The sequence below is a fragment of the Arachis ipaensis genome, chromosome B5 (genome assembly GCF_059453495.1).
Source record: "Arachis ipaensis isolate K30076 ecotype BB chromosome B5, ASM5945349v1, whole genome shotgun sequence".
In the NCBI taxonomy this organism is placed as follows: domain Eukaryota; kingdom Viridiplantae; phylum Streptophyta; class Magnoliopsida; order Fabales; family Fabaceae; genus Arachis; species Arachis ipaensis.
The window spans coordinates 44,239,795-44,311,883 of record NC_142440.1 but is presented as its reverse complement, the minus strand read 5'-3'; the positions used below and the strand labels follow the sequence as shown (position 1 = coordinate 44,311,883).

The 72,089-nt window shown below is 38.2% G+C and overlaps 3 non-coding genes across 3 annotated transcripts; all 3 read left to right on the top strand.

Moving 5' to 3' along the window:
* Positions 1-11,481: 11,481 nt before the first annotated feature.
* On the top strand, positions 11,482-11,589 carry LOC148564020 (small nucleolar RNA R71). Its single transcript, XR_015883979.1, has one exon. It is a non-coding gene; the product is annotated as a small nucleolar RNA R71 (small nucleolar RNA).
* A 34,187-nt stretch (positions 11,590-45,776) lies between these two features.
* On the top strand, positions 45,777-45,884 carry LOC148564019 (small nucleolar RNA R71). The gene has a single exon (XR_015884749.1). It is a non-coding gene; the product is annotated as a small nucleolar RNA R71 (small nucleolar RNA).
* Positions 45,885-52,421: 6,537 nt separating this feature from the next.
* On the top strand, positions 52,422-52,529 carry LOC148564018 (small nucleolar RNA R71). Its single transcript, XR_015883978.1, has one exon. It is a non-coding gene; the product is annotated as a small nucleolar RNA R71 (small nucleolar RNA).
* The last annotated feature ends 19,560 nt before the right edge of the window (positions 52,530-72,089 follow it).

The window sequence follows — 72,089 nt, the reverse complement described above, 5'->3', positions numbered from 1 at the left end:
ACAATGAACACAAATTCGAAAATTTAAAAGAAAATAAAAACATGGAATTGACACCAAACTTAAAATATGAAACTAAACTCAAATAGAAAAACTCAATTATCAGTTTATAAAATTTTTGAAAAATTTAAAAAGATAAAATAAGGATTTAAAAAAAAGAAATTTCAACCAAAAAGAATAATAGAAGACTCTAAACCAAGAATAAAAATTTTTCCTAATCTAAGCAACAAAATAAACCGTCATTAGTCCAAACTCGAACAATCCCCGGCAACGGCGCCAAAAACTTGGTGCACGAATTGTAAATCACACTTTTCACAACTTGTACCACTAACCAGCAAGTGCACTGGGTCGTCCAAGTAATACCTTACGTGAGTAAGGGTCGAATCCCACGGAGATTGTTAGCTTGAAGCAATCTATGGTTATCTTGTAATTCTTAGTCAGGATATCAATTATAATTATCAGTTTGGATTGCGAAAAATAAAAGAGCATGAATTAAATACTTGTTATGCAGTAATGGAGAATATGTTGGAGTTTTGGAGATGCTTTGTCTTCTGAATCTCTGCTTTCCCCCTGTCTTCTTCTTCACGCACGCAAGGTTTCTCCTATGGCAAGATGTGTGTTGGTGGATCACTGTTGTCAATGGCTACCATCCGTCCTCTCAGTGAAAATGGTCCAGGTGCGCTGTCATCGCACGGCTAATCATCTGTCGGTTCTCACTCATGCTGGAATAGGATCCATTGATCCTTTTGCGTTTGTCACTACGCCCGACCCTTGTGAGTTTGAAGCTCGTCACAGTATTCAATCCCTGAATCCTACTTGGAATACCACAGACAAGGTTTAGACTTTCCGGATTCTCAAGAATGCTGCCAATGGATTCTAGCTTATACCACGAAGATTCTGATTAAGGAATCCAAGAGATACTCATTCAATCGAAGGTAGAATGAAGGTGGTTGTCAGTCATGCGTTCATAGGTTGAGAATGGTGATAAATGTCATGGATCATCACATCCATCATATTGAAGTGCGAATGAACATCTTAGATAGAAACAAGCGTGTTTGAATAGAAAACAGAAATAATTGCATTAATTCATCGAGACACAGCAGAGCTCCTCATCCCCAACAATGGAGTTTAGAGACTCATGCCGTCAAAGAATACAAAGTTCAGATCTAAAAATGTCATGAGGTGCAAAATAAATCTCTAAAAGTTGTTTAAATACTAAACTAGTAACCTAGGTTTACAGAAAATGAGTAAACTAAGATAGATAGTGCAGAAATCCACTTCTGGGGCCCACTTGGTTTGTGATGGGGCTGAGACTTGAGCTTTACACGTTCCTGGGCTGTTTCTAGAGTTAAACGCCAGGTTGTAACCTGTTTCTGGCGTTTAACTCCAACTTGTAACCTGTTTCTGGCGTTTAACGCCAGAATGCAACATGGAACTGGCATTGAACGCCAATTTACGTCGTCTATCCTTGAGCAAAGTATGGACTATTATATATTGATGGAAAGCCCTAGATGTCTACTTTCCAACGCAATTGAGAGCGCGCCAATTGGAATCCTGTAGCTCCAAAAAATCCATTCCGAGTGTAGGGAGGTCAGAATCCAATATCATCAGTAGTCCTTTTTCAGCCTGAATCAGATTTTTGCTCAGCTCCCTCAATTTCAGCCAGAAATTACCTGAAATCACAGAAAATCACACAAACTCAAAGTAAAGTCCAAAAATGTGATTTTTATTTAAAAACTAATAAAAATATAATAAAAAGTGACTAAAACATATTAAAAACTACATAAAAATAATGCCAAAAAACGTATAAATTATCCGCTCATCAGCAAGCATGCAGTATTATATATTATTGGACATCTCTGAAAGTTAGCTTTCTAATGACGCTAGAACTGCGTGATTTGGACCTATGTAGCTCAACTTATGCTTGTTAGCCATTTCACTTATGTACAATTCAACATAATTGGTTATAAGCTTTCAAGGCCTCTGTCCAGATTAGATTATAGAATCCTTTCTTGAATCATCACCTTGAAGCAAGCTTATTTACTTTCCTTCCAAAGTTTATTTTCATTAGGTGCTTTGCACCTTGATCCAAGCCGTGACTCTAAACATTTTGTCTCAAGCTTTGCTCGACATAGAAACACACAAGCACTTGATTAGGGAGCTCTTTGAGCTTACCATGTCCTTTTAACATTTTCCATCATTGGTGCTTAGAGCCTTCGCTTTCTCTTCTTTTGGGGGGGGGATGCTTTGCACCTTGAGCCTAGCTATGACTCTAAATGCTTTGTTTTCAAGCTTTACTTGATACATAAGCACCACAAGCACTTGATTTGGATCCTTAGTTAGTGATACTCAAAGCCTTTGGCTTCTCTTTCAACCCCCCCCCCTTTTAACATGTTGTTCCTTCAAGGCTTCATCAAGTGTAAAGATCCCATAATAGTCCTCTAGTCTAAGGCCTCAAGGAATTTGTCTTAGCTTGTGTTAAACATTCTTAGTTAGTTTGGCCTTCTGAACTCACATTGTCATGCTCTCTATGATCAATCCCTTTTTCTCTCTTTTTTGTTTTTTTGGCACATGATCTTTGACCACATTTAAGATCAAGCACAATTATAATTGTGGGTTGTGATGGACAAGTAATGATATGCACTTGACTAAAAAGACTCGTAAATTCATTATATAGGATAGAACAAGATAACATATGCATATAATTAAAAAGGAAGGAAGCAAATAGAAATCAACAACCTTAGTTCTCATTGTCAGTATCTTCATCATCTTCCTCTTCAACATCCTTTTAGGCTATGTAGAGCATAGCCTCCAACACCAAACTTAGAATGGTTGCTTGTCCTAAAAAAAACAAAGAAAAACAGTTGTGATAGAAATAGGAATAATCATGATTGTCTAGTGAAAATAAGCAAGCAAAGTGGAAACTCATTCAAATAAAACAAGCAAAAATTAAAAACAAAATGAAAGGCAAGACAAATAAAACAAAATAAACATGTTGCTAATGTATTGGCCTGGGGGGTGGACCTTGCATGGGTTAAGTATGGCAACACCAAATATGGTATGAGAACACTGATAAACCACTATTTTATGGTATATTTTGGATTGAATTGAGTGGATTTTGTCAACTATTCTCACACTTATTCATGTAATTAAATTGCATATTTTTAAGTTTCCTTCCTAATTTTGTGCTATGACTGAAAACATGCTTCGTAGATAAATTACTAATTTTTAATCCTCTTTTATTACCATTTGATGACGTGATATGTGCGTTAAGTGATCTCAGGTTTATAGGGCAGGAATGGCTTAGAAGATGGAAAGGAAGCATGCAAAAGTAGAAGGAACACAAAGAATTAAAGATTTGAGAAGATGGTGTCGATGCGTACGCATGGCTAAAGCGTGCGCGTTGTAACAACCCTGGTTTTCGAGTACGCGAGATCTTTTCTGAAAGTACGGAGAACTCCGGAAGATCAGTAAGGGGAAAACCTTTGATATATCATCAAGTATCTCAATCCTCATTGTCATTATGTTATCTTTAAGCTAGAACCTTTTCCGAGGCAAGCTCGACAATGCGGTCACGAAGAACCTAGTTTTTAAACCGTATCGGTTAGGAGTTTTGATTCGGTTTTTCGTAAATAGTCTCAGTTTGAGAAACCAGACTCGATTTATGAGAGAAGAGAGATAATAGCATGATATTATCATTATATTAGTATTAGAAGCTTCTTGAATAATATTATAAAGTTACCTGGTCAGTTTTAGTTAAAAATAGAAAATCGGTTTAACTGGGTTCACAGTTTACTGGTGCAGCTTAGCACCAGCACTCTCTGATGACTTTAGCAATGCTAAGGCCTCATTATACATGTTTTACTCTCATAATAAATATGTTATTAGTGTCATTTATGCTAGTATCTCAGAAAATAATTTTTAGAGATGTTTTCACAAGTGTTCCGATACATTTAGGTTTAGTAGTTATACACCTGAGATATTTTAATATTATTTTAACCCACCTCCAAGCCAACCAATCACAACTCACCCTACACCCCCAAAACCCCCAAGGCTGGCTCATTTTCACTTTGTGGCCGAAAATAAGAAGAGAGAAAAAGAGAGAAAAGTTCTTAGTTCCAAATCTTCAAAGCTTGATTTCGGCTGAACTAAAACTCAAATCAAATTTCCAATCCAACCAAAATGATCCTCTCTTCTTTCTCTACATGATCATATGACTTATCAAGGCTGGAATCAAGTTGAGTTGGCTGCACCATCTCTCTTTTGATTCGGTTTCAAGGAAACATGCTTAAATATGTGTTTTCTTGATGTTCTTCCTTAGGAATCATGCTTAACTTGACTTAAGGGCCAAGAAACATGACTTTCCAGCAAGTCTAAGGTTAGAAATCACCTCCTAACGTGCTGAGGGAGATTTGGTTAGTTGAGGGTTTTTGGATTTAAAGATGTTCTTGATGTGATTTAGGAGGAAAAAGTACTAAAGGACCACCTGAAAGTCTAACTGAATTAGGAGTAGCAAAACCAGGTAGGGTGTCACGAAATTAATCTTGATTATTTTGTGTTTGAGTTGTGTGAATGTTGTATGACTTGGCTGTGCTAAAAATTTTTTGCATATATGATTGATTCTTGGTGAAAATTTGGTGAAATTTTGATGAAATTTGATGAAATTTAAGCTTTGAGTTCATGTTCTTGGAGCAGCTGGAAAAACGAAACCCTAGGCCTAAATTGAGGTTCAATTTGTGTTAAAATCATGTGGAAAAGATCGGGTTTTAGTGGCTGCTAATTTATTATGAATTATAGTAAAAATCGGTTGCTGAAAAGACTGAAAAACGGGTAAAAACAGAGAAAGAATCTGAAGAATTTATGAAGAACATGAAGAACACATTGAGTGTGATAAAGAACAATGAAGAACAGGATTTAGATCCTTAAAAGGGCAAGGAAGTACAATTTTTGGTGTTTAGGGGGTTATTTGGTAATTTTTAAAAGTTAGGATGGTTAAAGTAGAAATATTAAAAGTTACGGGTGGTAAAAAGTAAATTTTAAAGGTTAAAAGTAAAAGATAAGGTAATTTTCGAAAAAATAATAATAAAATAATAAATAATAATAAAATATTAAATAATAATATTTAATTAAAAATAATATTTTAATAAAAATAATAAAATAATGCAGAAAAGGCAGTTTTCTGTAAAAGCTTTAGAAAGACAACTTTAAGCGCAGAATCTCATAATTACCTTCATAAAACACTTAGGGAGTGGTAAGAACATATTAGTGAGGCAAAGATAAAAGAAAGATAAGAAGTTGAAGAAAAGATAAAAATCGAAGTTAAAGTCTGTAAAGTATTAATGACAGAAAAACAGATAGAGACTAGCGAACGAACTAGGGCAACATAGTTAGTCCTTGAATTGCGAATACGGTTAGGTATTATATGAAAAGTTAAACTGTTTCACTATAGACTTAATTAACCTATACTTGGGGCAGGCTAACTAATCATACCGAAATTTACATAAGCTTTAAATACATACGTTAAACAGAGAAAGCAGAATAAAGTAAAGAAGTGCAGAGAAAAGAATAAACAGAGCAGAATAAAGAGACAAAGAGAAAAGAGTAATATGATAAAGAGCAGAGGACCTACTGAGAGGTCATTTATTGCATTAAGGCAACCCCAGAGATATCTATATGTTCATCTGCTGCATTGTGGCAGTCAGATAGATGATGGTGCGACCACTGAGAAACGCTTTCCTGCGGTACAGATCCATATTTTATTTCTGTAGTGGCAGAGGGGTTATTTCCTGTATACAGAAGGTGTGTCGGCATACATCCCTGCAGTGGCAGATGTGTTATTTCCTACGTGCAGTGGACCCTGTGGTGGCAGAGGGGTTATTTCCTGTACACAGGGGTATAGCCAACAGGAAAGCTGGTATGCGAAATTGTTACTCAGGTTGTGAATTGTTGTTCGAAATTGATTCCCTGGCAATGGCACCAAAAACGGATGCACAGAACCATGGTCTAAACATATCTTCACAACTTCGTATAACTGACCAGCAAGTGCACTGGGTCGTCCAAGTAATAAACCTTACGTGAGTAAGGGTCGATCCCACGGAGATTGTTGGTATAAAGCAAGCTATGGTCACCTTGTAGATCTCAGTCAGGCAGAAATAAAATAGTAATGGGGTTTTCGAAAATAAGTAATAAAAGAAGGATAGAAATACTTATGTAAATCATTGGTGAGAATTTCAGATAAGCGAATGGAGATGCAACCATTCCTCTGAACCTCTGCTTTCCTGCTATCTTCATTCAATTCGTCTTACTCCTTTCTATGGCTGGCTTTATGCAAGGGCATCACCGTTGTCAGTGGCTACATCCCCTCCTCTTGTGAAAATGGTCCAAGATGCCCTGTCACGGCACGGCTAATCATCTGAGGTTCCCGATCATGCTGGAATAGGATTCACCCTCCTTTTGCGTCTGTCACTACGCCCAGCACTCGCGAGTTTGAAGCTCGTCACAGTCATTCAATCATTGAATCCTACTCGGAATACCACAGACAAGGTTTAGACTTTTCGGATTCTCTTGAATGCCGCCATCATTCTAGCTTACACCACGAAGATTCCGATTAAGAGATCTAAGAGATACTCATTCAATCTAAGGTAGAACGGAAGTGGTTGTCAGGCACGCGTTCATAAGGAATGATGATGATTGTCACGTTCATCACATTCAGGTTGAAGTGCGAATGAATATCTTAGAAGTGAAATAAGATGAATTGAATAGAAAATAGTAATACTTTGCATTAATCTTTGAGGAACAGCAGAGCTCCACGCCTTAGTCTATCGAGTGCAGAAACTCTACCGTTTGAAAATACATAAGTGAAAGGTCTAGGCATGGCCGAATGGCCAGCCCCTCTGATCTAAGAACCAGGCGTCCAAAGATGATTCCAAAGATGTCTAATACAATAGTAAAAGGTCCTATTTATAATAAACTAGCTACTAGGGTTTACAGAAGTAAGTAATTGATGCATAAATCCACTTCCGGGGCCCACTTGGTGTGTGCTTGGGCTGAGCTTGAGTGTTGCACGTGTATACTTAGGCAAAGTATGGACTATTATATATTGCTGGAAAGCCCTGGATGTCTACTTTCCAACGCAATTGGAAGCGCGCCATTTTGAGTTCTGTAGATCCAGAAAATCCATTTTGAGTGCAGAGAGGTCAGAATCCAACAGCATCAGCAGTCCTTCTTCAACCTCTGAATCTGATTTTTGCTCAAGTCCCTCAATTTCAGCCAGAAAATACCTGAAATCACAGAAAAACACATAAACTCATAGTAAAGTCCAAAAATGTGAATTTAACATAAAAACTAATGAAAACATCCCTAAAAGTAACTAGATCCTACTAAAAACATACTAAAAACAATGCCAAAAAACGTATAAATTATCCGCTCATCACAACACCAAACTTAAATTGTTGCTTGTCCCCAAGCAACTGAAAATCAAATAGGATAAAAAGAAGATAATATACTATAAATTCCAAACTATCAATGAAACATAGCTTCAATCAGATGAGCAGGACTTGTAGCTTTTTGCCTCTTGAATAGTTTTGGCATCTCACTTTATCCATTGAGGTTCAGAATGATTGGCATCTATAGGAACTCAGAGTTCAGATAGTGTTATTGATTCTCCTAGTTCAGTATGATGATTCTTGAACACAGCTTCTTTATGAGTCTTGGCCGTGGCCCTAAGCACTTTGTTTTCCAGTATTACCACCGGATACATAAATGCCACAGACACATAATTGGGTGAACCTTTTCAGATTGTGACTCAGCTTTGCTAAAGTCCCCAATTAGAGGTGTCCAGGGTTCTTAAGCACACTCTTTTTTTTTGCTTTGGACCTTGACTTTGACCGCTCAGTCTCAAGTTTTCACTTGACACCTACACGCCACAAGCACATGGTTAGGGACAGCTTGGTTTAGCCGCTTAGGCCAGGATTTTATTCCTTTAGGCCCTCCTATCCCCTGATGCTCAAAGCCTTGGGATCCTTTTTATTTACCCTTGCCTTTTGGTTTTAAGGGTTATTGGCTTTTTGCTCTTGCCTCTTGCCTCTTGGTTTTAAGAGCTTTTGGCTTTTTCTGCTTGCTTTTTCTTTTTCTTTCTATTTTTTTTGCCTATTTTTTTTTTCCTGCAAGCTTTGTTCTTTGCTGCTTTTTCTTGCTTCAAGAATCATTTTTATGATTTTTCAGATTATCAAATAACATGTCTCCTTGTCATCATTCTTTCAAGAGCCAACATATTTAACATTCTTAAACAACAACTTCAAAAGACATATGCACTGTTTAAACATACATTCAGAAAACAAGAAGGATTGTCACCACATCAATATAATTAAACTAAGTTCAAGGATAAATTCAAAACTCATGTACTTCTTGTTCTTTTGAATTAAAACATTTTTCATTTAAGAGAGGTGATGGATTCATAGGACATTCATAACTTTTAAGACATGGTTACTAACTACTAATGATCATGTAATGAAGACACAAACATGGATAAGCACTTAACATAGAAAATGAAAAACAAAGAAAGTAAGAACAAGGAATGAGTCCACTTAGTGATGGATGCGTTTCTTTCTTGAGGAACCAATGATGTCCTTGAGCTCTTCTATGTCTCTTCCTTGTCTTTGTTGCTCCTCCCTCATTGCTTTTTGATCTTCTCTAATTTCATGAAGGATGATGGAGTGTTCTTGATATTCCACCCTTAATTGTCCCATGTTGGAACTTAATTCTCCTAGGGAGGTGTTGATTTGCTCCCAAAAATTCTGTGGAGGCAAGTGCATCCCTTGATGTATCTCAGGGATTTCTTGATGATGAGCTTCTTCATGTGCCTGTTGAGATTCATGAATGTACTCTCTTGTTTGCTCCATCCTTTTCTTAGTGATGGGCTTGTGAGATGAATCTTTCCATCTCCCCTGGCTCAGAGGTGGAAGCATTTGTCTTCCCTTTCCTCTTTCTTGAGGTTTCTCTGGCCTTAGGTGCCATTAATGGTAATGGAAAAACAAAAAGCTTATGCTTTTACCACACCAAACTTAGAATATTGCTCGCCCTCGAGCAAGAGAAGAAAGAATAGATGAAGAAGAAGAAGATATGGAGGAGATAGAGGGATGTGTGTATGGATGTGAGTGGTGAATGGAAAAGAGAAGGGATGACCATGAATAGAGAGAGAGAGGGTGAGGTGGGTGGGGATCCTGTGAGATTCACAGATCCTGAGATGATACTGTGGGGTCCACAGATCCTGAGATGATCCTGTGGGGTCCACAGATCCTGAGGTGTTCAAGGAATTACAACCTTGCACCAAATTAAGCATGTAAAATGCCCTTGCACACAACTCTGGGCGTTCAGCGCCAGGTTGGTGCCCATTTTGGGCGTTCAACACCCATTTGTTGCCCATTTCTGGCGTTGAATGCCAGAACCATGCTTGTTCTAGGCGTTCAGTGCCAGCTCTTCTCCAGGGTGTAATTCTGGCGTTCAGCGCCCAGATGCTGCCCATTTTGGGCGTTCAGCGCCCAGATACTGCCCCTTTTGGGCGTTCAGCGCCAGAACCATGCTCTGTTCTGGCGTTGAACGCCAGACAGGTGCTTCCTCCAGGGTGTGATTTTTCTTCCGCTGTTTTTGATTCTGTTTATAAATTTTTCGTTTATTTTATGACTCCACATGATCATGAACCTAAGAAAACATGAAAAACAAAAATAAAATTAGATAAATAAACATTGGGTTGCCTCCCAACAAGCGCTTCTTTAATGTCAATAGCTTGACAGTGGGCTCTCATGGAGCCTTACAGATGTGCAGAGCTTTGTTGAGACCTCCCAACACCAAACTTAGAGTTTGGATATGGGGGTTTGACACCAAACTTAGAGTTTGGTTGTTGCCTCCCAACACCAAACTTAGAGTTTGACTGTGGGGGCTTTGGTTAACTCTACTTTGAGAGAAGCTTTTTCTGCTTCCTCTCCATGGATGCAGAGAGAGATCCTTGAGTTGTAAACACAAGGTTGTCCTTATTTAATTGAAGGATCAATTCTCCTCTGTCCACATCAATCACAGCTCTTGCTGTGGCTAGGAAAGGATGATGGATTCATCCTCTTCCTTTCCAGTATCCAGGACTATGAAATCAGCAGGGATGTAAAGGCCTTCAACCTTTACTAACACGTCCTCTACTTGTCCATAAGCCTGTTTTCTTGAATTGTCTGCCATCTCTAATGAGATTTTAGCAGCTTGCACCCCATAGATTCCCAGTTTCTCTATTACAGAGAGGGACATGAGGTTTATTCCTGAACCAAGGTCACACAGAGCCTTAAAGATCATGGTGCCTATGGTACAAGGTATTATGAACTTTCCAGGATCCTGTCTCTTCTGAGGCAATGTCAGTTGATCCAGATCACTTAGTTCATTGGTGAACAAGGGAGGTTCATTTTCCCAAGTTTCAATACCAAATAATTTGGCATTTAGCTTCATGATTGCACCAAGGAACTTGGTAGCTTGCTCTTCAGTAACATCCTCATTCTCTTCAGAAGAGGAATACTCATCAGAGCTCATGAATGGCATAAGGAGGTTTAATGGAATCTCTATGGTCTCTAGATGAGTCTCAGATTCCTTAGGTTCCTCAGAGGGAAACTCCTTATTGATCACTGGACGTCCCAGGAGGTCTTCCTCCTTGGGATTCACGTCCTCTCCTTCCCTTACAGGTTCGGCCATGGTGCTTATGTCAATGGCCTTGCACTCTCCTTTTGGATTCTCTTCTGTATTGCTTGGGAGAGTACTAGGAGGGATTTCAGTGATCCTTTTACTCAGCTGGCCCACTTGTGCTTCCAAATTTCTAATGGAAGACCTTGTTTCATTCATGAAACTTACAGTGGCCTTGGACAGATCAGAGACTAAGTTTGCTAAATTAGAGGTATTTTGTCCAGAATTCTCTGTCTGTTGCTGAGTGGATGATGGAAAAGGTTTACTATTGTTAAACCTATTTCTTCCACCATTATTAAAGCCTTGTTGAGGCTTTTGATCCTTCCATGAGAGATTTGGGTGATTTCTCCATGATGGATTATATGTGTTTCCCTAAGGTTCACCTAAGTAATTTACCTCTGCTATTGCAGGGTTCTCAGGATCATAAGCTTCTTCTTCAGAAGATGCCTCTTGAGTACTGTTGGATGCAGCTTGCATTCCATTCAGACTCTGAGAAATCATATTGACTTGCTGAGTCAATATTTTATTCTGAGCCAATATGGCATTCAGAGTATCAATTTCAAGAACTCCCTTCTTCATAGGCGTCCCATTACTCACAGGATTCCTCTCAGAAGTGTACATGAACTGGTTATTAGCAACCATGTCAATGAGTTCTTGAGCTTCTGCAGGCATTTTCTTTAGGTGAATGGATCCACCTGCAGAAGTGTCCAATGACATCTTTGATAGCTCAGATAAACCATCATAGAATATATCCAGGATGGTCCATTCTGAAAGCATGTCAGAAGGACACTTTTTGGTCAACTGTTTGTATCTTTCCCAAGCTTCATAGAGGGATTCACCATCTTTTTGTTTGAAGGTTTGAACATCCACTCTAAGCTTGCTCAGCTTTTGAGGAGGAAAGAACTTGGCTAAAAAAGCCGTGACCAGCTTATCCCAAGAGTTCAGGCTATCTTTAGGTTGAAAGTCCAACCATATTCTAGCTCTGTCTCTTACAGCAAAGGGGAAAAGCATGAGCCTGTAGACTTCAGGATTTACTCCATTAGTCTTAACAGTATCACAGATCTGCAAGAATTCAGTTAGGAACTGAAAAGGATCTTCAGATGGAAGTCCATGAAACTTGCAGTTATGCTGCATCAGAGAAACTACCTGAGGTTTCAGCTCAAAATTGTTTGCTCCAATGGTAGGGATGGAGATGCTTCTTCCATGTAAATTGGAATTAGGTGCAGTAAAGTCACCCAGCATCCTCCTTACATTATTATTATTTTCGGCTGCCATCTCCTTTTTCTGTTCGAAAATTTCTAAAAGATTATCTCTGGATTGTTGTAATTTAGCTTCTCTTAATTTTCTCTTCAAAGTCCTTTTAGGTTATGGATCTGCTTCAACAAGAATGTTCTTGTTCTTGCTCCTGCTCATATGACAAAGAAGAGGGCACAGAAAAATAATAATAATAATAATAGGGATCCTTTATACCACAGTATAGAGGTCCCTGTGTGAGTGGAAGAAAAGAATGGATAATCCAAACACAAAGGTGATGATAGGAGCAGAGATGTGAGATGAAGAAGAGTGTTAGTATATGAATAAATAAATAGAAGGAGATGAGAGAGGAAGAGAATTTTCGAAAATTATTTTTAAAAAAAGAGCTAGTGATTTTCGAAAATAGTTTTTGAAAAAGGTTAGTAATTTTCGAAAATTAAAATCAAAAATTAAAATAATTAGTTAATTAAAAAAAATTTTGAAAAAGGGAGAAGATATTTTCGAAAATTAGAGAGAGAGTTAGTTAGGTAGTTTTGAAAAAGATAAGAAACAAACAAAAAGTTAGTTAGTTAGTTGAAACAAATTTTGAAGAGATAAGACGTTAGGAAGTTAGAAAAGATATTTTGCAATCACTTTTTTGAAAAAGGTAATATAAGAAGATATTTTTGAAAAGATATGATAGAAATTAGTTTTTGAAAAAGATTTGATTTTTAAAATCTCAATTAATGACTTGATTCACAAGAAATCACAAGATATGATTCTAGAACTGAAAGTTTGAATCTTTCTTAACAAGTAAGTAACAAACTTGAAATTTTTGAATCAAAACATTAATTGATGATGTTATTTTCGAAAATATGATGTAAAATTAAGAAAAAGATTTTTGAAAAATATTTTTGAAATTTTCGAAAATAACTAAAAAAATTGAAAAAAGATTTGATTTTTGAAAAAGATTTTGAAAAAGATAAGATTTTTTTTTAAATTGAAAATTTGATTTGACTCATAAAAACAACTAGATTTTAAAAATTTTTGAAAAAGTCAAATCTAATTTTCGAAATTTTAAGAGAGAAAAAGGGAAAGATATTTTTTTGATTTTTGAATTTTTATGATGAGAGAGAAAAACAAGAAAAATGATGCAATGCATGAAAGTTATGGATCAAAACAATGAATGCATGCAAGAATGCTATGAATGTCAAGATGAACACCAAGAACACTATGAAGATCATGATGAACATCAAGAACACATTTTTGAAAAATTTTTAATGCAAAGAAAACATGCATGCAAGACACCAAACTTAGAATTCTTTAATGCTTAGACATAAAGAATTCAGGAATGCATATGAAAAACAAGAAAAGACACAAAACATGCAAATGCAAAGATCAAACAAGAAGACTTAACAAGAACAACTTGAAGATCATGAAGAACACTATGAATGCATGAATTTTTTCGAAAAATGCAAGATGAACATGCAATTGACACCAAACTTATAACATGACTCAAGACTCAAACAAGAAACACAAAAAATATTTTTGATTTTTATGATTTTCTAATTTTTTTGTATTTTTTTGAAAATTATTTGAAAAACAAAAATAAGGATTCCAAAATTTTTAATATGGATTCCAGGAATCTAGCATTCTTAGTCTAAAGTTCCAATCAAAGGGTCAGGCACGGCTTAATAGCCAGCCAAGCTTTAGCATGTAATCCAGACATGACACGCCTGACATTCCCTACAGACATGGCTTTACAGCCAGCCAGGCTTCAACATGCTTCATGAAACACTAGAATTCATTCTTAAAAATTCTGAAGAAAAATATATTTTTGAAAATATTTTTATTTTAAGATTTTTTTTTTTCGAAAACAAAGGAGAAATTTTTGAAAGATTTTTTTTGAAAAATTTTTGAAAACTTTTTGAAAAGAAAACGAAAAGAAAGTTATCCAATCTGAGCAACAAGATGAACCGTCAGTTGTCCAAACTCGAACAATCCTCGGCAACGGCGCCAAAAACTTGGTATGCGAAATTGTTACTCAGGTTGTAAATTGTTGTTCGAAATTGATTCCCTGGCAATGGCACCAAAAACGGATGCACAGAACCATGGTCTAAACATACCTTCACAACTTCGCATAACTGACCAGCAAGTGCACTGGGTCGTCCAAGTAATAAACCTTACGTGAGTAAGGGTCGATCCCACGGAGATTGTTGGTATGAAGCAAGCTATGGTCACCTTATAGATCTCAGTCAGGCAGATATAAAATAGTAATGGGGTTTTCGAAAATAAGTAATAAAAGAAGGATAGAAATACTTATGTAAATCATTGGTGAGAATTTCAGATAAGCGTATGGAGATGCAATCGTTCCTCTGAACCTCTGCTTTCCTACTGTCTTCATCCAATCCGTCTTACTCCTTTCTATGGCTGGCTTTATGCAAGGGCATCACCGTTGTCAGTGGCTACATCCCCTCCTCTTGTGAAAATGGTCCAAGATGCCCTGTCACGGCACGGCTAATCATCTGAGGTTCCCAATCATGCTGGAATAGGATTCACTTTCCTTTTACGTCTGTCACTACGCCCAGCACTCGCGAGTTTGAAGCTCGTCACAGTCATTCAATCATTGAATCCTACTCGGAATACCACAGACAAGGTTTAGACTTTCCGGATTCTCTTGAATGCCGCCATCATTCTAGCTTACACCACGAAGATTCCGATTAAGAGATCTAAGAGATACTCATTCAATCTAAGGTAGAACGGAAGTGGTTGTCAGGCACGCGTTCATAAGGAATGATGATGATTGTCACGTTCATCACATTCAGGTTGAAGTGCGAATGAATATCTTAGAAGTGAAATAAGATGAATTGAATAGAAAACAGTAGTACTTTGCATTAATCTTTGAGGAACAGCAGAGCTCCACACCTTAGTCTATGGAGTGCAGAAACTCTACCGTTTGAAAATACATAAGTGAAAGGTCCAGGCATGGCCGAATGGCCAGCCCCTCTGATCTAAGAACCAGGCGTCCAAAGATGATTCCAAAGATGTCTAATACAATAGTAAAAGGTCCTATTTATAATAAACTAGCTACTAGGGTTTACAGAAGTAAGTAATTGATGCATAAATCCACTTCCGGGGCCCACTTGGTGTGTGCTTGGGCTGAGCTTGAGTGTTGCACGTGTAGAGGTCCTTCTTGGAGTTGAACGCCAGCTTTTGTGCCAATTTGGGCGTTGAACTCCACTTTGCAGCTTGTTTCTGGCGCTGGGCGCCAGAATTGGGTAGAGAGATGGCGTTGAACGCCAGTTTGCGTCGTCTAAACTTAGGCAAAGTATGGACTATTATATATTGCTGGAAAGCCCTGGATGTCTACTTTCTAACGCAATTAAAAGCGCACCAGTTTGAGTTCTGTATCTCCAGAAAATCCATTTTGAGTGCAGGGAGGTCAGAATCCAACAGCATCAGCAGTCCTTCTTCAACCTCTGAAACTGATTTTTGCTCAAGTCCCTCAATTTCAGCCAGAAAATACCTGAAATCACAGAAAAACACACAAACTCATAGTAAAGTCCAGAAATGTGAATTTAACATAAAAACTAATGAAAACATCCCTAAAAGTAACTAGATCCTACTAAAAACATACTAAAAACAATGCCAAAAAGTGTATAAATTATCCGCTCATCAAAAGCCATATCCGGCTGGTAATGCTGGTTTACGTCGGGAGCGGGTAGAAACCGACAAATGAGCTCATTACCTGCACTATGACTAGACATGCGTCATTCTTGTCTGCACATTATTCTCTGTTGCTTTTCTTCTTGTGTGTATGATCTATTGCTCTATGTTTGTCTGTGTGTATGCTATATCTGTGTTTTATTTTCTTGTATTCTTCTGTTTGTACTCTGCTTTCTGTTTTCTCTACTTTCTCTACCTATCTTTATCTTCTATTTATTGCTTGCTATATTCCATTATTTGCCTGCTAATCAATGCCGAATAAATGAATGTAATTAATAACCCCGATCCTACTAAGAACTCCACAGTTTTTACCCCTTCTCTCCCTTTCTCCCCCTCAGATGGAGACGGGCGTGATCTTCTATGAGTTCGAGGACCCTTACGTCCACGAGGATCCGGTACATCACAGTTACTTCATTATGGGTTTGGAGCCTTGTATTAGACGATATGCATTATCTAATCGAGCTTTTCAACATCCTCTGTCTAGCCCGCATTTTGACCCCAATGCTCCTTACGACTTTCCCTTATCCTGGTTACATCCTGACGCACCTGAACATCCTTTTCCTGATGATCCCGAACCCCCTATACCAGCTCAACCTTTGAATGAGGCGGTACATGAGCCTATCATTCCTGATGAGCCTGAGTTAGCTGGTGACTACGTACCTGTGATTCCACCAGAGTGGGACTTTCCCACTGAGCCGATCCCTGACTTTCCACAGCCTGATGAGCCGGCACTACCGGACGATGGGTTAGCTCCTATTTACGCGAACGGACCTGTGCTCGCCAATGGTTTTGTACATAGTGACAACAGTATTTCTAGTGGATCTGAGGGTATAGTTGTAGCTGCGGATGATGATGATGAGGAGGATCTTGAGATAGAGATAGAGCAGGATGAGGAGATGAACGAGCCTCACGATGATTCTCCAAACGGCCACGTGTAGATATAGCTTGACAGCCGTAGGGGTATTCTTTTGATGACACTCTAGTCTGACATTATCTGATAGTTAGTCTCTCACTTGTGTTAGTACACCCGAGAGCTAGGAGCTATATAGTGGTTAGGCTAGCCTGGGCACCAACTTAGCGGCTTTTTGTATGGGCCAGGCCCTGGGAGTGTCGTGTAAATATTAGTTACATAGGATGACGAGGATGTAAACTGACTTGATATTGTGTAAATGCTACATGTTTTGTTATAGTATACATGATGTATATTATCAGCTGTGTTTCTATGTTTCTTTATGCTTCCTTTCTATTTCTCTCAATGTATGCCTGTTTATTTTATCTTGTTATCCGTAACGATATAATAAAAAAAATTTACTCGTAAAAATGGCATCGCTCTAACAAGGAACAGGCTCATATATTAAATAATAGTTAATAATTAAGAGGGATAAGTTAGTAACACTTAGCTTCTTGTATGACCATGGCGTACTGGGAGTTGGGTCGTTACAATTTGGTATCAGAGCAGTTCATTCCCAATAGAGCCTGGGGAGTGCACTGACTATGCTTCATTGCATACTTTGCTTTTATGTCTCATGCTGTTAGGGTATCTTCAAGATACATTTGACATAAATATCTATGAGTGCTCATTTTGGAAATGTTCGTGCCTAACTTGAGATATTAAGACTGATCACCTTAATATTGATTGTTTGGTGCGGATAGGAACTTAATGACTGCGAATAGACATAGTTTAATCGAGCTCCGAACGATGAATTGTTGCGAGGCACAGCTACCCTCATAGCTGTTATGATCTCCATGGTTATGGTTATATTGGATTTGGATGCTGTAAGGAACGAACACTTATTTTACTTGTGAGAAATCTGGATACAAAGCTAGGATCTACCCAAGAAAGTTTGTTCAGAATCTAGTGCGAACCCAGCAACAAGGTCGAGTGTTTGCTATGACTGCTAATGATGCTATGCAATTAGATGCCCTGATCCAAGGTCAGTGTTATGTCAAAAATCGATTTCTAACTGTACTGTATGACTCGGGTGCATCGCATACCTTTATTTATTTAACTGTTGCTCGTGAGTTGGGACTAGATTTCTCTGAGTTAAACTTTGATCTAATTGTCCATACACCTGCATCCCAAAATGCTTTGACTAGTTTAGTGTGCCTGCACGTACCATTCACTATTAGGAACAGAACTTTTATACATGATCTAATCTGTTTGCCTCTATGTGATTTGGAAGTTATTCTAGGATTAGATTGGTTGTCCAAGTATCATGTTTTCCTTGATTGCTATGAAAGAACTGCTATTATTCCGTCTGATAGTTTAGATATTAAACCATTTCTATCTCATACTTTATATCTGAATTCTGTAAGAGTTACATTAGACGGGAGTGATTGTGAGGGGTACGTTCTGTTAGTGGCTAGCTCGAATGATAGTGAACTAAGCTTAGAACGAATCCGAGTGGTGAAGGAATTTCCTGATGTTTTCCTGGATGACATACCTGAGTTTCCTCCTCAGCGAGAGATAGAATTTAGCATTGAACTAGTACCTGGAACCGGACCGATTTCCATAGCACCGTACCGGATGTCACCACTGGAACTTGCAGAGTTGAAGAAGCAGTTGGATGAGCTACTTAGAAAGAAATTTATTCGTCCCAGTGCATCAGCTTGGGGAGCTCCAGTATTGCTAGTAAAGAAGAAGGATGGTGGAATGTGACTTTGCGTAGATTACCGACAACTAAATAAAGTCACTATCAAGAACAAGTATCCACTTCCACGGATAGATGATTTGATGGATCAGTTGAAAGGTGTAACTGTGTTCTCGAAGATTGATTTGCAATCGGGCTACCACCAGATTCGAGTGAAGGAGTCGGATATACCGAAGACTGCATTTAAAACTCGATATGGTAACTATGAGTATATGGTTATGTCGTTTGGACTAACTAATACTCCTGCGATTTTCATGGATTACATGAATCGTATTTTCCGTCCGTACCTTGATCAGTTCGTAGTAGTTTTCATAGACGATATTCTCATCTATTCGAAGACAGGAAGAGAGCATGAAGAGCATCTAAGGACTATATTGCAGATACTGAGGACTCGGAAGTTATATGCTAAACTATCAAAGTGCGAATTCTAGACAGAGAAGGTAGCATTTTTGGGACATGTTATATCACAGGGAGGAATTGCAGTAGATCCTTTAAAAATTGAAACAGTAGTGCAGTGGGAACCACCTACGACCGTTACAAAAGTTCGGAGTTTTCTCGGACTTGCTGGCTATTACCGGAGGTTCATCAAAGGATTTTCACAGATAGCCTTACCTTTGACTTACCTTACACGAAAGGAAGTTCCGTTTATCTGGACGGCGGAGTGTGATAGAAGTTTCAAGATGCTTAAGGAAAAGCTAACAACTGCACCTGTACTAGTACTACCCGATCCGCAGAAACCTTTTGAAGTATACTGTGATGCCTCTCATAAAGGACTTGGATGTGTGCTGATGCAAGACAAAAATGTGGTGGCTTATGCTTCCCGGCAGCTAAGACCTCATGAACGAAATTATCCGACGCATGACTTGGAATTGGCTGCAGTGGTGTTTGCTCTGAAGATCTGGAGGCACTATTTGTATGGCGCTCAACTATAAGTTTTCTCCAACCACAAAAATTTAAAGTATATCTTTGACTAGAAGGATCTTAATATGCGACAGCGAAGGTGGATAGAGTTCCTGAAGGACTATGATTTTAAGTTAAGTTATCACCCAGGAAAAGAGAACGTGGTGGCAGACACCTTGAGCAGGAAGAATTTGTGTATCTCTTGGACGATGATAAAGGAAGAAAAGCTACTTGCGGAATTTGAGGACCTTAAGTTGGCTATGACTGAGACGTCAAGTGGAGTCTGTTTGGCGCAGTTGCATATAACACCAGATTTTAAGATTAGGATTCAACAAGCACAAGCACAGGACTCAGAAGTGATGACGATGCTGAAATGGATGAAAGTAGAGGAACCAGAAGCTATAAGACAAGATCGTAGTAGTCTCTGGAGATACAAGAACAGAATTTATGTGCCTAGCTCTGGAGATTTGTGGCAAAGGATTCTTGCAGAAGCTCATCAAAGTAGATTTTCTATGCATCCTGGAGTAATAAAGATGTATCAAGATTTGAAACAAATGTTCTGGCGGCCGGGCTTAAAGAAAGAGGTAGCTGATTATGTCTCAAAATGTTTAACCTTCTAGAAGGTGAAGGTGGAACACCAGAAACTGTCAGGAACCCTACAACCCTTAGAAATACCACAATGGAAATGGGAGCAGATCACTATGGATTTTGTCACGGGATTGCCAAGGACCTCAACAGAACACGATGCCATTTGGGTAATTGTGGACAGGTTGACAAAGTCAGCGCACTTCCTTCCGATTCAAGTTGATTATTGATGAGCGGATAATTTATATGCTTTTTGGCATTGTTTTTAGTATGTTTTTAGTATGATTTAATTAATTTTCATTATATTTTTATTAGTTTTTAATTAAAAATCACATTTCTGGACTTTACTATAAGTTTGTGTTTTTTTTTGTGATTTCAAGTAATTTCTGGCTGAAATTGAGGGACTTGAGCAAAAATCTGATTCAGGCTGAAAAAGGACTGCTGATGTTGTTGGATTCTGACCTCTCTGCACTCGGAATGGATTTTCTGGAGCTACAAAACTCCAAATGGCGCGCTCTCAATTGCGTTGGAAAGTAGAAATCCAGAGCTTTCCAGTAAACTGGCGTTCAATGCCAGTTCCATGCTACATTCTGGAGTCAAACACCAGAAACATGTTGCAAAGTGGAGTTCAACGCCAGAAACAGGCTACAAACTGGCGTTCAACTCCAAGAGAAGCCTCTACACGTGTAAAGCTCAATGCTCAGCCCAAGCACACACCAAGTGGGCCCCAGAAGTGGATTTCTGCATCATTTACTCAATTCTGCAAACCCTAGTAACTAGTTTAGTATAAATAGGACTTTTTACTATTATGTTGATATCTTTGGATCATCTTTGATTAGTTTTAGGCTATCTTAGACTTTTGTGAGGGCTGGCCATTCGGCCATGCCTGAACATTTATCACTTGTGTATTTTCAATGGTAGAGTTTCTACACACCATAGATTAAGGTGTGGAGCTCTGCTGTTCCTCAAAGATTAATGCAAAGTACTACTGTTTCTCTATTCAATTCAACTTATTCCGCTTCTAAGATATTCATTCGCACTTCAATATGATGGATGTGATGATCGTGACAGTTATCATCATTCTCAACTTATGAACGCGTGCCTGACAACCACTTCCGTTCTACCTTAGATTGAATGGATATTGGTGCACGAAATTACAATCACACATTTGCAACTCCGCACAACTAACCAGCAAGTGCACTGGGTTGTCCAAGTAATACCTTACGTGAGTAAGGGTCGATCCCACGGAGATTGTCGGCTTGAAGCAAGCTACGGTTATCTTGTAACTCTTAGTCAGGATATCAGTAATTTTCAGATTTAATTGTAAAAAGTAAAAGAAAATGAAATAAATACTTGTTATGCAGTAATGAAGAACAGGTTGAGGCTTTGGAGATGCTTTGTCTTCTGAATCTCTGCTTTCCTACTATCTTCTCCTTCATGCACGCAAGGCTCATTCCATGGCAAGCTTTATGTTGGGCATCACCGTTGTTAATGGCTACTTCCCGTCCTCTCAGTCAAAAATGTTCCAAATGCACTGTCACCGCATGGCTAATCATCTGTCGGTTCTCGATCATGCTGGAATAGGATCCATTGATCCTTTTGTGTCTGTCACACGCCCAACAATCGCGAGTTTGAAGCTTGTCACAGCCATCCCTTCCCAGATCCTACTCAGAATACCACAGACAAGGTTTAGACATTCCGGATCTCAGGAATGGCCGCCAATAATTCTAGCTTATACCACGAAGACTCTGATTTGAATCATGAGGCTAAGAGATATGCATTCAATCTAAGGTAGAATGGAGGTGGTTGTCAGGCACACATTCATAGGTGAGAATGATGATGATTGTCACAGATCATCACATTCATCAGGTTGAGGTGCGAATGAATATCTTAGAATAGAAGCAAGCGTGATAGAATGGAAAATAGTAGTAATTGCATTAATTCATGAAGAACAACAGAGCTCCTCACCCCCAACAATGGGTTTTAGAGACTTATGCCGTAGAGAACACAACAAGAAACGTGTAAAGTGTCATGAGGTACAATATGAATCACTGAAAGTAGTATTTATAGTAAACTAGTGACCTAGGGTTACAGAAAATGAGTAAGCTAGGGTGTTTATTGTAAAATTTCACTTCCGGGGCCCACTTGGTGTGTGCTTGGGCTGAGCATTGAAGCTTTCATGTGTAGAGACATTTCTTGGAGTTAAACGCCAGCTTTTATGCCAGTTTGGGCGTTTAACTCTAGCTTTTGTGCCAGTTCTGGAGTTAAACGCTAGAATTCTTGAGCTGACTTAGAATGCCTATTTGGGCCATCAAATCTCGGGCAAAGTATGGACTATTATATATTGCTGGAAATCCCAGGATGTCTACTTTCCAACGCAAATGAGAGCGCACCAATTGGGCTTCTGTAGCTCCAAAAAATCTACTTCGAGTGCAGGGAGGTCAGAATCCAACAGCATCTGCAGTCCTTTTTCAGCCTCTGAATCAGATTTTTGCTCAAGTCCCTCAATTTCAGCCAGAAAATACCTGAAATCACAGAAAAATACACAAACTCATAGTAAAGCCCAGAAAAGTTATTTTTATTTAAAAACTAATAAAAACATGATAAAAACTAACTAAAATGTACTAAAAATATACTAAAAACAATGCCAAAAAGCGTATAAATTATCCGCTCATCAGATATCTCTTGGATATCTAATACAGGGAACCGAGTTCGAGTTATTAGTGTCTTCGTGGTATAAGTTAGAACCCATGGACGGCCATTCTTGAGAATCCGGAAAGTCTAAACCTTGTCTGTGGTATTCCGAGTAGGATTCAGGGATTGAATGACTGTGACGAGCTTCAAACTCGCGAGTGCTGGGCGTAGTGACAGACACAAAAAGATCAATGGATCCTATTCCAGTATGATTGAGAACCGACAGATGATTAGCCATACAGTGACAGCGCATTTGACCATTTTTACTGAGAGGACAGGTGGCCATTAACAACGGTGATGCCTAACATACAGCTTGCCATGGAAAGGAGTAGGAAGAATTGGATGAAAACAGCAGGAAAGTAGAGGTTCAGAGGGACGAAAGCATCTCTATACGCTTATCTGAAATTCTCACCAATGAATTACATAAGTACCACTATCCTCTTTTATATTTTATTTATCTTTTACTTATCAATTCATAAAATCAGTTGAATCCGCCTGACTGAGATTTATAAGGTGACCATAGCTTGCTTCAAGCCGACAATCTCCGTGGAATCGACCCTTACTCACGTAAGGTTTATTACTTGGACGACCCAGTGCACTTTCTGGTTAGTTGTACGAAGTTGTGAAACAGAATTAAGAACATGAATGTGCGTATTGAGTTTTTAGCGCCGTTACTGATGCGAGCGGAAATTGGCGAGTTAAGAATGATTATAAAATATGCATTGCAAGTATAGTTCTCAACCAACCAGAAATCTGCTTATCAATTTAGAAGGGTGTCACAGAAATTAAAATTAAAATACTAGGAGTATGAATCCCAGGTCGTCTCCTAACGAGTTGCAGAAAAGTGTGCTATTTTATTAATCAGATGTTTTCAAAAAGGTTTGAGTTGAATGGCAGAAAATTAAATTAGAGAATTTATATAAATTTAAATAAAAGCCTTGACTGGGAGTTGATTAGCTGGAAGCTATATTCTTGTTGCAGTACTCTCTTAAAATTAATTGATAATTGGGGGTTATTCTGTTTAGTTGTCCCTTACTAAGTAAGGGGAAGTCAAACAAGTTGGAATGCTGTTCTATCCACAAGTTCCAATCCGCTCTTGGGAGGATTGGTGTTAGTGACTAGAGAGCAATCCAACAATAAACCCAATTACAATCTTTCTCTTGAGCATCCTAACTCAAGGGTTCTTTTCAATCAACTCTCCATCAAGTTGGGGAACTACTCGCTCATTGTAATTGTAAAATTCATAACATAAAAAAGGGAATTAAAGAAAGACATGATAAATAATGATCAAAAGATTAATTAAAAATAAAAGTAATTCTTGTATTAATAAATGCTAAAATAATCCAATAGTAAAATTAAGTAAATTAAGAAACATGGAAGAGTAAGAAACAAGTAAAGAGAATGAACTAGAATGTCAAAGTCTTGATGAGGCAATAACTCTTCTCAATATCCGAATGCAAAAATAATGAACATAACAAATCCTAAAAACTATGAATGTGTAGAGAGGAAACCTAGAGGAGAGGAAAAATAGATCTAAAAACTAAAACTATGCGGAATGAATGTTGTTGTTGGTTTCTGCATGTTCTCTGGCTCTAGTATGCTTTTCTGGGCCAAAAACTGGGTCAAAATAAGGCCCGAAATCGCCCCCGGCGATTCTGCAGATTATGCAGATCGCGCATGTCACGCGGTCGCGTCATCCATGCGGCCGCGTCATTCAGCTTTTTGCTTTGCCACGCGGTCGCGTCATCCATGCGGCCACGTCACTCGTGTTATTCCATGCCGCGCGGTCGCGTCATTCATGCGTCTGCGTCACTGCGATTTCCTTTCTCTCGCGCGGTCGTGTGATCCATGCGGCCGCGTCGCTTCTCGCTGGTCATCTCCTCAATTTCTTGTGTTCCTTCCATTTTTGCAAGCTTCCTTTCCAATCTCCAACTCATTCATGCCCTATAAAGCCTAAAACACTTAACACACAGATCATGGCATCGAATGGAATAAAAGAGAAATAAAATACATAATTAAAAGTCTCTAGGAAGCAAGTTTTCAATCATGCAATAACTTTAGGAAGGAATTATAAATGCATGCTTATTTAACGAATAAGTAGGTAAAGATCATGATAAAACCACACAATTAAACACAATATAAACCATAAAATAGTGGTTTATCAACCTCCCCACACTTAAACATTAGCATGTCCTCATACTTAGTTGAAGGAGATAAAATGAATGAGTAAGAACATGTAAAACCTATGAAATGCAATGCAACCTATATATATGAATGCAACTATATGTTTTTTGTTCACTTGATCAAAAGTAAGTAAGCTCTTCAAAACAATTACAAATCAAATTTCACTAACTCAATTCTTATACAGTAAGAACAGATAAAAATGCAAGAAGATAGCTCATGAAAGCAGGGAACATAGAAATTCATGCATGGAACCGTCACTGATGATGTATGTACACTCTAGTCTCTCTAGTGTATAGGGTCATCACTCTATCCTTCTCTAATCATGCTCTCTAATTTTTGTTCTTCTCCTAACCAATCAACAACATTTAATATACCAATGCAAACATCATGAGGTCTTTTTAAGGTTGTAATGGGGTCAAGGTAAGGGTAAGGATATATATATGGCTAAGTAAGGTTATAAATTGAATCTTTAATTAACCCAAGCTTTAACATAACCTATATATATTCTATGTAACTTTTAAAATTCATACCTAGCTACCCAAAAATTTTCTTTCACGTTCCATACTCATGTTTCAATCTTTTATTTTGATTTTATCATACATGCATTGATCTTTGAATGCTTGACTTAGCATTGGGGTGATTTTGTCCCCTTATTTATTTGTGGAATATTTTTTGATTTTTTTTTAACATAGAAACATAAAAATAACATAGCTTATCAATGCACATAGAGTTTTAATTCTTACAGTTTCACATGAGTAGGTATCCAAATTCCCATAATATTATCATGACTCATTCCCTTATTATCCTTTGTTCCCACAATTTCCCATACTTGATTGACTCACATAATTCTATCTTAAGCTAACCAAAGATTCAATTTGGGATATATAATTGTTTTTCCGCTTAAGGCTAGTAATGTGGTAAAATATAGAACAAATGGGATTTAAAGGCTCAAAGTGGCTAACAAAGGTAATTGGAAGGGTAGGCTTTATTTGGATAAGTGAGATAAACAAATAATGGCCTCAATCATATGCAAACATATAAATATAATAAATATTGGATATATAGGATGAAACAAAATATAGATTACAATCATAGAGAAGTAAACACACACGAATAAAATAATTATGGTTAAATAATGTAACCATTCATAAAGGCTCAAATCTCACAGGTTGTGTGTTCTTTAGCTCAAAAATCATGTTCCAAATACAACTTCAAGCTAATTTAACATAAAAGTTTTAATTAAAATTAGTGAAATTTTGTTCCAAAGATAGGGTCTTAGAAGAAACTTATTGTCTTTTCAATCAAGCAGAACATGCATGCAACTAACCTATTACTATGCAATTTATCCTATTCTACAAAAGAAAAATCTAACTAAATATCCTAATTTATTAGTGCTAGGGAAGAGAATTTACCTCCGGAAGTCAGGTACTGACCGACCTCCCCACACTTAAGGCTTCGCACCATCCTCGGTGCCATCTGTCAAGAACAAAGGTGGGCTGGTAGCAGTATTTCCACAGTCAGGACCATCATGGCTCCCTGTGCTGGTAAAAGAAGTAGATTCTGGGGTGTCTGAGTCCTTGAATTTTCCCATGATCAGCTCCTTGAGGTATGTGAATCGGCGCTTGTTACGGTGCTCTCTCATCTTAGCTTTCTGTTCCTGCCGATCCAACTTTTCAAGTATCTGCTGGAGCAGTTGGGCTGTTGAGGGTACTTGTGGTGTTGAAGAAGGAATATGTTCAACTGGTTCAGTGGGCTGGCTGGTAGTGGCTGCTGGAAGACTAAGGTACTTCCCATTGGATTGATCATCCCGTGGAAGCATGGCTTTGGTGTCCCCAGCTCTGTAGGAGACTCCGGCTGCTGAGACAAGATCTGAGACCAGGGCTGGAAAAGGTAAGTTGCCCGTAATTTGTACGTGTCCCATGGCATTCCGGATATGTCTTGGTAGATTCAGAGGTTGATCTGTAAGGATGCACCATAGTAGAATGGCCATGTCTGCAGTGAAGGAGGATTCGTGGGTGCTCGGAAAGACGTAATGGGACATGATCTGTGCCCATACGCGAGCCTCCAAGGTAAGTGCTGAAGCCGAAATTTCCTTAGGGCGGGTACGATGGTATCCGTAGATCCATCTGCTGCCAGGTAGTGCGATAACTCTGAGAACGGCGTCCCAGTCAAATTGGTATATCTGGCGCTTGAGTGTAGCTTCTTGAAGGGCATCCAATCCTTCTGGAATAGGGGGAAGACTTAGAACTTTTTGAATGGCCTCTTCTGTAATGGGGACTTGCTTCTGACGGATATAGACAGACTGCAGGGTTGGCAAGTGAAAGTTGGAGTAGAACTCGACTACCCAAGAAAGATTGACCTGCCTTGGCTGTCTCTGTAGGAAATCCCATTGTCTTCGTGTAATCTGCGGCTCAACAAATGTAGCAATATTGGGCGGGAGGAGAAGAAGGTATTCGTTGTTGTAACTCCTTTCAGCCAGGATGGGGAACATCTGCTCACAGTAGCGATTGGGGAATCGCGCAGTGTCCTTTGCTGGGAAGGCTCTTTCTTTATCATCAACCTTTATAATCCTCTTAATTTTCTTTGTTGAGGGCTTAACTGCAGTTGAAGAGGGTTCTGCCACTAATGCTCTTTTTGTTCCTCTTCTTGCTGGTTGTTTGGGGTCAGCTTTCTCCTTTCCATTCTTGGTGGCCATCCTGAAAAAAGGGAACAGAAAGTAAATTAAATTCAAAGGTGTAAAGCAAGGAAGAGAACGGAAAAGGATGGTTATAAATGCACATTAAAAGGTAAAAGATGTTAACACACGCTCATGAGTACATGTGAAAACTCATTAATGGAAAATAGCTAGTGCATATGATGACAAGTGAATGCAAGGTGTTTATTGGCATGCCGGCAAAGGGCATGAGTAGCATAGATCAAGCATCACTCGTAACAAACCATCACGTTTGTATTGACAATTAATTTCAATTAATACAATAGTAAAGGGAATTTTTGAAAAGCAAGCATTGAATATTAGAGTAGAAAAAATGTAGAGAAGTTCATAATGCCGTATGGGCTTTTTCACAAACACATAGCATGCATGTAGAAGAAGTTCTTGAAAATAAGAATTTGAACATGCAAGTAATCCCTTAAAAAGTAATATATAATTGTCAAACAAATTAATAACAATCCACAAGCATATAAAAATAAATAATGACTCACAGAAATTGATAACACCAAGTAAGAAGGAGAAAGAAAGAAAAAGAAAATATGAACAATAAAGGTAAAAAGAAAGGAAAAGAAAATAACATATAAAAATAAGAAGAATAATAGAAAAGTAAGGAGGGAAGGAGAACTAGAAGAACCTTGTTAATGGGGGTGAAAGAGAGTAAAAAGTGAGAAAGAAGGAAGAAGGGAGGAAGGGAGGGAGAAGAAATAAGGAGGGAAAAGAGAAAATAGGATTTGGGGGGAAAAAGATATGATAATTGGAAAAATTAGGGAGGCTGTGCGGCGCAAGTGACGCGGTCGCGTGGGGCACGCAGTCGCGCGGCTTGCGCTTAAACTCAATGACACGATCGCGTCGGTCACGCGGTCGTGTCACCCGTTTTAGGCTAATGGCGCGAGGGTAGCCTCGCACTCGCACAACTCTCTGTTCAAAATCATATTAGTGCCAAATTCTGGGTGACGCGATCGCATGGGGCATGCGATCGCATGAGTGGTCAAATATTAGGATGTGACGCGGCCGCGTGAGGCACGCGGTCGCGTAAGATGGACTGCGCGTCCAGCGCCAGTCTAGCACCACTCTAGCACAACTTTCGGCTGTGCACCTTTATTACGTCGAAATCCAGGTCCGAGGCCATTGTTCCCATATGACGTGGTCGCGTCGGCGACGCGGTCGCATGGGACGGTTTGTGCCATTGGCACGCCTCCAGCCCTGCTCCTGCATATCTCTCTGTTCATATTATTATTGTCTCCCAGCTCATTGCGACGCGGAGGCATCAATTAGGCAGTCGCGTTGCGTGAATTTTTTTTTTATAAAGGTATGTAAATGCAGATGCACGAAATGTACTAATAAAGAGAAGAGTTATTGAATAAGAAAACTAAAAGTAAAGAGAAGAACGATCATACCATGGTGGGTTGTCTCCCACCTAGTACTTTGTTTTAACGTCCGTAAGTTGGACGCTCCACTAGCTCAGTCTTCAGCTATGTGGGGATCTTCCAAGAGGAAGATCTCAAGCTCCTTGTTTTTCTTCAGCTTCTCGCCATGGTACAGCTTTAAATGATGTCCATTAACTTTGATAGGTTCAGAGCTTGAAGGATGGCTTAGGTGATAAACTCCGTACGGGTCGGCCTTCTCTACTCTGTATGGACCTTCCCATCTTGATCTCAACTTGCCTGGCATGAGCCTCAGTCGAGATTTATAGAGGAGGACTAAGTCCCCAGGTTGGAACTCTTTCCTCTTGATGTGCTGATCATGTATAGCCTTCATCTTCTCCTTGTATAGTCTTGAGTTTTCATAAGCTTCTAGGCGAAGACTTTCCAGTTCCTGCAGTTGCAACTTTCTTTCAGCTCCGGCTTTTCCAATTCCCATGTTGCATTCCTTTACTGCCCAAAAGGCTTTATGCTCTATTTCAACAGGGAGATGACAAGCTTTTCCATAAGCTAAGCGGAAAGGACTCATCCCAATGGGTGTTTTGTATGCTGTTCTGTATGCCTAGAGTGCATCTTGTAGCCTGGTGCTCCAGTCTCTTCTATGAGGTTTGACTATCTTCTGCAAGATACGCTTTATCTCTCTATTTGACACCTTGGCTTGCCCATTAGTCTGAGGATGGTAGGCTGTTTCAACTTTATGAATTATCCCATGTTTCTTCATTAGTCCTGTTAGTCTCCTGTTACAAAAATGGGTGCCTTGATCGCTCACGATTGCTCGTGGTGATCCAAAGCGACAGATAATATGGTTTCTCACAAAGGAAACAACAGTGTTATCATCATCATTGCGGGTAGGAATTGCTTCCACCCATTTGGAAACGTAATCCACAGCTAACAATATATAGAAATAACCATTAGAATTTGGGAATGGACCCATGAAGTCAATGCCCCAAACATAAAAAATTTCACAGAAAAGCATAATCTGTTGAGGCATCTCATTCCTCCTGGATATATTACCAAATTTTTGGCATGGGAAACAAGATTTACAAAATTCAGCAGCGTCCCTAAAAAGAGTAGGCCACCAAAATCCACAGTCTAAGATTTTTCTAGCAGTTCTTTGAGGGCCAAAATGTCTACCACTCTCAGATGAGTGATAGGCCTCTAAGATGGACTGAAATTCTGATTGAGGCACACACCTTCTAATTATCTGGTCAGCGCCACATCTCCATAAATATGGTTCATCCCATATATAATATTTAGACTCGCTTTTCAGTTGTCTCTTTGATGCTTAGAAAAGTTTGGAGGAAAAGTGCGGCTAACTAGATAATTAGCTACAGGTGCATACCAAGGGACTATTGATAAACCACTATTTCATGGTTTATATTGTGTTTAATTGTGTCGTTTTATCATGATCTTTTCCCACTTATTCATTAAATAAGCATGCATTTATATTTCCTTCCTAAAGATGTTTTATGGTTGAAAACTTGCTTCCTAGAGACTTTTAATTATGTATTTTATTTCTCCTTTATTCCATTCGATGCTGTGATCTGTGTGTTAAGTGTTTCAGGCTTTATAGGGCATGAATGAGTTGGAGATTGGAAGGGAAGCCTACAAAAATGGAAGGAACACAAGAAATTGAGGAGATGACCAGCGAGAGGTGACGCAGTCGCATGGATGATGCGACTGCGCGAAAAAGAGCAATTTGCATCGACGCGGCCGCATGGACGACGCGTCCGCGTGGCAAAGCAGAAATGCGAATGACGCGTCCACATGAGCGACGCGATCGCCTGACGTGCGCGACCTGCATAATTTGCAGATTTGCTGGGGGCGATTTCGGGCCCTATTTTGACCCAGTTTTTGGCCCGAAACAGCAGACTAGAGCCAGAGAACATGCAGAAACCAAAAGAAAACATTCATTCTACACAGTTTTAGTTTGAGATCTAGTTTTGCTCCTCCCCTAGGTTTTCTCTCTACACATTCATAGTTTTTAGGATTATTATTTTACATTAATAGTTTGGGGATATTGAGAAGAGTTATTACCTCATCAAGACTTCGTCATTCTAGTTCGTTTTCTTTACTTGGTCTTACTCTCCCATGTTCTTTGCTTTGTTTAATTTTACCATTGGAATATTTTTAGGCTTATTTAATACAAGGATTGATTTTATCTTTAAGTTATTATTTTAATTTTTATTTACAATGTCTTTCTCTAATTCCCTTTCATATGTTATGAGTTTTACATTCACAATGAGCGAGTAGTTCCATAACTTGATGGGGAGTTGATTGAAAGGAACTCTTGAGTTGGAAAGCTTAAAAGAAAGATTATAATTGGGTTTTATGGTTGGATTGCCTTCTAGCCACTAACACCAATCCCTTTTAATTAAGTGGATTGCAACTTGTGAATAGACGTAGCATTCCAACTTGTTTGACTTTCCCTTACCTAGTAAAGGATAACTAAACAGGACAACCATTAATTATAAATTAATCTTGAGAATATTCCAACAATAATAGGGATTCTAACTAATTAACTCGCAGTCAAGGCTTTTACTTGCATTATTCAAATTCATCAATTTAATTTCCTGCTTACTCAACTCAAACCTTTTTGAAAACCTCTGATTAATAAAATAGCACACTTTTCTACAACTCGTTGGGAGACAACCTGGGATTCATAATCCCAGTATTTTAAATTTCAATTTTTTGTGACACCTTTTTAAATTGACAGGCAGATTTCTGGTGAGTTAAGAACTATACTTGCAACGTATATATTTTAACAATTTTTAATTCGCCAATTTCTGCCCGCATCAATTTTTGGCGCCGTTGCCGGGGAGTTGCAATAGAGTGCTAAAGTTATTAATTAGAATTTATTTATTTGCATTTTATTTTATTTTGCTACTATGAGCTGCATGTTTCTTTCGTCAAATGACGCGTTCACTTCCTGATCCGCGCTTGCTAATATTCGATCCTGAAATTGAAAGGACTATTTCACGAATAAGGCGAGCTCGGCGTCGGTTAGTCCACTCTGAGGGCGGATCTGAAAGTGAACTTGAGGAAGAAACCAGCTCCTGTTCTACTGATTTGGTTGATTCACGTGCAGACGACATGGCAGCTAGGAGAGTTACCATCCAGAAGGAAGGAGCCCCTGATTTTACAATGCAACTGTTTCAAGCGCATTACCCAGCAGTGGCTACAGATTTTGAAATAAAGACCGCACTGCTCAATTTGATGCCCAAGTTTCATGGCTTACCTGCTTAAGAGCCCATCAAGCACCTGAGAGATTTTCAGGCAGCCTGTTCTACTGTCAGGCGTGATGGTACAGATGAAACTTCAATTCTGCTGAAATCTTTCCCATTTTCTCTTGAGGGAAAAGCAAGAGAGTGGTACTACACTCAACCCCTAGCAAATGTATCCAACTGGGATACGCTCAGAAAAGAGTTTTTGGAGAAATTCTTTCCATCTGAAGTTACTGATAAACTAAGAAAAGACATTTCCACGATTGTTCAAGATGACAACGAGACTCTCTTTGAATACTGGGAGCACTTCAATAATCTTCTGGAAGCATGCCCCACCACATGATCGACAAGATAGTGTTGCTCAGCTACATCACACAGGGTATGAGGCCCTAAGATAAGACCACATTGGAAAGTGCTAGCAATGGGTCTATGAAGAAGAACAAGACCACTGATGAGGCATGGCAATTGATCAACGACTTAGCTGAATCTACTAGGAACCACAGACAGAAGCAAAGCCGTTCAAAAGCCGTTGCAGAGGTATCCTCTAGCAGAGAGACTGCTGCTCTAACTCAGAGTATCTGTGAAATGACCAACTTGCTGAAGCAAATGCAATTGAATCAACAACAAGTTCAGCAAGCTCAACCTCCTTCACCACAGCAAAACCAACAGTTAGTCCCACAGAGAGTTTGCGGAATATGTGCTGATTATAGCCATTATACTGATGAATGTCCGCAACTCCAACAGGAAGACAACATGGTGACATCCACTCATAACTTCTATGACCGCCCCAACCAAGGGTACAATCAAGGTGGAAATCATAACCATGGATGGCAGGACAATTCTAACCAGAATTGGAGGGACAACAATAACAGAGGAGGTAGAGATAATCAGGGAAATCAGAGGTGGAATAATAATAACAACAGGCAGCAGAACCAACCTTACAGAGCACCTCACCTGAGGCAATCCCAAGGACCACAGAATACCCAACAGCAGACCTCTCAATTTACTCATTCTTCTTTATCTCCTAATGAAGAGTTACTACAATCTTTTGAGTGGAGACAACAGACCATGGAAAATAACATTATGAATAACATTAATGACAGTCTGAATGGTCTGACCTCTACTTTGCAAGCTCTTGTTTCACAGATTGGATCAATACAAAATTCCAGTAACCAACCTTCAAGCTCCACTAGAATCCCCTCTCAACCATTACCCAATCCAAAGGGAGGCATTAATGCCATCACCCCTGAGGTCCGAAACTACACTGCAGGAGAGGAATTAGGAGGAGCCGAGCTCACCAGAACACGCCTCAGCTGAAGAGGTAGTAGAAATAGAAGATGTTGAAGAGGAAGAGGACATACAGGACATAACTGAAAAAGAAGAAGTCCAACCACAGGAGGAAGCACCAAGAGGTGCAGACACTGCAGAAAACAATACTCCTATTCCATTTCCATAACTTGCAAGGAAGCCCAGGAAGCAGCTGGAACCCGATCCCAAAATGGTAGAAATATTCAAAAAGGTTGAGGTAACTGTTCCTCTTTTTGATGTTATTCAACAAGTACCTAAATATGCAAGGTTTCTAAAAGATTTATGTATACATAAAGACAAAATTAATGAATTAGAAACTATTCCTTTAGGTAGTTCCATATCTGCTTTAATGGGAGGATTACCTGAAAAGTGTAGTGACCCAGGTCCTTGTATAGTTAGTTGTACTATCGGTGGAGTAGTAATTTATGATTGCATGTGTGATTTAGGAGCATGTGTCAGTATAATGCCTTTGTCTATATATGATATTTTGAGGCTCCCTCCCTTAAAAAGGTCGGCAGCTCGTTTTGTGTTAGCAGATAAAAGCATTATTACAGTGGCTGGAGTTGCTGAAGATGTTTTAGTGAACATTAAAGGGCTTACATTTTCCACTGATTTTTATATCTTGGAGATGCCCCATAATGACTCGGATAAGCCATCATCAATCCTACTTGGAAGACCATTCCTGAAGACATCAAAATTCAAATTGGATGCTTTTTCAGGAACATACTCGTTTGAAATAGATGGCCGAATAGTAATCTTCAATCTGAATGGAGTCATAAACAACCCTTCAGAAGATCATTCTATCTTCCAGTGTGATGTCATAGATGAAACTGTAGCTGAAGTTCACAAGGAAGAGTTAGGAGAGAGGCACATTGGACAAGGTCCAAGTGTGGGGACCCTCTTGACTGACAATGAGGGTACCTCAGCATTTTCACAAGCTCCAGACAATCCAGAGCGACCCATGATCAGAAGTTGGAACTGAAACCTCTTCCTCAACATCTCAAATATTCTTATCTTGAAGATAAACAGAAGTTCCCCGCTATCATTGCAAGGGAACTCACTTCCCAACAAGAAGAGCAGTTACTTGATGTACTGAGGAGGCATAAGAAAGCAATTGGGTGGAGTTTGGCAGACATAGTAGGCATCAACCCTCAAGTATGTGAACACAGAATATTTTTAGAAGAGGGAGCAAGACCTGTCCGTCAACCCCAAAGAAGATTGAATCCCACTATCTTGGAAGTTGTCAAAAAGGAAGTGACCAGACTATTGGAAGCAGGTATCATCTATCCCATTTCAGACAGCGAATGGGTTAGCCCAGTACAAGTGGTGCCCAAGAAGTCTGGGGTCACTACAGTGAAGAATGAGCATGGAGAGCTCATAGCAATTAGAGTTCAGAATGCTTGGAGAGTCTGCATTGATTACAGGCGTCTCAACCAAGCAACCCGTAAGGATCACTACCCATTTCCATTCATTGATCAAATGCTGGATCGCCTGTCAGGTAAATCACATTATTGCTTTTTAGATGGTTACACAGGTTATTTTCAGATTCATATAGCTCCTGAGGATCAGGAAAAGACCACTTTTACATGTCCTTTTGGGACTTATGCTTACAAACGAATGCCGTTTGGCTTGTGCAATGCACCAGCTACTTTCCAAAGGTGCATGATGAGTCTTTTCTCTGATCTTATTGAGGACTGTGTGGAGGTTTTTATGGATGATTTTAGCGTTTATGGTGATTCTTTTAGCCTTTGCTTAGATGGATTATCTAGAGTATTAGATAGATGTGTTAATACAAACCTTGTATTGAATTTTGAAAAATGTCATTTTATGGTAAAACAAGGGATTGTATTAGGACATGTGGTATCTAATAATGGTATTTCTGTAGACCCGGCAAAGGTGAATGTTATTTCTAGTTTACCTTACCCCTCTTCTGTAAGGGAAGTCCGTTTGTTCCTTGGCCATGCAGGTTTTTACAAGAGATTTATTAAGGACTTTAGTAAGGTAGCACTTCCCTTATCCAGATTACTACAGAAGGATATTGAGTTCGAGTTCAGTGAAGATTGCAAACAAGCGTTTGATAAGCTGAAAGCCGCCCTGACTCGAGCCCCAATTGTGAGAGGACCAGACTGGAGCCAGCCGTTTGAAATCATGTGCGATACTTCCAACCATGCAGTAGGAGCAGCGCTGGCTCAGCGTGAAGGTAAGGACCCTTTTGTTATTGCTTATGCGTCTAAGACTTTAGACACTGCCCAATCCAATTTTACTACTACTGAGAAAGAGCTTCTTGCTATTGTTTTTGCTCTGGACAAATTCCGAGCTTATTTACTTGGTACTAGAGTAGTAGTGTATTCGGATCATGCAGCTTTAAAGTATCTATTAGCTAAAAAGGAGTCCAAACCAAGGCTTATACATTGGATACTACTATTACAAGAATTTGATTTAGAAATAAAGGATAGGAGTGGTAACCAGAATTTAGTGGCAAACCACTTGAGTCGCCTTGAGCACATTAAGGATGACCCTACTTCTATAGCTGATAATTTTCCATTTGATAACCTGCAAGCAGTATCTGAGATAGTCCCTTGGTATGCACCTGTAGCTAATTATCTAGTTAGTCGTACATTCCCTCCAGACTTTTCTAAGCATCAAAGAGACAAGCTGAAAAGCGAGTCTAAATATTATATATGGGATGACCCATATTTATGGAGATGTGGCACTGATCAGGTAATTAGACGTTGTGTGTCTCAAATAGAATTCCAGTCCATTTTAGAGGCCTGTCACTCATCTGAGAGTGGAGGATATTTTTGGCCCTCAAAGAACAGCTAGAAAGGTCTTAGACTGTGGATTCTGGTGGCCTACTCTTTTTAGAGACGCTGCTGAGTTTTGTAAATCTTGTCTCCCATGCCAAAAATTTGGTAATATATCCAGGAGGGATGAAATGCCTCAACAAATTATGCTTTTCTGTGAAATTTTTTATGTTTCGGGCATTGACTTCATGGGTCCATTTCCAAATTCTAATGGACATTTTTATATATTGTTAGCTGTAGATTACGTTTTAAAATGGGTGGAAGCAATTCCTACCCGCAATGATGATGCTAACACTATTGTTTCCTTTGTGAGAAACCATATTATCTGTCGCTTTGGAACCCCACGAGCAATCGTGAGTGATCAAGGCACCCATTTTTGTAACAGGAGACTAACAGGACTAAGGAAGAAGCATGGGATAATTCATAAGGTTGCAACAGCATACCATCCTCAGACCAATGGGCAAGCCGAGGTGTCAAACAGAGAAATAAAGCGTATCTTGCAGAAGATAGTCAAACCTCATAGAAAAGACTGGAGCACCAGGCTACAAGATGCACTCTGGGCATATAGAACAGCATATAAAACACCCATTGGGATGAGTCCTTTCCGCTTAGTTTATGAAAAAGCATGTCATCTCCCAGTTGAAGTGGAGCATTTTGGGCAGTTGGTATGCGAAATTGTTACTCAGGTTGTGAATTGTTGTTCGAAATTGATTCCCTGGCAAAGGCACCAAAAACGGATGCACAGAACCATGGTCTAAACATATCTTCACAACTTCGCATAACTAACCAGCAAGTGCACTGGGTCGTCCAAGTAATACCTTACGTGAGTAAGGGTCGAATCCCACGGAGATTGTTGATATGAAGCAAGCTATGGTCACCTTGTAAATCTCAGTCAGGCGGATATAAAATAGTTATGTATTTTTCGAAATTTAGTAATAAAAGAAGGATAGAAATACTTATGTAAATCATTGGTGAGAATTTCAGATAAGCGTATGGAGATGCTTTCGTCCCTCTGAACCTCTGCTTTCCTGCTGTCTTCATCCAATCCGTCTTACTCCTTTCTATGGCTGGCTTTATGCAAGGGCATCACCGTTGTCAGTGGCTACATCCCCTCCTCTTGTGAAAATGGTCCAAGATGCCTTGTCATGGCACGGCTAATCATCTGAGGTTCTCGATCATGCTGGAATAGGATTCACCCTCCTTTTGCGTCTATCACTACGCCCAGCACTCGCGAGTTTGAAGCTCGTCACAGTCATTCAATCATTGAATCCTACTCGGAATACCACAGACAAGGTTTAGACTTTCCGGATTCTCTTGAATGCCGCCATCATTCTAGCTTACACCACGAAGATTCCGATTAAGAGATCTAAAAGATACTCATTCAATCTAAGGTAGAACGGAAGTGATTTTCAGGCACGCATTCATAAGGAATGATGATGATTGTCACGTTCATCACATTCAGGTTGAAGTGCGAATGAATATCTTAGAAGTGAAATAAGATGAATTGAATAGAAAACAGTAGTACTTTGCATTAATCTTTGAGGATCAGCAGAGCTCCACACCTTAATCTATGGAGTGTAGAAACTCTACCGTTAAAAATACATAAGTGAAAGGTCCAGGCATGGCCGAATGGCCAGCCCCTCTGATCTAAGAACCAGGCGTCCAAAGATGATTCCAAAGATGTCTAATACAATAGTAAAAGGTCCTATTTATAATAAACTAGCTACTAGGGTTTACAGAAGTAAGTAATTGATGCATAAATCCACTTCCGGGGCCCACTTGGTGTGTGATTGGGCTGAGCTTGAAGTCTACACGTGGAGATGTCATTCTTGGAGTTGAACGCCAGCTTTTGTGCCATTTTGGGCATTGAACTCCACTTTGCAACTTGTTTCTAGCGCTGGACGCCAGAATTGGGCAGAGAGCTGGCGTTGAACGCCAGTTTGCGTCGTCTAAACTTAGGAAAAGTATGGACTATTATAAATTGCTGGAAAGCCCTGGATGTCTACTTTCCAACGCAATTGGAAGAGAGCCATTTTGAGTTCTGTAGCTCCAGAAAATCCATTTTGAGTGCATAGAGGTCAGAATCCAACAGCATCAGCAGTCCTTCTTCAACCTATGAATCTAATTTTTGCTCAAGTCCCTCAATTTCAGCCAGAAAATACCTGAAATCACAGAAAAACACACAAACTCATAGTAAAGTCCAGAAATGTGAATTTAACATAAAAACTAATGAAAACATCCCTAAAAGTAACTAGATCCTACTAAAAACATACTAAAAACAATGCCAAAAAGCGTATAAATTATCCGCTCATCACAACACCAAACTTAAATTGTTGCTTGTCCCCAAGCAACTGAAAATCAAATAGGATAAAAAGAAGAGAATATACTATAAATTCCAAACTATCAATGAAACATAGCTTCAATCAGATGAGCGGGACTTGTAGCTTTTTGCCTCTTGAATAGTTTTGGCATCTCACTTTATCCATTGAGGTTCAGAATGATTGGCATCTATAGGAACTCAGAGTTCAGATAGTGTTATTGATTCTCCTAGTTCAGTATGATGATTCTTGAACACAGCTTCTTTATGAGTCTTGGCCGTGGCCCTAAGCACTTTGTTTTCCAGTATTACCACCGGATACATAAATGCCACAGACACATAATTGGGTGAACATTTTTAGATTGTGACTCAGCTTTGGTAAAGTCCCCAATTAGAGGTGTCCAGGGTTCTTAAGCACACTCTTTTTTTTTTGCTTTGGACCTTGACTTTAACCGCTCAGTCTCAAGTTTTCACTTGACACCTACACGCCACAAGCACATGGTTAGGGACAGCTTGGTTTAGCCGCTTAGGCCAGGATTTTATTCCTTTAGGCCCTCCTATCCCCTGATGCTCAAAGCCTTGGGATCCTTTTTATTTACCCTTGCCTTTTGGTTTTAAGGGTTATTGGCTTTTTGCTCTTGCCTCTTGGTTTTAAGAGCTTTTGGCTTTTTCTGCTTGCTTTTTCTTTTTCTTTCTATTTTTTTTTCGCCTATTTTTTTTTCTGCAAGCTTTGTTCTTTGCTGCTTTTTCTTACTTCAAGAATCATTTTTATGATTTTTCAGATTATCAAATAACATGTCTCCTTGTCATCATTCTTTCAAGAGCCAACATATTTAACATTCTTAAACAACAACTTCAAAAGACATATGCACTGTTTAAGCATACATTCAGAAAACAAGAAGCATTGTCACCACATCAATATAATTAAACTAAGTTCAAGGATAAATTCAAAACTCATGTACGTCTTGTTCTTTTGAATTAAAACATTTTTCATTTAAGAGAGGTGATGGATTCATAGGACATTCATAACTTTTAAGACATGGTTACTAACTACTAATGATCATGTAATGAAGACACAAACATGGATAAGCACTTAACATAGAAAATGAAAAACAGAGAAAGTAAGAACAAGGAATGAGTCCACCTTAGTGATGGATGCGTTTCTTTCTTGAGGAACCAATGATGTCCTTGAGCTCTTCTATGCCTCTTCCTTGTCTTTGTTGCTCCTCCCTCATTGCTTTTTGATCTTCTCTTATTTCATGAAGGATGATGGAGTGCTCTTGATGTTCTACCCTTAGTTGTCCCATGTTGGAACTTAATTCTCCTAGGGAGGTGTTGATTTGCTCCCAAAAATTCTGTGGAGGCAAGTGCATCCCTTGATGTATCTCAGGGATTTCTTGATGATGAGCTTCTTCATGTGCCTGTTGAGATTCATGAATGTGCTCTCTTGTTTGCTCCATCCTTTTCTTAGTGATGGGCTTGTGAGATGAATCTTTTCATCTCCCATGGCTCAGAGGTGGAAGCATTTGTCTTCCCTTTCCTCTTTCTTGAGGTTTCTCTGGCCTTAGGTGCTATTAATGGTAATGGAAAAACAAAAAGCTTATGCTTTTACCGCAAAAACTTGGTATGCGAAATTGTTACTTAGGTTGTGAATTGTTGTTCGAAATTGATTCCCTGGCAATGGCACCAAAAACGGATGCATAAAACCATGGTCTAAACATATCTTCACAACTTCGCATAACTAACCAGCAAGTGCACTGGGTCGTCCAAGTAATACCTTACGTGAGTAAGGGTCGAATCCCACGGAGATTGTTGGTATGAAGTAAGCTATGGTCACCTTGTAAATCTCAGTCAGGCAAATGTAGAATAGTAATGGGGTTTTCGAAAATAAGTAATAAAAGAAGGATAGAAATACTTATGTAAATCATTGGTGAGAATTTCAGATAAGCGTATGGAGATGCAATCGTTCCTCTGAACCTCTGCTTTCCTGCTGTCTTCATCCAATCAGTCTTACTCCTTTCTATGGCTGACTTTATGCAAGGGCATCACCGTTGTCTATGGCTACATCCCCTCCTCTTGTGAAAATGGTCCAAGATGCCCTGTCACGGCACGGCTAATCATCTGAGGTTCCCGATCATGCTGGAATAGGATTCACCCTCCTTTTGTGTCTGTCACTACGCCCAGCACTCACGAGTTTGAAGCTCGTCATAGTCATTCAATCATTGAATCCTACTCGAAATACCACAGACAAGGTTTAGACTTTCCGGATTCTCTTGAATGCCGCCATCATTCTAGCTTACACCACGAAGATTCCGATTAAGAGATCTAAGAGATACTCATTCAATCTAAGGTAGAACGGAAGTGGTTGTCAGGCACACATTCATAAGGAATGATGATGATTGTCACGTTCATCACATTCAGGTTGAAGTGCGAATGAATACCTTAGAAGTGAAATAAGATGAATTGAATAGAAAACAGTAGTACTATGCATTAATCTTTGAGGAACAGCAGAGCTCCACACCTTAATCTATGGAGTGTAGAAACTCTACCGTTAAAAATACATAAGTGATAATGGAGTTCATTGGTCTCGGCCCCAGAGTGGAACCGGAGTAACCAAGACTACGAATACAATGATAAAAAGTTCTATTTATAATAAACTAGTCACTAGGGTTTACAGAAGTAAGTAATTGATGCATAAATCCACTTCCGGGGCCCATTTGGTGTGTGCTTGGGCTGAGCTTGAAGTCTACACGTAGAGAGGTCATTCTTGGAGTTGAACGCTAGCTTTTGTGCCAGTTTGGGCGTTGAACTCCACTTTGCAACTTGTTTCTGGCGCTGGACGCCAGAATTGGGCAGAGAGCTGGCGTTGAACGCCAGTTTGCGTCATCTAAACTTGGGCAAAGTATAGACTATTATATATTTCTGGAAATCGCTGGATGTCTACTTTCCAATGCAATTGGAAGCGCTCTATTTTGAGTTCTGTAGCTCCAGAAAAGCCATTTTGAGTGCAGGGAGGTCAGAATCCAACAGCATCAGCAGTCCTTCTTCAACCTCTGAATCTGATTTTTGCTCAAGTCCCGCAATTTCAGCCAGAAAATACCTGAAATCACAGAAAAACACACAAACTCATAGTAAAGTCCAGAAATGTGAATTTAACATAAAAACTAATGAAAACATCCCTAAAAGTAACTAGATTCTACTAAAAACATACTAAAAACAATGCCAAAAAGCGTATAAATTATCCGTTCATCACAACACCAAACTTAAATTGTTGCTTGTCCCCAAGCAACTGAAAATCAAATAGGATAAAAAGAAGAGAATATACTATAAATTCCAAACTATCAATGAAACATAGCTCCAATCAGATGAGCGGGACTTGTAGCTTTTTGCCTCTTGAATAGTTTTGGCATCTCACTTTATCCATTGAAGTTCAGAATGATTGGCTTCTATAGGAACTCAGAGTTTAGATAGTGTTATTGACTCTCCTAGTTCAGTATGATGATTCTTGAACACAGCTATTTTATGAGTCTTGGCCGTGGCCCTAAGCACTTTGTTTTCCAGTATTACCACCGGATACATAAATGGCACAGACACATAATTGGGTGAACCTTTTCAGATTGTGACTCAGCTTTGCTAAAGTCCCCAATTAGAGGTGTCCAGGGTTCTTAAGCACACTCTTTTTTTGCTTTGAACCTTTACTTTAACTGCTCAGTCTCATGTTTTCACTTGACACCTACACGCCATAAGCACATGGTTAGGGACAGCTCGGTTTAGCCACTTAGACCAGGATTTTATTCCTTTAGGCCCTCCTATCCACTGATGCTCAAAGCCTTGGGATCCTTTTTATTGCCCTTGTCTTTTAGTTTTAAGGGTTACTGGCTTTTTGCTCTTGCCTCTTGGTTTTAAGAGCTTTTGGCTTTTTCTGCTTGCTTTTTCTTTTTCTTTCTATTTTTTTTTGCTATTTTTTTCTTTTTTTTTTCTGCAAGCTTTGTTCTTTGCTGCTTTTTCTTGCTTCAAGAATCATTTTTATGATTTTTCAGATTATCAAATAACATGTCTCCTTGTCATCATTCTTTCAAGAGCCAATATATTTAACATTCTTAAACAACAACTTCAAAAGACATATGCACTGTTCAAGCATTCATTCAGAAAACAAGAAGCATTGTCACCACATCAATATAATTAAACTAAGTTCAAGGATAAATTCGAAACTCATGTATTTCTTGTTCTTTTGAATTAAAACAGTTTTCATTTAAGAGAGGTGATGGATTCATAGGACATTCATAAGTTTAAGACAAAGTTTCTAAATACTAATGATCATGTAATGAAGACACAAACATGGATAAGCACTTAACATAGAAAACGAAAAACAGAGAAAGTAAGAACAAGGAATGAGTCCACCTTAGTGAAGGTGGCGTTTCCTTCTTGAGGAACCAATGATGTCCTTGAGCTCTTCTATGTCTCTTCCTTGTCTTTGTTGCTCCTCCCTCATTGCTTTTTGATCTTCTCTTATTTCATGAAGGATGATGGAGTGCTCTTGATGTTCCACCCTTAGTTGTCCCATGTTGGAACTTAATTCTCCTTGGGAGGTGTTGATTTGCTCCCAAAAATTCTGTGGAGGCAAGTGCATCCCTTGATGTATCTCAGGGATTTCTTGATGATGAGCTTCTTCATGTGCCTGTTGAGATTCATGAATGTGCTCTCTTGTTTGCTCCATCCTTTTCTTAGTGATGGGCTTGTGAGATGAATCTTTCCATCTCCCATGGCTCAGAGGTGGAAGCATTTGTCTTCCCTTTCCTCTTTCTTGAGGTTTCTCTGGCCTTAGGTGCCATTAATGGTAATGGAAAAACAAAAAGCTTATGCTTTTACCACACCAAACTTAGAATATTGCTCGTCTTCGAGCAAGAGAAGAAAGAATAGATGAAGAAGAAGAAGATATGGAGGAGATAGAGGGATGTGTGTATGGATGTGAGTGGTGAATGGAAAACAGAAGGGATGACCATGAATGGAGAGAGAGAGGGTGAGGTGGGTGGGGATCCTGTGAGATTCACAGATCCTGAGATGATACTGTGGGGTCCACAGATCCTGAGATAATCCTGTGGGGTCCACAGATCCTGAGGTGTTCAAGGAATTACAACCTTGCACCAAATTAGGCATGTAAAATGCCCTTGCACACAACTCTGGGCATTCAGCGCCAGGTTGGTGCCCATTTTGGGCGTTCAACGCCCATTTGTTGCCCATTTCTGGCGTTGAACATCAGAACCATGCTTGTTCTGGGCGTTCAGCGCCAGCTCTTCTCCAGGGTGCAATTCTGGCGTTCAGCACCCAGATGCTGCCCATTTTGGGCGTTCAGCGCCCAGATACTGCCCATGTTGGGCGTTCAGCGCCAGAACCATGCTCTGTTCTGGCGTTGAACGCCAGACAGGTGCTTCCTCCAGGGTGTGATTTTTCTTCCGCTGTTTTTGATTCTGTTTATAAATTTTTCGTTTATTTTGTGACTCCACATGATCATGAACCTAAGAAAACATGAAAAACAAAAATAAAATTAGATAAATAAACATTGGGTTGCCTCCCAACAAGCGCTTCTTTAATGTCAATAGCTTGACAGTGGGCTCTCATGGAGCCTTACAGATGTGCAGAGCTTTGTTGAGACCTCCCAACACCAAACTTAGAGTTTGGATATGGGGGTTTGACACCAAACTTAGAGTTTGGTTGTTGCCTCCCAACACCAAACTTAGAGTTTGACTGTGGGGGCTTTGGTTGACTCTGCTTTGAGAGAAGCTTTTTCTGCTTCCTCTCCATGGATGCAGAGAGAGATCCTTGAGTTGTAAACACAAGGTTGTCCTTATTTAATTGAAGGATCAATTCTCCTCTGTCCACATCAATCACAGCTCTTGCTGTGGCTAGGAAATGTCTTCCTAGGATGATGGATTCATCCTCTTCCTTTCTAGTATCCAGGACTATAAAATCAGCAGGGATGTAAAGGCCTTCAACCTTTACTAACACGTCCTCTACTTGTCCATAAGCCTGTTTTCTTGAATTGTCTGCCATCTCTAATGAGATTTTAGCAGCTTGCACCCCATAGATTCCCAGTTTCTCTATTACAGAGAGGGGCATGAGGTTTATTCCTGAACCAAGGTCACACAGAGCCTTAAATATCATGGTGCCTATGGTACAAGGTATTATGAACTTTCCAGGATCCTGTCTCTTCTGAGGCAATGTCAGTTGATCCAGATCACTTAGTTCATTGGTGAATAAGGGAGGTTCATTTTCCCAAGTTTCAATACCAAATAATTTGGCATTTAGCTTCATGATTGCACCAAGGAACTTGGCAGCTTGCTCTTCAGTAACATCCTCATTCTCTTCAGAAGAGGAATACTCATCAGAGCTCATGAATGGCATAAGGAGGTTTAATGGAATCTCTATGGTCTCTAGATGAGTCTCAGATTCCTTAGGTTCCTCAGAGGGAAGCTCCTTATTGATCACTGGACGTCCCAGGAGGTCTTCCTCCTTGGGATTCACGTCCTCTCCTTCCCTTACAGGTTCGGCCATGGTGCTTATGTCAATGGCCTTGCACTCTCCTTTTGGATTCTCTTCAGTATTGCTTGGGAGAGTACTAGGAGGGATTTCAGTGATCCTTTTACTCAGCTGGCCCACTTGTGCTTCCAAATTTCTAATGGAAGACCTTGTTTCATTCATGAAACTTACAGTGGCCTGATAGATCAGAGACTAAATTTGCTAAATTAGAGGTATTTTGTCCCGAATTCTCTGTCTGTTGCTGAGTGGATGATGGAAAAGGTTTACTATTGTTAAACCTATTTCTTCCGCCATTATTAAAGCCTTGTTGAGGCTTTTGATCCTTCCATGAGAGATTTGGGTAATTTCTCCATGATGGATTATATGTGTTTCCATAAGGTTCACCTAAGTAATTTACCTATGCTATTGCAGGGTTCTTAGGATCATAAGCTTCTTCTTCAGAAGATGCCTCTTGAGTACTCTTGGATGCAGCTTGCATTCCATTCAGACTCTGAGAAATCATATAGACTTGCTGAGTCAATATTTTATTCTGAGCCAATATTGCATTCAGAGTATCAATTTCAAGAACTCCCTTCTTCATAGGCGTCCCATTACTCACAGGATTCCTCTCAAAAGTGTACATGAACTGGTTATTAGCAACCTTGTCAATGAGTTCTTGAGCTTCTGCAGGCGTTTTCTTTAGGTGAATGGATCCACCTGCAGAAGTGTCCAATGACATCTTTGATAGCTCAGATAAACCATCATAGAATATATCCAGGATGGTCCATTCTGAAAGCATGTCAGAAGGACACTTTTTGGTCAACTGTTTGTATCTTTCCCAAGCTTCATAGAGGGATTCACCATCTTTTTGTTTGAAGGTTTGAACATCCACTATAAGCTTGCTCAGCTTTCGAGGAGGAAAGAACTTGGCTAAGAAAGCCGTGACCAGCTTATCCCAAGAGTTCAGGCTATCTTTAGGTTGAGAGTCCAACCATATTCTAGCTCTGTCTCTTACAGCAAAGGGGAAAAGCATGAGCCTGTAGACTTCAGGATTTACTCCATTAGTCTTAACAGTATCACAGATCTGCAAGAATTCAGTTAGGAACTGAAAAGGATCTTCAGATGGAAGTCCATGAAACTTGCAGTTCTGCTGCATCAGAGAAACTAGCTGAGGTTTCAGCTCAAAATTGTTTGCTCCAATGGTAGGGATGGAGATGCTTCTTCCATGTAAATTGGAATTAGGTGCAGTAAAGTCACCCAGCATCCTCCTTGCATTATTATTATTTTCGGCTGCCATCTCCTTTTTCTGTTCGAAAATTTCTGAAAGATTATCTCTGGATTGTTGTAATTTAGCTTCTCTTAATTTTCTCTTCAGAGTCCTTTCAGGTTCTGGATCTGCTTCAACAAGAATGTTCTTGTCCTTGCTCCTGCTCATATGACAAAGAAGAGGGCACAGAAAAATAATAATAATAATAATAATAGGGATCCTTTATACCACAGTATAGAGGTCCCTGTGTGAGTGGAAGAAAAGAATGGATAATCCAAACACAAAGGTGATGATAGGAGAAGAGATGTGAGATGAAGAAGAGTGTTAGTATATGAATAAATAAATAGAAGGAGATGAGAGAGGAAGAGAATTTTCGAAAATTATTTTTAAAAAAGAGCTAGTGATTTTCGAAAATAGTTTTTGAAAAAGGTTAGTAATTTTCAAAAATTAAAATCAAAAATTAAAATAATTAGTTAATTAAAAAGAAATTTTGAAAAAGGGAGAAGATATTTTCGAAAATTAGAGAGAGAGAGTTAGTTAGGTAGTTTTGAAAAAGATAAGAAACAAACAAAAAGTTAGTTAGTTAGTTGAAACAAATTTTGAAGAGATAAGAAGTTAGGAAGTTAGAAAAGATATTTTGCAATCACTTTTTTGAAAAAGGTAATATAAGAAGATATTTTTGAAAAGATGTGATAGAAATTAGTTTTTCAAAAAGATTTGATTTTTAAAATCTCAATTAATGACTTGATTCACAAGAAATCACAAGATATGATTCTAGAACTTAAAGTTTGAATCTTTCTTAACAAGTAAGAAACAAACTTGAAATTTTTGAATCAAAACATTAATTGATGATGTTATTTTCGAAAATATGATGTAAAATTAAGAAAAATATTTTTGAAAAATATTTTTGAAATTTTCGAAAATAACTAAAAAAAATTGAAAAAATATTTGATTTTTGGAAAAGATTTTGAAAAAGATAAGATTTTTTTTTAAAATTGAAAATTTGATTTGACTCATAAAAACAACTAGATTTTAAAAATTTTTGAAAAAGTCAAATCTAATTTTCGAAATTTTAAGAGAGAAAAAGGGAAAGACATTTTTTTGATTTTTGAATTTTTATGATGAGAGAGAAAAACAAGAAAAATGATGCAACGCATGAAAGTTATGGATCAAAACAATGAATACATGCAACAATGCTATGAATGTCAAGATGAACACCAAGAACACTATGAAGATCATGATGAACATCAAGAACACATTTTTGAAAAATTTTTAATGCAAAGAAAACATGCAAGACACCAAACTTAGAATTTTTTAATGCTTAGACATAAAGAATTCAGGAATGCATATGAAAAACAAGAAAAGACACAAAACATGCAAATGCAAAGATCAAACAAGAAGACTTACCAAGAACAACTTGAAGATCATGAAGAACACTATGAATGCATGAATTTTTTCGGAAAATGCAAGATGAACATGCAATTGACACCAAACTTATAACATGACTCAAGACTCAAACAAGAAACACAAAAAATATTTTTGATTTTTATGATTTTCTAATTTTTTGTATTTTTTTCGAAAATTATTTGAAAAACAAAAATAAGGATTCCAAAATTTTTAATATGGATTCCAGGAATCTAGCATTCTTAGTCTAAAGCTCCAATCAAAGGGTCAGGCATGGCTTAATAGCCAGCCAAGCTTTAGCATGTAATCCAGACATGACACGCCTGACATTCCCTACAGACATGGCTTTACAGCCAGCCAGGCTTCAACATGCTTCATGAAACACCAGAATTCATTCTTAAAAATTCTGAAGAAAAATATATTTCTGAAAACATTTTTATTTTAAGATTTTTTTTTTCGAAAACAAAGGAGACATTTTTGAAAGATTTTTTTTGAAAAATTTTTGAAAACTTTTTGAAAAGAAAACGAAAAGAAAGTTACCCAATCTGAGCAACAAGATGAACCGTCAGTCGTCCAAACTCGAACAATCCCCGGCAACGGCGCCAAAAACTTGGTATGCGAAATTGTTACTCAGGTTGTGAATTGTTGTTCGAAATTGATTCCCTAGCAATGGCACCAAAAACGGATGCACAGAACCATGGTCTAAACATATCTTCACAACTTCGCATAACTAACCAGCAAGTGCACTGGGTCGTCCAAGTAATACCTTACGTGAGTAAGGGTCGAATCCCACGAAGATTGTTGGTATGAAGCAAGCTATGGTCACCTTGTAAATCTCAGTCAGGCAGATGTAGAATAGTAATGGGGTTTTCGAAAATAAGTAATAAAAGAAGGATAGAAATACTTATGTAAATCATTGGTGAGAATTTCAGATAAGCGTATGGAGATACAATCATTCCTCTGAACCTCTACTTTCCTGCTGTCTTCATCCAATCAGTCTTACTCCTTTCTATGGCTGGCTTTATGCAAGGGCATCACCGTTGTCAGTGGCTACATCCCCACCTCTTGTGAAAATGGTCCAAGATGCCCTGTCACGGCACGGCTAATCATTTGAGGTTCCCGATCATGCTGGAATAGGATTCACCCTCCTTTTGCGTCTGTCACTACGCCCAGCACTCGCGAGTTTGAAGCTCGTCACAGTCATTCAATCATTGAATCCTACTCGGAATACCACAGACAAGGTTTAGACTTTCCGGATTCTCTTGAATGCCGCTATCATTCTAGCTTACACCACGAAGATTCCGATTAAGAGATCTAAGAGATACTCATTCAATCTAACGTAGAACGGAAGTGGTTGTCAGGCACGCGTTCATAAGGAATGATGATGATTGTCACGTTCATCACATTCAGGTTGAAGTGCGAATGAATATCTTAGAAGTGAAATAAGATGAATTGAATAGAAAACAGTAGTACTTTGCATTAATCTTTGAGGAACAGCAGAGCTCCACACCTTTATGATTTTTCAGATTATCAAATAACATGTCTTCTTGTCATCATTCTTTCAAGAGCCAACATATTTAACATTCTTAAACAACAACTTCAAAAGACATATGCACTGTTTAAGCATACATTCAGAAAACAAGAAGCATTATCACCACATCAATATAATTAAACTAAGTTCAAGGATAAATTCAAAACTCATGTACTTCTTGTTCTTTTGAATTAAAACATTTTTCATTTAAGAGAGGTGATGGATTCATAGGACATTCATAACTTTTAACACGTTTTTACTAACTACTAATGATCATGTAATGAAGACACAAACATGGATAAGCACTTAACATAGAAAACAAAAAACAGAGATAGTAAGAACAAGGAATGAGTCCACCTTAGTGATGGGTGCGTTTCTTTCTTGAGGAACCAATGATGTCCTTGAGCTCTTCTATGTCTCTTCCTTGTCTTTGTTGCTCCTCCCTCATTACTTTTTGATCTTCTCTAATTTCATGAAGGATGATGGAGTGTTCTTGATGTTCCACCCTTAATTGTCCCATGTTGGAACTTAATTCTCCTAGGGAGGTGTTGATTTGCTCCCAAAAATTCTGTGGAGGCAAGTGCATCCCTTGATGTATCTCAGGGATTTCTTGATGATGAGCTTCTTCATGTGCCTGTTGAGATTCATGAATGTGCTCTCTTGTTTGCTCCATCCTTTTCTTAGTGATGGGCTTGTGAGATGAATCATTCCATCTCCCATGGCTCAGAGGTGGAAGAATTTGTCTTCCCTTTCCTCTTTCTTAAGGTTTCTCTGGACTTAGGTGCCATTAATGGTAATGGAAAAACAAAAAGCTTATGCTTTTACCACACTAAACTTAGAATATTGCTCGCCCTCGAGCAAGAAAAGAAAGAATAGATGAAGAAGAAGAAAATATGGAGGAGATAGAGGGATGTGTGTATGGATGTGAGTGGTGAATGGAAAAGAGAAGGGATGACCATGAATGGAGAGAGAGAGGGTAAGGTGGGTGGGGATCCTGTGAGATTCACAGATCCTGAGATGATACTGTAGGGTCCACAGATCCTGAGATAATCCTGTGGGGTCCACAGATCCTAAGGTGTTCAAGGAATTACAACCTTGCACAAAATTAGGCATGTAAAAAGCCCTTGCACACAACTCTGGGCGTTCAGCGTCAGGTTGGTGCCCATTTTGGGCGTTCAACGCCCATTTGTTGCCCATTTCTGGCTTTGAACGCCAGAACCATGCTTGTTCTGGGCGTTCAGCGCCAGCTCTTCTCCAGGGTGCAATTCTGGCGTTCAGTGCCCAGATGCTGCGCATTTTGGGCGTTCAGCGCCAGAACCATGCTCTGTTCTGGCGTTGAACGCCAGACAGGTGCTTCCTCCAGGGTGTGATTTTTCTTCCGCTGTTTTTGATTCTGTTTATAAATTTTTCGTTTATTTTGTGACTCCACATGATCATGAACCTAAGAAAACATGAAAAACAAAAATAAAATTAGATAAATAAACATTGGGTTGCCTCCCAACAAGCGCTTCTTTAATGTCAATAACTTGACAGTGGGCTCTCATGGAGCCTTACAGATGTGCAGAGCTTTGTTAAGACCTCCCAACACCAAACTTAGAGTTTGGATATGGGGGTTTGACACCAAACTTAGAGTTTGGTTGTGGCCTCCCAACACCAAACTTAGAGTTTGACTGTGGGGGCTTTGGTTGACTCTGCTTTGAGAGAAGCTTTTTCTGCTTCCTCTCCATGGATGCAGGGAGAGATCCTTGAGTTGTAAACACAAGGTTGTCCTTATTTAATTGAAGGATCAATTCTCCTCTGTCCACATCAATCACAGCTCTTGCTGTGGCTAGGAAATGTCTTCCTAGGATGATGGACTCATTCTCTTCCTTTTCAGTATCCAGGACTATGAAATCAGCAGGGATGTAAAGGCCTTCAACCTTTACTAACACGTCCTCTACTTGTCCATAAGCCTGTTTTCTTGAATTGTCTGCCATCTCTAATGAGATTTTAGCAGCTTGCACCCCATAGATTCCCAGTTTCTCTATTACAGAGAGGGGCATGAGGTTTATTCCTGAACCAAGGTCACACAGAGCCTTAAAGATCATGGTGCCTATAGTACAAGGTATTATGAACTTTCCAGGATCCTGTCTCTTCTGAGGCAATGTCAGTTGATCCAGATCACTTAGTTCATTGGTGAACAAGGGAGGTTCATTTTCCCAAGTTTCAATACCAAATAATTTGGCATTTAGCTTCATGATTGCACCAACGAACTTGGCAGCTTGCTCTTCAGTAACATCCTCATTCTCTTCAGAAGAGGAATACTCATCAGAGCTCATGAATGGCATAAGGAGGTTTAATGGAATCTCTATGGTCTCTAGATGAGTCTCAGATTCCTTAGGTTCCTCAGAGGGAAGCTCCTTATTGATCACTGGACGTCCCAGGAGGTCTTCCTCCTTGGGATTCACGTCCTCTCCTTCCCTTACAGGTTCAGCCATGGTGCTTATGTCAATGGCCTTGCACTCTCCTTTTGGATTCTCTTCTGTATTGCTTGGGAGAGTACTAGGAGGGATTTCAGTGATCCTTTTACTCAGCTGGCCTACTTGTGCTTCCAAATTTCTAATGGAAGACCTTGTTTCATTCATGAAACTTACAGTGGCCTTGGACAAATCAGAGACTAAGTTTGCTAAATTAGAGGTATTTTGTCCAGAATTCTCTGTCTGTTGCTGAGTGGATGATGGAAAAGGTTTACTATTGTTAAACCTATTTCTTCCACCATTATTAAAGCCTTGTTGAGGCTTTTGATCTTTCCATGAGAGATTTGGGTGATTTCTCCATGATGGATTATATGTGTTTCCATAAGGTTCACCTAAGTAATTTACCTCTGCTATTGCAGGGTTCTCAGGATCATAAGCTTCTTCTTCAGAAGATGCCCCTTGAGTACTGTTGGATGCAGCTTGCATTCCATTCAGACTCTGAGAAATCATATTGACTTGCTGAGTCAATATTTTATTCTGAGCCAATATGGCATTCAGAGTATCAATTTCAAGAACTCCCTTCTTCATAGGCGTCCCATTACTTACAGGATTCCTCTCAGAAGTGTACATGAATTGGTTATTAGCAACCATGTCAATGAGTTCTTGAGCTTCTGCAGGCGTTTTCTTTAGGTGAATGGATCCACCTGCAAAAGTGTCCAATGACATCTTTGATAGCTCAGATAAACCATCATAGAATATATCCAGGATGGTCCATTTTGAAAGCATGTCAGAAGGACACTTTTTGGTCAACTGTTTGTATCTTTCCCAAGCTTCATAGAGGGATTCACCATCTTTTTGTTTGAAGGTTTGAACATCCACTCTAAGCTTGCTCAGCTTTTGAGGAGGAAAGAACTTGGCTAAGAAAGTCGTGACCAGCTTATCCCAAGAGTTCAGGCTGTCTTTGGGTTGAGAGTCTAACCATATTCTAGCTCTGTCTCTTACAGCAAAAGGGAAAAGCATGAGCCTATAGACTTCAGGATTTACTCCATTAGTCTTAACAGTATCACAGATCTGCAAGAATTCAGTTAAGAACTGAAAAGGATCCTCAGATGGAAGTCCATGAAACTTGCAGTTCTGCTGCATCAGAGAAACTAGCTGAGGTTTCAGCTCAAAATTGTTTGCTCCAATGGTAGGGATGGAGATGCTTCTTCCATGTAAATTGGAATTAGGTGCAGTAAAGTCACCAAGCATCCTCCTTGCATTATTATTATTTTCGGCTGCCATCTCCTCTTCCTGTTCAAAAATTTCTGAAAGGTTATCTCTGGATTGTTGTAATTTAGCTTCTCTTAGTTTCCTCTTCAGAGTCCTTTCAGGTTCTGGATCTGCTTCAACAAGAATATTTTTGTCCTTGCTCCTGCTCATATGACAAAGAAGAGGGCACAGAAAAATAATAATAATAGGGATCCTTTATACCACAGTATAGAGGTCCTTGTGTGTGTAGAAGAAAAGAAGAAGAAAATCTGAACTCAGAGAGAGAGAGGGAGTTCGGATTTTTGGTGAGTGATGTGAGGAAGAGATATTAGTAGATGAATAAATAATTAGAAGGAGATGAGGGAGAAGGATTTTTGAAAATTATTTTTGAAAAAGAGTTAGTGATTTTCGAAAATAGTTTTTGAAAAAGGTTAGTAGTTTTTCGAAAATTCAAATAAAAAAATAAAATAATTAGTCTAATTAAAAAGAAATTTTGAAAAAGAGGGAAGATTTTTTTCAAAAATTAGAAAGAGAGAGTTAGTTAGGTAGTTTTGAAAAAGGTAAGAAACAAACAAAAAGTTAGTTAGTTAGTTGAAACAAAGTTTGAAAAGATAAGAAGTTAGGAAGTTAGAAAAGATATTTTGCAATCACTTTTTTGAAAAAGGTAAGATAAGAAGATATTTTTGAAAAGATATGATAGAAATTAGTTTTTGAAAAAGATTTGATTTTTAAAATCTCAATTAATGATTTGATTCACAAGAAATCACAAAATATGATTCTAGAACTTAAAGTTTGAATCTTTCTTAGCAAGTAAGTAACAAACTTGAAATTTTTTAATCAAAACATTAATTGATGATGTTATTTTCGAAAATATGATGTTATTTTCGAAATTTTCGAAAAATAACTAAAAAAAATTGAAAAAAAGATTTGATTTTTGAAAAAGATTTTGAAAAAGATAAAATTTTTTTTAATTGAAAATTTGATTTGACTCATAAAAACAACTAGATTTTAAAAATTTTTGAAAAAGTCAAATCTAATTTTCGAAATTTTAAGAGAGAAAAAGGGAAAGATATTTTTTTTATTTTTGAATTTTTATGATGAGAGAGAAAAACAAGAAAAATGATGCAATGCATGAAAGTTATGGATGAAAACAATGAATGCATGCAAGAATGCTATGAATGTTAAGATGAACACCAAGAACACTATGAAGATCATGATGAACATCAAGAACACATTTTTGAAAAATTTTTAATGCAAAGAAAACATGCAAGACACCAAACTTAGAATTCTTTAATGCTTAGACATAAAGAATTTAGGAATGCATATGAAAAACAAGAAAAGACACAAAACATGCAAATGCAAAGATCAAACAAGAAGACTTACCAAGAACAACTTGAAGATCATGAAGAACACTATGAATGCATGAATTTTTTCGAAAAATGCAAGATGAACATGCAATTGACACCAAACTTATAACATGACTCAAGACTCAAACAAGAAACACAAAAAATATTTTTGATTTTTATGATTTTCTAATTTTTTTGTATTTTTTTCGAAAATTATTTGAAAAACAAAAATAAGGATTCCAAAATTTTTAATATGGATTCCAGGAATCTAGCATTCTTAGTCTAAAGCTCCAATCAAAGGGTCAGGCATGGCTTAATAGCCAGCCAAGCTTTAGCATGTAATCCAGACATGACACGCCTGACATTCCCTACAGACATGGCTTTACAGCCAGCCAGGCTTCAACATGCTTCATGAAACACTAGAATTCATTCTTAAAAATTCTGAAGAAAAATATATTTTTGAAAACATTTTTATTTTAAGATTTTTTTTTTCGAAAACAAAGGAGAAATTTTTGAAATATTTTTTTTGAAAAATTTTTGAAAACTTTTTGAAAAGAAAACGAAAAGAAAGTTACCCAATCTGAGCATCCAGATGAACCGTCAGTTGTCCAAACTCGAACAATCCCCGGCAACGGCGCCAAAAACTTGGTATGCAAAATTGTTACTCAGGTTGTGAATTGTTGTTCGAAATTGATTCCCTGGCAATGGCACCAAAAACGGATGCACAGAACCATGGTCTAAACATATCTTGACAACTTCGCATAACTAACCAGCAAGTGCACTGGGTCGTCCAAGTAATACCTTACGTGAGTAAGGGTCGAATCCCACGGAGATTGTTGGTATGAAGCAAGCTATGGTCACCTTGTAAATCTCAGTCAGGCGGATATAAAATAGTTATGTAATTTTCAAAATTTAGTAATAAAAGAAGGATAGAAATACTTATGTAAATCATTGGTGAGAATTTCAGATAAGCGTATGGAGATGCTTTCGTCCCTCTGAACCTCTGCTTTCCTGCTGTCTTCATCCAATCCGTCTTACTCCTTTCTATGGCTGGCTTTATGCAAGGGCATCACCGTTGTCAGTGGCTACATCCCCTCCTCTTGTGAAAATGGTCCAAGATGCCCTGTCACGGCACGGCTAATCATCTGAGGTTCCTGTTCATGCTGGAATAGGATTCACCCTCCTTTTGCGTCTGTCACTACGCCCAGCACTCGCGAGTTTGAAGCTCATCACAGTCATTCAATCATTGAATCCTACTCGGAATACCACAGACAAGGTTTAGACTTTCCGGATTCTCTTGAATGCCGCCATCATTCTAGCTTACACCACGAAGATTCCGATTAAGAGATCTAAGAGATACTCATTCAATCTAAGGTAGAACGGAAGTGGTTTTTAGGCACGCGTTCATAAGGAATGATGATGATTGTCACGTTCATCACATTCAGGTTGAAGTGTGAAAGAGTATCTTAGAAGTGAAATAAGATGAATTGAATAGAAAACAGTAGTACTTTACATTAATCTTTGAGGATCAGCAGAGCTCCACACCTTAATCTATGGAGTGTAGAAACTCTACCGTTAAAAATACATAAGTGAAAGGTCCAGGCATGGCCGAATGGCCAGCCCCTCTGATCTAAGAACCAGGCGTCCAAAGATGATTCCAAAGATGTCTAATACAATAGTAAAAGGTCCTATTTATAATAAACTAGCTACTAGGGTTTACAGAAGTAAGTAATTGATGCATAAATCCACTTCCGGGGCCCACTTGGTGTGTGCTTGGGCTGAGCTTGAAGTCTACACGTGGAGAGGTCATTCTTGGAGTTGAACGTCAGCTTTTGTGCCATTTTGGGCGTTGAACTCCACTTTGCAACTTGTTTCTGGCGCTGGACGCCAGAATTGGGCAGAGAGCTGGCGTTGAACGCCAGTTTGCGTCGTCTAAACCTGAGCAAAGTATAAACTATTATATATTTCTGGAAAGCCCTGGATGTCTACTTTCCAACGCAATTGGAAGCGCGCCATTTTGAGTTCTGTAGCTCCAGAAAATCCATTTTGAGTGCAGGGAGGTCAGAATCCAACAGCATCAGCAGTCCTTCTTCAACCTCTGAATCTGATTTTTGCTCAAGTCCCTCAATTTCAGCCAGAAAATACCTGAAATCACAGAAAAACACACAAACTCATAGTAAAGTCCAGAAATGTGAATTTAACATAAAAACTAATGAAAACATCCCTAAAAGTAACTAGATCCTACTAAAAACATACTAAAAACAATGCCAAAAAGCGTATAAATTATCCGCTCATCAGCAGTCAAGGAGTGCAACATGGAAATTGGGAAAGCTAGAGCTGAAAGGAAGTTGCAACTGCAAGAACTGGAAAGCCTTCGCCTAGAAGCTTATGAGAACTCAATACTATACAAGGAGAAGATGAAGGCTGTACATGATCAAAACATCTAGAAAAAAGAGTTCCAGCCTAGGGATTTAGTCCTCCTTTACAAATCTCAACTGAGGCTCATGCCAGGAAAATTGAGATCAAGATGGGAAGGTCCATACAGAGTAGAGAAGGCCGAACCGTACGGAGTTTATCACCTAAGCCATCCTTCACACTCTGACCTTGTCAAAGTTAATGGACACCGTTTGAAGCTATACCATGGTGAGAAGATACAGAAAAATAAGGAGCTTGAGATCTTCCTCTTGGAAGATCCCAACATAGCAGAAGATTGAGCTAGTGGAGCGTCCAACTTATGGACGTTAAAGCAAAGTGCTAGGTGGGAGACAACCCACCATGGTATGATCGTTCTTTTCTTTATTTTCAGTTTTTCCTATTCAATAACTCTTCTCTTTATCGGTACTTTCATGCATCTGCATTCACATACTTTTATTTAAAAAAAAATGGCACGCGACGCGACCGCATCAGCGACGCGTCCGCGTCGCAAGGAGAGGGGAGAAAAATAAAAACGAACAGAGAGTCACGCTGAAGCGTGGCTGGAGGCGTGCCAATGGCACAATTCTACCCACGCGGACGCATGCCCCACGTGTCTGCGTCACCTGGAAAAAATGACCTCCCACGCGACCGCGTGACCCACGAAGCCGCGTTCCCTGATTTTCGACGTAAAAAGGGTGCACAACGAATTATTGTGCGCGAGTGGTGCTGGATTGGTGCCAATGGCACAATTTTACCCACGCGGACGCATGGCTCACGCGTCCGCATCGTTCCCTTCTGAAGCCCACTCACGCGATCGCGTGCCCCATGCGATCGCGTCACCCCAAATTTGGCACATATATCAAGTCGAACAGAGAGTTGTGCTGGTGCGAAGCTGCACTCGAGCCAGAAGCACAACATGGGTCACGCGACCGCGTGACCGACGCGACCGCGTCAACCACCTTAAGCGCAAGTCGCGCGACCGCGTGCCCCATGCGATCGCGTCACTTGCGGCGCACAGTTTCTCTAACTTTGCCAAATATCATATCTTTTTCTCTCCAAATCCTATTTTTCTCTTTTCCCTCCTTATTTCTTCCTTCTCTCTTCTTCCTTCTATCTCACCTTTCACTTTTTCTCCCTCACCTCCATTAACAAGGTTTTATTTTCTTCTTCACCCCTTTCTTTTCTATCATTCCTCTTATTTTATATGTTATCTTCTTTTCTTTTCTTTTTCTTTTCATTATTCATATTTTCTTTCTTCTTCTATCCTTTTTACATGGTGTTATCAATTTATGTGAGTCATTATTCTTCATTATATGCTTGTGGATTGTTGCAAATTGTTTGACAATTATATATTATTTTCTTTAAAGGGTTGCTTGCATGTTCACTTTAATACTTTCTATACTTTATTTACCTTGCATGCTATGTGTTTGTGAAAAAGCCCATATGGCATTATGCACTTCTCTATGTTATTCTAAATATTCAATGCTTGCTTTTCACAAATTTCCTTTACTATTCTATTAATTGAATTTAATTGTCAATACAAACGTGATGGTTTATTACAAAGTAATGCTTGGTCTATGCTACTCGTGCCCTTTGTCGGCATGCCAATAAACACCTTGCATTCACTTGTCATCATATGCACTAACTATTTTCCATTAATGATCTTTCACATGTACTCATGAGCGTGTATTACCATCGTTTACCTTTTAATGTGCATTTATAACCATTATTTTTCGTTCTCTTCATTGCTATATATCTCTTTGAATTCAATTTACTCTCTCTCTTCCCTTTTCAGGATGGCCACCAAGAAAGGAAAAGAGAAAGCTACCCCCAAACAATCAGCAAGAAGAGGAACAAAAAGAGCATTAGTGGCAGAGCCTTCTTCAACTGCAGTCAAGCCCTCAACAAAACGAGTTAAGAGGATTATCAAGGTTGATGAAAAGGAGAAAGCCTTTCCAGTGAAGGACACTGCGCGATTTCCCAATCGCTACAGTGAGCAGATGTTCCCCATCCTGGCAGAAAGGAGCTATAACAACGAATACCTTCTTATCCTCCCGCCTAATATTGCTACCTTTGTTGAGCCGCAAATTGAACGAAGACAATGGGGTTTCCTACGGAGATAGCCAAGGCAGGTCAATCTCTCTTGGGTAGTCGAGTTCTACTCTAACTTCTACCTGCCTACTCTGCAGTCTGTCTATGTACGTCAGAAGCAAGTCCCCATTACAGAAGAGGCCATTCGACAAGCTCTAAGTCTTCCCCCTATTCCAGAAGGAATGGATGCCTTTCAAGAAGCCGCATTCAAGCGCCATGTAACAACCCTGGTTTTTGAAAATCAAATGATTAGTTAGTTGTAATTTATTATATTTGTTGACAATTATGTTTTAAGAAAATTATTTAGCTAGATGTAATTAAATAGAGTTTCATGAAAATTGAAGTTTAAATTAATTAGAACTTTTATATAATCTTTATTAGATATTTGGTATACTTGAAATTATAATTTTGGTAATTGAAAAATAAGAAAGAATTGTATAATTTAATTTAAATAAATTATATTTTGAATGAATTATGTTATTAATTTGAACTCATAGGAATTAATTTACTAGAAATGATTAGATTAATTTTTATAAACACTTTATGTTTAAGTCAATTAATATTTATGTACCATTTTTATTATAATTAATTATTTTATAAATTGAAATTAAAGTTTCAAAGATAGAAAAATAATAGAGATTTATATGATTTAATCTAGAAAATTGATATTTGAATTTAAATTGTACTTTACAAAATATAATTAACATGTTCATTTTATATTTTAAATTAGAAATAATTGATTGAATTAGCAATATGATGATAAATAATGTTCCTAAATATTTTTAATAGAGTACATTTGATTTTAAAATTACTCTACCCTCCAATTTTATCAAAATATCTATTCATATCTATCTATATTACTTTATAAAATCCCTAATTTCTAATCCTAATTCCCAAATTGAATCAAAAACCCTAATTCCCAAATTGAGGAACCCTAACCCTAGCTTTCCTTTGCCTCAGCCGCACCTCACCCCTCCTTCACCCTCTTCAGCTAACACACTCACCCTTAATCCCCAAGTCAGCACTGTTACCCTCACCACATGACACACACAGACTTACCTCTCTCACTCTCAGCCTCACCAACGAACTCACACTCATTTCCTCACTATACACACGCACGCACACATATGGAGAAGACAGGAAGAGAGAGCGCCAGCGAAGAAGAGGGAGGAGCAGTGCCGCCACCGCACTTCGTCATACTCAGCCGCGTCTTGCTCGCCGTCAAAGCCACGCCGATCGTCGCTGCCCAGTCATTGTTTTGCCTCCCACCAAGCCCGTCCCGCCACTGACGTCGCCGAACAGAGGAGGGCGACCACCACGAGGAGCCACTGCCGTCCTAGCTCGTCATCTCTCTTGGAGCCATCGCCGTCGAGGACCAGCAAAGAGAGAGAACGCGCGACATTCAGGAAGGAGGACGTGAGTCAGTGACACAAGGAGGAGTGCGACCCACTGTGTGAAGTTGTGCCGCCGTGCCTTCCGTCACCGTCGTGCCTTGGTGCCGTCGAAGGAGCCGCCGCTGGAAGAGGAGGGTTAGCTGGATGCTACCATCACCAACGTCACAAAATATACGCAGAGTAGAGGAAGAAAGGATCTTCACTGCGCCAGGTTGTCGTGCTGTGATCAGAAGCTGTTGCCGTCAGAAAGCTCATCTGCGGTGAGAGAGAGAGAGTTCACGAAGGTTGGAACCATTGTCCTTTGCTCAGCCCCTGTTTCTGCTATTGTTTATGTTGGCTCAGCCATTACCGCCACTGGAGCTGCCCGAAAACCCTGTTGTTGCTGATCCGTTATTTTATTGTAAGCTATCTGTAGTTCCAATTCTATTGAACTCATTTCCATTTCCGACTCCATTGAATTTGAACTCTCTATTTTGTTGCCACCGTGGTTACTGTTGCGAGAGTGAAGAATGAATCGGAAATAATGCTGCTGCCGTTGATCGGAGATGCCAAATTGTTGCTGCTACTACTTTGAGATGATATGGCTGCTATTAAGGTTGTTGTTCATGAGTGCAGCATTCTCAATTTCTATGGATTTCGACACTTTAAGGTAGGGGATTTAACGTTTTTAATTTAGAATGCCTAAAAAGTTAATTAGATAAGTGCAAATGGTTAATAATAATTAAGGACTTCTTAATTTACATGAATGACTTGAAATGTGTTTGAGAATGGTTAGCTATTGCAATTTTTTTGAGTTATGATTTGAATTAAATATGGTAGTGAATGGTGATTAAGCTTGTGTTACTTACTAAATTGAAAATATGCTGAGTTACTTATTGAGAAAAACTGACATATTGATGATTGATGAGTCGAGTTTGAATTGTGATTGGTTAATGCTATGACTGATATTGGTTTTATGATTTTAATGGATTTGTTGACAATTCTGATTTCATGTGATATTGCTGAATTGGTTGAAATGTGGTTGTAGTTACTTTGAATTATAATTGAAATTAGATGCAGTTGTGAAATGTGACTGAATTATTGATTCTGCGATGAATTGGTTGAGATTCTGATTTTGAATGAATTATTGTCTTGTTTGATGTTGAATTGGATATTTGATGTATGGGAATGGCTGTGAAGTTTACTTGTGACTAGTTGAGATTGGTTTTGGTGGTTGTTGAAGGATTGGAACTAAGGGATTAAACTGTTTTGAGAACCTGTGATTTTTTGAAATAATATAATAACCTTTAAGAGTATATAAATAATTTATTAATGGTTAGACTAATTTTTTGTGTCATGAGTTATTGATTCTGACTTGGCTGTGATTGTGGCTGGTTTCATTGTCGTAAGTGATTAATTGATGAGGTTGATTTTGGTTTGAGGCCATGCTTGTTACCTAAATTTCGGGTTACATTGATTTCTTAATTTGGTTGTTGACTTAAGATTTATTTGAAGATGATGGACATTGTTGCAAGCTGGTTTGGAAAATGTTATTTACTGGATATGCTAATTTGATTGGATAATTTTGTGTGGAGTATTGAATTCAGTTTGAATGAACCAAGATTGAAAATAAAAATTGTAGAACGAGTTAAAGTTTATTTGACAAATAGATCTCTTGGAAATTCGGATTTTATTCGATTATGTCAAGTTGGTTGTTATTGTTGATTTAAGATTAACGAGAATTGATTTTGAGAACGGTTAAAGGATTGAAGGTTGATTACTGAAATATTTTCCTAAAGTGTGATCTTTCGAATAAAATGGTAACTTTGCTAATAACTAAAGAACTATAAAAATAACTAGGAATATGAAAAGTTGGTGTTTGGAATATTAGTTATGAATCTTTGAAGCTAGACTAATTTACTTTTAAAGAATGGTTTATGAAAATAGTGATTTTAATTGATGGAAGGATGTTAGTTCTTAAACTGAATTATGATGAGATAATTATTGAGAATCTGTTATGGGAGTTGCTGATAAATGGATGGAGAATTGATTGAGTTTAATTTGAAAGGATTCTATGACTTATGAATTTAATTGTAAATTGATGAGATGAAAATTGGATTGTTGGATTATGTGAGAATTGCGAATTGTGGATTTTTTGGTTGCTTGAGAATCTTGTATTTGATAATTGTTGAGAAAGGATTGTTGAATTGTTGAGAAAGAGGGAACCCGTAAGGGTGGCTAAGTCCGAGTTTTAGGGGAGGTGCTGCCGAAATTTTATAAAATCTGAAGTTTTATTTGAGAAGTTATTTTAGAAGATTTGGATTTGGAAAAATGATTATTTAAGTTTTATTTAGTTAAGAAAAGAATATTTCTATTTTGAATTCAATTTACGAGAGAAAGGTTTATGTTTCAAAATTAAATTATTTAAGAAAGAAACTATGTTTTGAGATTGATTCTATATGAAAAGAATTATGTTTTAAGCTTGAAATAAAAGATTACTTTTTAGAAGTTTGACGAATTTATAATATTTGAATTTGAATAAAGAAAGAGAGAGATATTGTATAAGAATATATAACTGGAGATGAATAACGGGAATGATAACTTATGATGATAATTACATTGATTCTTTTGAGGAAAGGTATTCAGTTTGTGAAATTGTTGGCAAGGACGTGGGTTTTGTCCCGCTTGCGTATTTATGATTATAAAAGAGAATAAAAAGCAGAAGACCTGTTGAAAGGTCATTTGTTACTTGAGGCAACCCAAGAGATGTGTTTATTCATTTGTTGCGTTAAGGCAACTCCAGATATACTTGTATGATCATCTGCTGCAGTGAGGCAGTCAGATAGATAATGGTGTGACCACTGAGAAACGTTTTCCTGCGGTATAGATCCATATTTTATTTCTGTAAGGCAGAGGGGTTATTTCCTGCTACAGAAGTACCGTGACCACCTGTTCCATTTCTGTAGTGGTAGAGGGGTTATTTCCTGTATACAGAAGGTGTGTCGGCATACATCCCTGCAGTGGCAGATGTGTTATTTCCTGCATGCAGTGGACCCTGTGGTGGCAGAAGGGTTATTTCCTGTACAGAGGGGTATAGCCAATAGGAAAGCCTTATCCAGACAGAGGTTGCTGGATAACGTCGGGAGCGGGTTAGTAACCGACAGATGAGCTCATTACCTGCACTAGGGCTAGACATGCATCATCCTTATTTGCGCATCTGCATTTGATTGTGTTTGCTTGTTTTATTTCTTTGTAATTTGTGTTGCTTGTCTTGTTTCTTTGTGATTGTGCTGTTTGTTTTAGTGACTTGCTTGTGTGTTTGATTAGATATTTTTGTTGATGCTGTGAACTTAGTAAAGTATTGAGGAATGGTATTTGTGAAATGAGGTTTGGGTATATTATTTATGTTGCTGATTTACTTAGTTACTGTGATGGTTAAGGAATGCTATTTGTAGCTGATGAATTGCTAATGCGGTTGAGACTTTATGTAAGTAATATGATTTAAAGAAAGGGATTTAAACGGTTTCAAGTAAGTCTTAAGAAATTTTTGAAAAGGTTTGATAAAGAAAACTACATTGGAAACTTGAGTTAATTATTTGCATGTAAATCATTACTTTTACGGCATTCCCATTCCCTACTAAGAATGTGTGGTTTGTTCTCACCCCAAAATCTTCCAACATTACAGTGACACAGGTTCGAAGATTCAGTTTGAAGCTGCGGGCGATTCTAGAATTTATTTATGAGTTAAGTTTTTGATTAGAGTTGCTTTCATAGAGTTCCCTCGTTCTTATTGCTTAACATTTTTATTTTATACAGAGGGATAGGATTTGTATCTGAGTTTTATTTGAAATCTTTTGTATGTCAGATATTATTATTAATAATTATGTGATTGTGATTATTCTTACTTTGAAATGTTTGCTATATGATTTTGATAAACAAAAACAAAATTTTCCGGAATTTTCTATAAAACTAAATCGCGATATCGAACTAAAGGCTTAATAGTAAATAGTTAATAAGGAAAACAGGTCAGTAACGCCTTACTTTTGGTACGATCATGACGTATTGGAAGTTGGGTCGTTACAATATGGTATCAGAGCAGTTCGTTCCTGTTAGAGCCTGGGGAATGGACTGACTATGCTTCATTGCATACTCTGAGTGTCTATCATGCTTTGTGACTTGTTTTGATAACAAGAGTTTGAGTTTTATATGCATGACTGTCTGATGATTAATGCTATTAGGTTACCATTTCATTCTTCATGGTATTAGGTCTGGCCAACTTAATACTAATGATTTATGTATATGGGAATACTAATGGGTTATCATAGACGAAATAGAAGAATAGGTAATGCGATTCACGGGGTTTGGGAGCGTTAGAAGTTAGGAAGTTAGTTTCGATTCAACGTATAATCTGTATTCGTGCCATATGAACTCGGGCCATCTTTTCCTTCGTTGCTCTCATTGGAATTCTCTGGTTTGAATTTCCTTCTTAGCATCTGATTTGCTTGTTTCCCAACCATACCTTGTCATTCTTGTATACCTTTGCTTGCCTATGAATCTGATGTCTTACGTAACTTTTTGGATATTCATTCTTGACAAATGCCTATGCTTCTTTCATATATTCTGTTTTATTTGATTTAATTTCAGATTTATTTTATTTTAGCAATTTTCGAGGGTGAAAATTTTTCTAAGGTGGGTAGAATGTAACAACCCTGGTTTTTGAAAATCAAATGATTAGTTATTTGTAATTTATTATATTTGTTGACAATTATGTTTTAAGAAAATTATTTAGCTAGAGGTAATTAAATAAAGTATCATGATAATTGAAGTTTAAATTAATTAGAATTTTTATATAATCTTTATTAGATATTTGGTATACTTGAAATTATAATTTTGGTAATTGAAAAATAAGAAAGAATTGTATAATTTAATTTAAATAAATTATATTTTGAATGAATTATGTTATTAATTTGAACTCAAAGGAATTAATTTACTAGAAATGATTAGATTAATTTTTATAAACACTTTATGTTTAAGTCAATTAATATTTATGTACCATTTTTATTATAATTAATTATTTTATAAATTGAAATTAAAGTTTCAAAGATAGAAAAATAATAGAGATTTATATGATTTAATCTAGAAAATTGATATTTGAATTTAAATTGTACTTTACAAAATATAATTAACATGTTCATTTTATATTTTAAATTAGAAATAATTGATTGAACTTAGCAATATGATGATAAATAATGTTCCTAAATATTTTTAATAGAGTACATTTGATTTTAAAATTACTCTACCCTCCAATTTTATCAAAATATCTATTCATATATATCTATATTACTTTATAAAATCCCTAATTTCTAATCCTAATTCCCAAATTGAATTAAAAACCCTAATTCCCAAATTGAGGAACCCTAACCCTAGCTTTCCTTTGCCTCAGCCGCACCTCACCCCTCCTTCACCCTCTTCAGCTAACACACTCACCCTTAATCCCCAAGTCAGCACTGTTACCCTCACCACATGACACACACAGACTTACCTCTCTCACTCTCAGCCTCACCAACGAACTCACACTCATTTCCTCACTATACACACGCATGCACACATATGGAGAAGACAGGAAGAGAGAGCGCCAGCGAAGAAGAGGGAGGAGCAGCGCCGCCACCGCACTCCGTCACACTCAGCCGCATCTTGCTCGCCGTCAAAGCCACGCCAATCGTCGCTGCCCAGTCATTGTTCTGCCTCCCACCAAGCCCGTCCCGCCACTGACGTCACCGAACAGAGGAGGGCGACCACCACGAGGAGCCACCGCCGTCCTTGCTCGTCAACTCCCTTGGAGCCATCGCCGTCGAGGACCACCAAAGAGAGAGAACGCGCGACGTTCAGGAAGGAGAACGTGAGTCAGTGACGCAAGGAGGAGTGCGACCCAATGTGTGAAGTTGTGCCGCCGTGCCTTCCGTCGCCGTCGTGCCTTGGTGCTGTCGAAGGAGCCGACGCTAGAAGAGGTGGGTTGGCTGGATGCTACCATCACCAACATCAAGAAATATACGCAGAGTAGAGGAAGAAAGGATCTTCACTGCGCCAGGTTGTCGTGCTGTGATCAGAAGCTGTTGCCATCAGATAGCTCATCTGCGGTGAGAGAGAGAGAGTTCACGAAGGTTAGAACCATTGTCCTTTGCTCAGCCCTTGTTTCTGCTATTGTTTATGTTGGCTCAGCCATTACCGCCACTGGAGCTGCCCGGAAACCCTGTTGTTGCTGATCCGTTATTTTATTGTAAGCTATCTATAGTTCCAATTCTATTGAACTCATTTCCATTTCTGACTCCATTGAATTTGAACTCTCTATTTTGTTGCCACCGTGGTTACTGCTGCGAGAGTGAAGAATGAATCGGAAATAATGCTGCTGCCGTTGATCGGAGATGCCAAATTGTTGCTGCTACTACTTTGAGATGATATGGCTGCTATTAAGGTTGTTGTTCATGAGTGCAGCATTCTCAATTTCTATGGATTTTGACACTTTGAGGTAGGGGATTTAACGTTTTTAATTTAGAATGCCTAAAAAGTTAATTAGATAAGTGCAAATGGTTAATAATAATTAAGGACTTCTTAATTTACATGAATGACTTGAAATGTGTTTGAGAATGGTTAGCTATTGCAATTTTTCTGAGTTATGATTTGAATTAAATATGGTAGTGAATGGTGATTAAGCTTGTGTTACTTACTAAATTGAAAATATGCTGAGTTACTTATTGAGAAAAACTGACATATTGATGATTGATGAGTCGAGTTTGAACTGTGATTGGTTAATGCTATGACTGATATTGGTTTTCTGATTTTAATGGATTTGTTGACAATTCTGATTTCATGTGATATTGCTGAATTGGTTGAAATGTGGTTGTGGTTACTTTGAATTATAATTGCAATTAGATGCGGTTGTGAATTTTGACTGAATTATTGATTCTACGATGAATTGGTTGAGATTCTGATTTTGAGTGAATTATTGTCTTATTTGATGTTGAATTGGATATTTGATGTATGGATATGGCTGTGAAGTTTACTTGTGACTAGTTGAGATTGGTTTTGGTGGTTATTGAAGGATTGGAACTAAGGGATTAAACTGTTTTGAGAACCTGTGATTTTCTGAAATAATATAGTAACCTTTAAGAGTATATAAATAATTTATTAATGGTTAGACTAATTTTCTGTGTCATGAGTTATTGATTCTGACTTGGCTGTGATTGTGGTTGGTTTCATTGTTGTAAGTGATTAATTGATGAGGTTGATTTTGGTTTGAGGCCATGCTTGTTACCTAAATTTCGGGTTACATTGATTTCTTAATTTGGTTGTTGACTTAAGATTTATTTGAAGATGATGGACATTGTTGCAAGCTGGTTTGCAAAATGTTATTTACTGGATATGCTAATTTGATTGGATAATTTTGTGTGGAGTATTGAATTCAGTTTGAATGAACCAAGATTGAAAATAAAAATTGTAGAACGAGTTAAAGTTTATTTGACAAATAGATCTCTTGGAAATTCAAATTTTATTCGATTATGTCAAGTTGGTTGTTATTGTTGATTTAAGATTAACTAGAATTGATTTTGAGAACGGTTTAAGGATTGAAGGTTGATTACTGAAATATTTTCCTAAAGTGTGATCTTTAGAATAAAATGGTAACTTTGCTAATAACTAAAGAACTATAAAAATAACTAGGAATATGAAAAGTTGGTGTTTGGAATATTAGTTATGAATCTTTGAAGCTAGACTGATTTACTTTTAAAGAATGGTTTATGAAAATTCTGATTTTAATTGATGGAAGGATGTTAGTTCTTAAATTGAATTATGATGAGATAATTATTGAGAATCTGTTATGGGAGTTGCTGATAAATGGACGGAGAATTGATTGAGTTTAATTTGAAAGGATTCTATGACTTATGAATTTAATTGTAAATTGATGAGATGAAAATTGGATTGTTGGATTATGTGAGAATTGCGAATTGTGGATTTTTTGGTTTCTTGAGAATCTTGTATTTGATAATTGCTGAGAAAGGATTGTTGAATTGTTGAGAAAGAGGGAACCCGTAAGGGTGGCTAAGTCCGAGTTTTAGGGGAGGTGCTGCCGAAATTTTATAAAATATGAAGTTTTATTTGAGAAGTTATTTTAGAAGATTTGGATTTGGAAAAATGATTATTTAAGTTTTATTTAGTTAAGAAAAGAATAATTCTATTTTGAATTCAATTTACGAGAGAAAGGTTTATGTTTCAAAATTAAATTATTTAAGAAAGAAACTATGTTTTAAGATTGATTCTATATGAAAAGAATTATGTTTTAAGCTTGAAATAAAAGATTACTTTTTAGAAGTTTGACGAATTTATAATATTTGAATTTGAATAAAGAAAGAGAGAGATATTGTATAAGAATATATAATTGGAGATGAATAACGGGAATGATAACTTATGATGATAATTACATTGATTCTTTTGAGGAAAGGTATTCAGTTTGTGAAATTGTTGGCAAGGACGTGGGTTTTGTCCCGCTTGCATATTTATGATTATAAAAGAGAATAAAAAGCAGAGGACCTGTTGAAAGGTCATTTGTTGCTTGAGGCAACCCAAGAGATGTGTTTATTTATTTGTTGCGTTAAGGCAACTCCAGATATACTTGTATGATCATCTGCTGCAGTGAGGCAGTCAGATAGATAATGGTGTGACCACTAAGAAACGCTTTCCTGCGGTACAGATCCATATTTTATTTCTGTAAGGCAGAGGGGTTATTTCCTGCTACAGAAGTACCGTGACCACCTGTTCCATTTCTGTAGTGGCAGAGGGGTTATTTCCTGTATACAGAAGGTGTGTCAGCGTACATCCCTGCAGTGGCAGATGTGTTATTTCCTGCATGCAGTGGACCCTGTGGTGGCAGAGGGGTTATTTCCTGTACACAGGGGTATAGCCAATAGGAAAGCCTTATCCAAACAGAGGTTGCTGGATAACGTCTGGAGCGGGTTAGTAACCGACAGATGAGCTCATTACCTGCACTAGGGCTAGACATGCATTATCCTTATTTGCGCATCTGCATTTGATTGTGTTTGCTTGTTTTATTTCTTTGTAATTTGTGTTGCTTGTCTTGTTTCTTTGTGATTGTGCTGTTTGTTTTAGTGACTTGCTTGTGTGTTTGATTAGATATTTTTGTTGATGCTGTGAACTTAGTAAAGTATTGAGGAATGGTATTTGTGAAATGAGGTTTGGGTATATTATTTATGTTGCTGATTTACTTAGTTACTGTTATGGTTAAGGAATGCTATTTGTAGCTGATGAATTGCTAATGCGGTTGAGACTTTATGTAAGTAATATGATTTAAAGAAAGGGATTTAAACAGTTTCAAGTAAGTCTTAAGAAATTTTTGAAAAGGTTTGATAAAGAAAACTACATTGGAAACTTGAGTTAATTATTTGCATGTAAATCATTACTTTTACGGCATTCCCATTCCCTACTGAGAACGTGTGGTTTGTTCTCACCCCAAAATCTTCCACCATTTCAGTGACACAGGTTCGAAGATTCAGTTTGAAGCTGCGGGCGATTCTAGAATTTATTTATGAGTTAAGTTTTTTATTTGAGTTGCTTTCATAGAGTTCCCTCGTTCTTATTGCTTAACATTTTTATTTTATACAGAGGGATAGGATTTGTATCTGAGTTTTATTTGAAATCTTTTGTATGTCAGATATTATTATTAATAATTATGTGATTATTATTACTTTGAAATGTTTGCTATATGATTTTGATAAACAAAAACAAAATTTTCTGGAATTTTCTATAAAACTAAATCGCAATATCGAACTAAAAGCTTAATAGTAAATAGTTAATAAGGAAAACAGGTCAGTAACGCCTTACTTTTGGTACGATCATGACGTATTGGAAGTTGGGTCGTTACAATATGGTATCAGAGCAGTTCGTTCCTGTTAGAGCCTTGGGAATGGACTGACTATGCTTCATTGCATACTCTGAGTGTCATCATGCTTTGTGACTTGTTCTGATAACAAGAGTTTGAGTTTTATATACATGACTGTCTGATGATTAATGCTGTTAGGTTACCATTTCATACTTCATGGTATTAGGTCTGGCCAACTTAATACTAATGATTTATGTATATGAGAACACTAATGGGTTATCATAGACGAAATAGAAGAATAGGTAATGCGATTTATGGGGTTTGGGAGCGTTAGAAGTTAGGAAGTTAGTTTCGATTCAACGTATAATCTGCATTCGTGCCATATGAACTCGTGCCATCTTTTCCTTCGTTGCTTTCATTGGAATTCTCTAGTTTGAATTTCCTTCTTAGCATCTGATTTGCTTGTTTCCCAACCATACCTTGTCATTCTTGTATACCTTTGTTTGCCTATGAATCTGATGTCTTACGTAACTTTTTGGATATTCATTCTTCACAAATGCCTATGCTTCTTTCATATATTCTGTTTTATTTGATTTAAGTTCAGATTTATTTTATTCTAGCAATTTTCGAGGGCGAAAATTTTTCTAAGGTGGGTAGAATGTAACAACCCTGGTTTTTGAAAATCAAATGATTAGTTATTTGTAATTTATTATATTTGTTGACAATTATGTTTTAAGAAAATTATTTAGCTAGAGGTAATTAAATAGAGTTTCATGATAATTGAAGTTTAAATTAATTAGAATTTTTATATTATCTTTATTAGATATTTGGTATACTTGAAATTATAATTTTGGTAATTGAAAAATAAGAAAGAATTGTATAATTTAATTTAAATAAATTATATTTTGAATGAATTATGTTATTAATTTGAACTCATAGGAATTAATTTACTAGAAATGATTAGATTAATTTTTATAAACACTTTATGTTTAAGTCAATTAATATTTATGTACCATTTTTATTATAATTAATTATTTTATAAATTGAAATTAAAGTTTCGAAGATAGAAAAATAATAGAGATTTCTATGATTTAATCTAGAAAATTGATATTTGAATTTAAGTTGTACTTTACAAAATATAATTAACATGTTCATTTTATATTTTAAATTAGAAATAATTGATTGAACTTAGCAATATGATGATAAATAATGTTCCTAAATATTTTTAATAGAGTACATTTGATTTTAAAATTACTCTACCCTTCAATTTTATCAAAATATCTATTCATATCTATCTATATTACTTTATAAAATCCCTAATTTCTAATCCTAATTCCCAAATTGAATCAGAAACCCTAATTCCCAAATTGAGGAACCCTAACCCTAGCTTTCCTTTGCCTCAGCCGCACCCCACCCCTCCTTCACCCTCATCAGCTAACACACTCACCCTTAATCCCCAAGTCAGCGCTGCTACCCTCACCACATGACACACACAGACTTACCTCTCTCACTCTCAGCCTCACCAACGAACTCACACTCATTTCCTCACTATACACACGCACGCACACATATGGAGAAGACAGGAAGAGAGAGCGCCAGCGAAGAAGAGGGAGGAGCAGCGCCGCCACCGCACTCCGTCACACTCAGTCGCGTCTTGCTCGCCGTCGAAGCCACGCCGATCGTCGCTACCCAGTCATTGTTCTGCCTCCCACCAAGCCCGTCCCGCCACTGACGTCGCCGAACAGAGGATGGCGACCACCACGAGGAGCCACCGCCGTCCATGCTCGTCATCTCCCTTGGAGCCATCACTGTCGAGGACCAGCAAAGAGAGAGAACGCGCGACGTTCAGGAAGGAGGACGTGAGTCAGTGACGCAAGGAGGAGTGCGACCCACTGTGTGAAGTTGTGCCGCCGTGCCTTTCGTCGCCGTCGTGCCTTGGTGCTGTCGAAGGAGCCGCTGCTGGAAGAGGAGGGTTAGCTGGATGCTACCATCACCAACATCACGAAATATACGCAGAGTAGAGGAAGAAAGGATCTTCACTGTGCCAGGTTGTCGTGCTGTGATCAGAAGCTGTTGCCGTCAG